The 72,089-nt window shown below is 35.9% G+C and overlaps 2 protein-coding genes across 2 annotated transcripts; both read right to left on the bottom strand.

The window, feature by feature from the left end:
* Positions 1 to 9,213: 9,213 nt before the first annotated feature.
* Positions 9,214 to 10,769, bottom strand: LOC114307736 (transcription factor PRE6). Its single transcript, XM_028253153.2, has 2 exons — positions 10,271 to 10,769; positions 9,214 to 9,563 (listed from the first exon to the last, which is right to left on the bottom strand). Exons 1-2 carry the CDS (start codon positions 10,391 to 10,393, stop codon positions 9,411 to 9,413), a joined length of 276 nt encoding a protein of 91 aa, XP_028108954.2. The 5' UTR covers positions 10,394 to 10,769; the 3' UTR covers positions 9,214 to 9,410.
* A 34,190-nt stretch (positions 10,770 to 44,959) lies between these two features.
* Positions 44,960 to 54,676, bottom strand: ABCB19 (ATP binding cassette subfamily B19). Its single transcript, XM_028253163.2, has 10 exons — positions 53,967 to 54,676; positions 53,797 to 53,851; positions 53,252 to 53,427; positions 52,916 to 53,116; positions 52,090 to 52,349; positions 51,687 to 52,003; positions 51,378 to 51,601; positions 50,466 to 51,285; positions 50,120 to 50,361; positions 44,960 to 46,449 (listed from the first exon to the last, which is right to left on the bottom strand). The coding sequence occupies exons 1-10, from the start codon at positions 54,213 to 54,215 to the stop codon at positions 45,241 to 45,243; spliced, it is 3,753 nt and encodes a 1,250-aa protein (XP_028108964.2). The 5' UTR covers positions 54,216 to 54,676; the 3' UTR covers positions 44,960 to 45,240.
* Between the last annotated feature and the right edge of the window lie 17,413 nt (positions 54,677 to 72,089).

Here is a 72,089-nt window from a genome sequence, read left to right as displayed (position 1 = left end):
ATCTAGGCTCAAGAAGGTTGGCAAGTTTGACCAACACTTTTTTTTTCTTCAGCCAAGATAAGGATCTAGGCTTAAAAAGGTTGGCAGGTTTGACCAACACACTTTGCTCTTTAACCGAGATAAGGATCTAGGCTCAATATGGTTGACAGGTTTGACCAACACACTTTGTTCTTCAGCCGAGATAAGGATCTAGGCTCAATATGGTTGGCAGGTTTGACCAACACACTTTGTTCTTTAGCCAAGATAAGGATCTAGGCTCAAGAAAGTTGGCAGGTTTAATCAAAACTGTTTCTTTTTGCCGAGATAAAGGATCAAGGCACACATCTCGGTTAAAATTTTTTTGCAGGTACCCAAATGTAAGGCCCTGGTGTCCCACATCGGGAATGGAGAGGGAGTTCCTGGACTATAAAAGTAAAAACCTAGACCCTTATATAGCATCGAGGCCTTTTCTCGGGTGGTGAAATCCCTATTAGAACTCCCCAGTTAAGCGTGCTTAGGCTGGAGTAGTTCTAGGATGGGTGACCCACTAGAAAGAACAAATCCGTACGAGCGTGGCCCAAAACGGACAATATCGATGGCATGTGAAGGGTTGGGGCATTACACCAAAGTTGTTTTTCAGCCAGGATAAGTATCTTGGCCGAACAAGATGGGCATGAGAAAGCATGACCAAGCTCACTAGACTAGATGGGCATGCAGCAAAACTAATACACTACAAAGCGAAAAAGTGATGTGAACCAAACAAAAAGATATAAAAAAGAAAATTTCTTTCATTTCATTTGTAAGTAAGTACAAAAGGAGGGGCTCGTAACCCGGTTACATTTTCTTAAAAAGAAAAAGAAAAAGAAATCAGGCAAACAAGTCATCTAGCTCGGTGTCCAAATTGACCCAGACTTCGCCCATAGAAAGGCTGATTACAACATCAACCCCCTGGTTGGGCTCGGTCACGGGCACTTCGTCAACTGCATTGCGCAAGACTTGGCTGGAGTCCACCGAGGTAGGAGATAAAGACTAGCGACTGAGCTGAATGTTGGAAGGAGGGGTGTTAAGCGGAGCAGGGACCTCATCCTCCCCCCCTCCTGAAAAAACTTCTATTAGACCTCATTAGCATAGTCCGTTATATATCCCGGTAGGAAGATCTTAGAGTCATATCCATGACCGAGTTTTTCAGCAATAGCCTTCCAACCACATTTAAAGAAAATATCTTTGGCAGCTTCACATTGTTGGACATAGGTGTCCTCTCCTCCCTTGAAGCCTCAGTCCTCTGCGTCCTCTATCTTTTTCCTTAGCTCCTCTAACTCGGCATTTTTTTTCCTCTCTAACTTAGCCAGCTCCCACAGGTAGCGATCTTTTTTCTCGACTAAAGCTTTTTGTTTGTCAGTCTCCGCCGTGTTGACCTGTTCGACTAACCTTGCGTTTTCGAATTCTGGCTCGGTTAGCTTGGCCTTAGCTTCTTTTAGTTCGACTGTCTTGGCGTCTGCATCAGCCACGACTGACCGTACCGTCTTCCATAGCTCAAGCACTCGTTTGTGAGCCACTTAGCTCTTTTGCAGGGCCTACACAACATTCAAAGTGGTTATAGGAAAACCCAGCATTGGGTCCATAATGGTATCATTTATTGAGTTATAGGGATTTCAGAGCTTACCAGTATCATGAATTTGGACGCTGAGCGGATGGCCTTCAGCTCGGTCAAACCCTCGTGCCGCTCCATGTCGGCAGGCAAACAGACGCTCTTCGCCAAGTTAAAGGCTAGAAGGCGATCCTTCTCAGCACTAGCAGAGTCAGAGGCTGTTATTGCGCAACCCCTAAAGGACACAGTTGGTGCCCACACTAGAGGGGATAAAGAATTTGAAAGGCTTAGCCGGTTGCGACCTTAGGGTAGAGAGGCCTCTAGCAGTTCGATCTCCAGCGGCTCGGTGTCGTCTTTGTCTGTTAAGCACTATGGCATAGAACCAGTGCGGGGTAGTTTGTTTGGTCGAGATGACGCAGCTCGAGTAGTTGGAAGGGCTACCACAGCGTCGCGTGATTAGCCAGCCTATGGTGTCTCGGTTTAGACCTCGATAATGGAAGTTGAGGTTTGCTCAATGATAAGGGCACGAACGACTCATCGCTTAGTCATTTCTTACTCTTCAGTCAGAGGAATGAGTTTGATTTGGGGTAAGTTTGGGTCTGGCTCAGGGGAAGGTTCTAGGAGGAAGTCGGTGACTCTGGTCTTCCTTTTTCCGCTGTACCAGTAGGTCGGCTCGAAGTTTAGTAGCTCGGCCCAATCGTGGTGACGGTATCGAAGTGCAGCACGAAGGGCATCTTGATTGGCATAAGTGTAATGTGATTTAAGCCGGTTTAAATCTGCGAAGAAGATAGACAAGGAACGCAATAGGTTAACACGGTGGGAATTGGAACAACAAAGAAAATTGAACCGAAGTGTTCTTACCAGCAGTCCCTTTATTCCAATTTATGTTATAGCCCGGTATCTGGGCTTCCTGATCTTCAAAATTGCCGAAAACCCAAAAGAAATCATCGTCATTTATGTCTTTGTCCGGTGTGTTTTTTATAATTTTTTCTCAGGCTCTTCTTACTCTAAGGTAGTACACCCCAACCGTTGTCATTTTGGGCGAGTGAATATTGATGAAATAGCTCGACTAATCCGAGGTTGAGGCCGAGCCGGTGGTTTAGCTCGGCGATGCCATTTACTATTCTATAAGTGTTTATGGAGAGTTGGGTTGGACATAATCTTGTTTGCCTGAGGAACTCGCATATAAGGGGTTGTACTGATAATCGAAGCCCGACTTCTACAATCGATATCACTGCAAATAGAACGATCCCGATTTTCCCCAGCGCGTGGTGTCTAGCTCGGCTAAAGAGAGGTGGACGTCGTTAGGGATATGGTAGTCTTTTCAGAATTCGGCCATGGCCCTAGGCGAGTTTACCAGGAATTGATATTTGCCCATTAAAATTAAAGGTGGTTGTGTAAATTTGAGTATGGCAATGTAGTTAGGCGCTAATGTGGCTTTGGGTGGCTTGATTAATCAAAATCGCCCTAGGGCAAGGTGCAAGGATGTGTTTGGCCAACCTAGTCAAGTCTGCAAAGTGAACATAAAAGGTGTTATGCCCAGGTAACTAGATCGGGCTAAGTATATAGGCAGAAGTTAAAAATAGTATAAGCCTAGCTCGGCTGCATCTAGGGTACAACAAGTTTTCAGTTCGGTCGTCAAACAGGTACAGCTCAAGTTTTATAGCACGGTTGGAGATCAATGCACAAGGTTATAGCTCGTTTCTAGTTCAGTCAAGTATAAGCTTAAGGGTCGCAAACAAGTTGCTAGTTCGGTCACAGCGTAATTTTGGATCAAAAATATTGTTTTACAAATCCAGTTAGTGTGTTTCTGGGCTTGAGCGTGAGGCTTTGGGTTTAGACTCAAAACGTTCTAGTGTGTATAACACGTTTGTGTGGGGATTAGTTGCTAGAATTATAGAAATTAAATGAAAAGGAACACTAGTAAAAGGAGGAAAGAGCATGATGAACTTACAGATTAAATGCGTGAAAGCTGAATCCAATAGAACGAGCTGTTATGATTGGGATGAGCAAGGCAAGCGATTTAGGTACTGAGATGGAGACTTGGCAGTAGAAAGTGAGGATTTGGAGTTAAAGTGCTCAAGGTTTTTCTCAAAAGAAGATAAATAGTAAAAAACTGCTCGTGAAAATGGACAGTATATTTGAATGAGGTAAAGAAAAAGGCGGAGCTTTTCAAAATCTTTCGGCAGCGTGTGACGGCTGTCGCAGTGTATAGGGGCAATCAAAACACGCCACATGTCCCAATAAGGACACGATGTTAGGAGCATAAAAAGACAGGGTGTACGGCCAGCACAATTCTTGGAACCAAGCTATGTTTGGGCTTGGACAGTATTTTTGCTCGGCTTGGCGGAATGTTTTGGAAGCTGGATGGCATGAACCTTGACAGGTCGGTCAAAAGTGAATAATCCTAAGCATGCTACGCAGATGGAATTAAGGGGCAATTGAGAGGGTAATTTATATGGGTAAATTGGGTATACTAAGGACTAGATTGTGGGCCATGGTAGAGGCTTCGGTAGCTCGGTCTGGTACCGGTTGACATTGATCCGGTCAGCTGGGTTGCCTTGTAGCCAACCGAGGTACTCATCCCTAATAAGAACCGAGCTATGTTTAGCTCGGCCGAGAGCTTTGTACGTCGTTATTTTTATTAAAAGCACTACAGAGGTAAGCTAGCTCGGTTAAAGCCACATCGACTTAATCGAGCTAGAAAACCATTTCACTTGGATAACAGTGAGTAGGGAGTTATCAGGATAGGCATTATCCTTGGAAGTGTGATTCCTAGGAGGACTCTGCTAAAGAGAGTTGAAGTCCTACTAGGATTGTGCCAGGCGGAATCTATAAAAGCTCATGACAAGACCTATGTACAGGTATCACAATTCTTACTCTCAAATACACAGAGCTTTTTGTCTATTGTCTAATTGCTGACTTAGGCATCAGAGGGGTTTCTAGCACACACCTGCAAGCTAGCTCACGTTTGTACTTTTAGGTAGCAAAGCAACAACGTTTGGGGGAGTGCAAACTTGGTCAACAGGATTATACGAGAAGATTATTTCGTACTCGTACAGCATCTATCTCCCAGGATACAATGATCTTTACACAGATTGTACTAGCACGCCAAACAATCTATACGGTGGACAAAACCTGTGCTCTATACTCTCAAAAAAATTTCTAAAATAATATGTAGAATATATATACAAGAGAGCACAAAGGAAAGCAAGAAAAATGATTTTTTGGAATGAGAAATATGCTAGAAGAGGGTCTACTTTTATAGAGCCAAACAGGTTTGAAATTCAACCCGAACATATATGAATTCAAACTAGAACAAGTGCAAAACTGTTTGAACTTAGCTTTGAATCTGTCTGGAAAAATTGAATTTGTTTGGAACAACTGTTAACCTGTTTGAACTTGGTAGACCGCTGGAAATTGGATCAGAGGAGGAACTGTTTTGGACTGAAAATTGAATTCAAATTTGACGCAAAATTTGAATTAATTTCATTCAGAAAAAATAATTTTCCCAAAATAATTTTTGAAAAAAAAAATTCAAATAAATTTTGTCCAAAAAATTAATATTAGAACCGACCCACAATCCACACTAGTGCCAGACACGGCTCGGCCGGCCGTGGCGACGCGTGTGATGGTTTGAGCCAAGACTCACTTAGTTCATAACTCATCCCTTCTTCAAACTTAGGGTGCTCCTTGGGGCCCAACCCAAGTATTTCTACCTAGAGCTTATAAACACAAACAAGCTATCTTTAAGTTTCAATGTGGAACAATCTATTTCAAGAAAACCCACATTTTACTTTTTTTAATTACCCATTTCACGAACTTGAAAACGACATCAACTTCTCATTCACTCATAAATGGTTTTGACGAACCGTATTCACCGTATGACTTAACATGCGGAAAGAAACACGTCACATCTTTGGACCCACCCCAAAAGATATGTGGGCCCCACTCAAATTTAGGTTCAAAGTTGGCTCAAAATAAGCCTGTAAAATCCATTATTTCCAACAAACTTAGGGGTGATAAATAAATCAAATGAGTCAAACAGTTAACTATTTAAGTTTGGTTTCATAACTTTAATGAATTTCAAAATTTGTTGGAACTTTATTCATTAAACTTTCGAATCGATCTCAAACGAGCTTTTATTGAGTCAAGTTTAAGTAGTTTGATATTTTATATAACTTTAAGCTTATTGAACTGAGTAGAATGAGCAATTGATTGTTCAAACTTTATTTGAAAGCCTTAACGAATTTTAAAATGTGTTCAAATTTAATTTATTTATTTAACAAATCAAACTCGAACCAATTTTTAACAAGTCAAACACGAATCAAACCCGAATTGTATAGTTTGTTTATCACCCCTACTTAAACTTTTGACTAAAAAGATATGAAATGATAAATTTATTTATTTTTTTAATGAGTCACATATAAAATAAATAATTTGAACTATCAAAATCCCAGATGGCCCACAGCCAATAAACTGCACTGTAGTGTACCGGATATATACATGGCAGAAAAGTCTCACTCAATTAACAAACGCATTTTTCAAATGGGAAAATTTTATACGGTGAACTTATTAGCTTTGCTAATATTATTTGGGATAAATTAAAAATATACTTATTGAGATTTGTTTAAATTTTTTGTAATTTTAGAAATTACATTTTATTTTTTAAAATTTATAGTTTCAAAATAAATGATTATTTTTATTAATAAATTATAAAATTAATTAATAATTTTTAATAATATTAAAAAAATTATTTCAAGTAATAGTTTAAATAATTTTATTATTATATAAAAGAATAATTACGAATTTTATTTTTTTAATTAATTTTATTAAATGAAAAAATTTAATAAAAGAATATTTATAATTTTTTAAACTATAAAAAATTATTCATATTTTAAATAAATTCTAAAAAATATATTTATAATGTATCATATTTTTTGCTTTCTTATGAAATTCTACATTTTAGTAACCTTTTAAAAAAACAAGTGTATCATAGTCAACTCCGTTGGAAATTGTCAGTGTCGGACAATACCGACACTTGGAAAAATGTCTGATTGTAAATTGGTCTCAGTTTCTTTCTCTCACACCGTCCACCAAGCATCACGCTAGTCAGTGTCAATTACCACTGCCTCCTTCACGTAATAAAAGGAAGGAATTGCTTTCAAAATCCATCATCAAAGTCTTTAACATTCATTACTCTCTCCTCTCTCTGGGAAAAAAATGTAGGTATAATTCCAAATTATTAAACATCCCTGTGCTTTTTGCATGCTCACTTACTCAAACCCCATGTAGTGTGAAAGCTTTCCCTCAACAATTATGTTTGGAAACTCGCGAGTACATACACATATATATTGAACCCACATGTAACATTAATAGAAAGTCAACAATTCACACGGCTACCATCAGAGTTTAGCACACATTATTTAATATTTTTTATATATTTACAGTTTTTTTTTTTTTTCTTGATAAGCAAGTCTTACGTTTTATATTAAAAAATAAATATTATAAGGGGACCATTATTACACGTCCAGAGGTAAAAAATCATTTGAGAAGGGAAATACAAGCCTACCTTCTATATTAAAATTTAACAATAATAAATTCTAAAATTAGACCAAGTAACAATCAATTAAGAATCTTTCGACTTAATTTCTTAGATTTCATAGAGAGGATAACCTCTTGAATAAGTTTAATATTAGCAATTCTTTCAATGAGCTTTTTCTTGGTTTTCACTTTTGAAGATAGGTTTGTCCATGGAACAATAAAAGTTCAATACGAAAGGGATTGCGAAGCTCCTTTGAAATGTGAAGATCGTTTAGGGGCTAACACATTTATATTACCCACATCCCTAACAATTTCTTTCTCTTCCTTTGAAGCCTCTTTCGGAATATCTTTTGAGGGGTTACTCACTTCCAAAAAGGAGCAATTCACATTAAGCACGCTATTAAGATCCGCACAAAAAGAAACCTCCTCATTGGCTACATAAGTATTGAGAATATCAAATGCATTTGATGCAGATGGAGGAGGTACAGGAACAAAGTTACCCATATGAGCATTAACGACGTCTTTGTCTTTTTTCTTTTTCACTTCAACCCATTCACTTGGCTTGCCTTCCTCCTTCGTCTCGATCACTTCTTTGGCCTTCCACTTTTGTTTGAGTTTACTAGGAGCTTGAGTTATCTGTTTACTTGGAATCTCTTTAGTAACTTCTATCTCAATACAAATTCTAGCAAATGTTAACTGGCTATGGTTTTGGATAAATTCATCAAGGTACAATGGATTACTGATAAAACTTGCTATTTAACTCAATCCTTCTTCAGTCCATAGTTCAAGCGGCACATTGAAAATTTTTACCCATATCGGCACACTTGAAAATACATTTTTAGTAAGGGTCATAACGGGGTGCCATTTTTTAATAACAATCAATTTGCTCCCAATATAATAAGGACTCTCATCAAGAATGGACTTTAAAGCTTCTTCATTTTTCATCTTGAATACAAAGTAGCCATTATCTAAAGTACAACATTTTCAAGATTTTCCTTTCACAATTTGTAAGTCCAAGTCTTCACTTGGAAGAAAGATAATTTTCTATCAATAAAATAACCCACAAGAGCATGTTCCCATTGCTTAAACCCAGTTCTAGAGATTTCCAATGAGATTTGAAGTTGATCGTTCTCATAACTCACCGAGTATCTTTTGAGACTTTTAATTACTTTCTTCTTAGCAATCGCAGATCTAAATAAACCACTCCGAGGCATAGAGATAACATTAACATTATGGGAAGAAGACTTACCCAACCCATTAGAACTATGGCTTTGGACATTTATACTTCAATCTGATCGGATGAGTCCATAGCACCTACCAACCCCTCTACACATGGCATCTGAACCTGATCATGCCCTTTTGTCTCATTGCAGTCTTGCACATTTGTGGCCTTTGTTGCTGTCTCAATACCCCTCATTGGTTCAAGTATGGTTGTTTTGCCCAAGCTTTGTTCATAGCCATGGTAAATACTAGAACCTACCATGGCATTGTAAGCTTCAGGAGAATCACAATAAGTTTCTTCAATGTCAAAATCATCATGTTCAAACTCAAGTTCTAATTGCCTTTGCATATAGTTTATATTATTTTGGTTTTTATTATCGGCTTGATTTGAACTATTAGGGCTCAATTTCTTTTTCACCAAGCTAGGTTGGAATTCTTTAAGTGAGATTTTGGATGAGCTACCTCTCTTGTTTCTTAATTTCTTGCCCATTTTCTTCAAAATAATAATTTTAATAGATTGAAATTTTTTTTATTTACATGTAAGTAAAGAACTTGCCATCAAATGTATATTCTAACAAATTAAAGCTAATTGTGCAAATTGAATTGGAGAACCAAATAGAATAGCTAAGTTTTTAAAGTTTATAGACTTTGTTTAGGAAGTAGGTTGGCTTTTTGACTTTTTAGCTATTTTAGCGTACTAAAAAGTTTCGTTTGCTTTAAGCTTTTTGCCTTTGTTGACTTTTGTAAAAGAAAAAGTAAAATAATTATAATTTGAATGTAATATTTTGTCTTATTGACTTTTTAACGTATTTTATTTTTTTGTGTTATTTTAACCAAAATCCCAAAAATCTTTATGCCAAACAACGTCTATGTATAGGAGGTTTGCCAAGTAAAAGCCCTTATTAATACAAACTTTACTACAACATGTGTTCACAAGGAACATACATACATATATGTAAATTCCGACTCATGATTGGCATAATAGGTTTTACCAAACCCTAAAAACGAGAAGTAGCTATTATATATATATATATATATATTATATAAGTACAACACTTTATATATAAATAAAAATTGATTACATGATCAAACTCCTAATTATGGATGCCTCAGCACTATCAGCATCAAGGGTTGCCAACAGCTGGGAGAGTCTGTCGCTGAGATCATCCACTTCTCTATGCAAATTCCTAATATAGTTGCATGTCTCCTGTAACACCTTCGAAGCAGATACCTACATATATAAACATCAAATAACCATAATAATTAATTAATATTAATTTTCATTATTAGACTACTAATCCAAATAAATTACGTACCAACATGTCACATTCTTGTAATAACACCTATTTTATAAGCATGTGGGTAGTGTCCTAATCGTTTATTGTACGTATGAAATTAAAATTTAAGGACAACACATGGGTTTGGTCCCTCCAAAGGACTGTAAGGACCCTTGTAAGGTCAATGAGAGGACCTGCATGCATATAAAAAAAATATGTACAACTTGCTGTCTAGGCTCAATCATATTAACTACAAAACACCCACAGCTATCTAACCACATTTGATAAAATGGTACATGCAATATGCTACCATGTTACATATATTTATTGTCCTACTGCCTGTTTGACCTTAAGAATTTTAAGGTATAGTACACTATTAAATAACACAGTTAAGGATTAATATTAAACAAATTTAATAATTAGTGTTATTTCTCAAATTCAGGTACGTATAATTTCACTTATATATACATAATATATATACTTATAAATATACAATTATGTTTATACATATAGACAAAGATAAGTACTAAAAATAATTGTGATATGACGTGATGTTATATTCAACATGCTTGGACTTTGGATTAGTGAGTGAGAAACGAGGGTTGAGTACTCAAGTAGAACAGTATTATCGTTACATTTAATATTTGTTCAAATAACTTACTTTGTCAGAACGCCTATTGCGAATCTCGGGAAGAAGTTGCTGTAACTTGGACACAAGATTAATGATCTGATCATCACTGATCCTTGAAGTTCCTGCTGACTGCCTCGACCTTCTGCTAGACATATCTTTATAATATGGGTGTATCTGTCTGTGTCGAAAAATGGTTATGGTTTACTAGAGAGAGAGAGAAGCTTCTCTGAGAACAAAAATAGGGCTGGGGAAGATAGAAGAAGAAAGAAAGAAAGAAATAGAGCTAGTGTTAGATATGGGGACTATAAGAAAAGTGAATATATAAGGAGGAGGACCGCAAGGGAGAAGAAAGACATAGTACATAACATAGACAGCGATGTTGGATGTGATGAAGACAATTGCATCGGAGAAAGCAGTGGTCTGGGCTTCTTATTTCTGTGAGTGCGTGAGAGAGAGGGGCATACTTCTTTTATTTTTATTTTAGTGTGGTTCCAAATGGGATTTGATTTCAAGTGAAAGTGTTTGTTCTAGTGTTAGCAAAGTGGGCCTTCATGTATGTGTCTCAATACACAAGACCATGTGATCATTGGGAGCTGATCCTCTCTTATTCACTCTCTGAATGATACTTGGAATTACGAATTACAGTCTGCCACGTGACACATGTATGTGTCTCAATACACAAGACCATGTGATCATTGGGAGCTGATCCTCTCTTATTCACTCTCTGAATGATACTTGGAATTACGAATTACAGTCTGCCACGTGACACAATGATTGTGTTTGGTTGGGAGGTCTCGGAGGAGATTTAGAAAGGAAAAATGAAAAAAAGTAAATGAAGATGTAAATAAAATATATTTATATTTTATTTAATTTCATATCTCTTTTCTCTTTTCTTTTTTAAACTACTCTCCAAATCTCTCAACCAAACACAACCTATAAGAAATTAAGATTTTAGAGACAAAATTTTATGGACAAAATTTTTTTTGTCTCTAAAAGTGTTATTATTTTATTTTTAGTGATAAAATTGGACATTTAGTGATGAATTACTAACTTTTAGGAATTAAAAGTTTTGTCTCAAAAAATTCTTTTATACTGTGTTTAGTTGGGGGATTTGAGAAACAACAATGCTAGGTATCATGAAAAGTCTTTCATGAAAATGATCATGAAAGATTTGTGACCTTTAGATTATACTTAGAATTAAACACCACACACTAATCAAGGTAATTTAAGGGTCACAAATCTTTCATGATCATTTTCATGAAAGACTTTTCATGATCCCTAACATTTCTCTTTGAGAAAGAATTTGGAAAGAAAAATGGAAAAGATAGATGAAATGTGAATAAAATATACCTACATTTTACCTAGTTTCACACACCTTTTCCTTTCCCTTTCCAAATTCTTCTCTAAATCCCCCAACCAAATACAGCATCAGAGACCAAGTTACTTAGTCCATGAAAGTGCATTTATTAGCGACATTTTTTAAATTACTGTTAAAAATTCATTTTTTGACTTTTCGAAATGAACTTTGAGCAAAGGTTGTTAAAATCAAGATCCTATGTTGGATCGTTGGAGGTGTTTACAGGATTGGATCGTAAAATCGGATTAAAGATCGTAAGATCCTACCGAAAAAAACAAATTACGTAATAATTTAATTTAAATAAATATTTCTTAAAAAATATACACAAAATGAGCCTATATTCTATTAAAAAGAAGTGAAGATATTGTGAAAAATATAATACTTCATGTAAAATGTACGTATAATATTATATAATAGAAAACTCGATCGTAAAAATTTTGTATTTCGTCAAAACAGAAGGTGAAGAAGAAGAATTCTATAACAAAATACTTTATAATCTACAACAATGTATAAAAAGTAAAGAAAAAATATTTAATAAAATTGGATATGAAAATAGATTAAGAACTCAAAAGAGCGATTTAACCGAAGGATAAGGTTTGTCGTTAGCATTTCTGGTGAAGTGGATTTGTGTCACAAAATAGCCTCTCCGAAAATTGGGATAAAATTGTAGTCATCTTGCCCTTCTCATAATCCGCTAAAACTAAGTTTATTTTTCCGACTAGTTAATTTTCTTAAATTACTGTAATATTTAAATTTTTGTTTCTTAATTTGTTTTTCTTAGTGTATTTCATTCAATACTACTTAATTTGTGTTATTTATTTAGACCGCATAAATTGGTATTTAAACAATAAATATAAAATTTACAATAAAATATGTCATACAATACAAAACAAGGTTTGTAAATTTGATCGGATTCAGATCGAGATTCCACGATCCTATAAGATTTCATTATTAGGATTGAAAGATCCTACCTGTGTGTGTCAATTTCCAACCACACTGCCAATCAAGCACTCAGTTAGAGAATGCTGGCAGAATAGATTAAACCCGAACGACCTGTCACAAAAAGAAGAGATTTCAGCGGTGGTTCGTCCACCCGGGTGCACTCCGACGATCAAGTCGGTTATCTCTCAAAGATAGCAAAAGTGCTTAACTCACTATTCAGAATAAAAAGTATACCTTAGACCCATGAAGGTGCCTCTCTTTTATAGCCAACACTTACCTAATCCGAATAGAAGCTCAGCTTCAATGGACTTAGAATTACTGCTAATCTTAGACTCCCAATAGGATTTGGATAAACTCTCTAAGAATCTTATCTTTATCCAAACTGAAGTCCTCTCCCATTATAAGACTCTTATCCTTTATCTGCTTATCCTGGATTTCAGTTTCTTTGTAGATAACCTTAGCCTAGCCGATATCATCTCGGTGTCATGACCAGGGCACGTGGCACCTCGGCTGGCACTGCGGTGACACATCAAACACGTGTTGTCATTCAAAAATTATGTCCCCACACTACCTATAAAAAAAAAAAAATACACGATACAGATCAATTATGTCTAAATGAATTGTAAAATCCAAATCAGGATTCTAATAACTATACTTTTAGTGACTGTGTTTGCGATAATTGAAATTAATTTCTAAATATATTTTTTTTGCAACAAAGTACTTGTTTAAAAAAAAATTAACCTCTAAAATTTTTATGTGTTGTAGTGCAAATATATTTCCCATTGTATATATACATATATGAATCATGATTTATATAAATTAGTTGCAGTGATTTTATTCACCAATCTTGACATGTGTGGTTGTTCTTTCTCTGACAAACTTAGAGAAATGGTAACTGGCACTTTACACAAACTATTATACATTACCTCTTTATATTATCAAAAATGATTTGGACCACTAAACAAAGACCTCTAATGCATCTTTAATTTGTCTTTTTCTTTCCTCTTTTTTGTCTTTTACTTCACTTTTCTTTTTCTTTTTTTTATGGTTGGACAGCTCATTAGAGCTGCACTGTTGCAGCTCTAATAATGAATACTTGCAAATATTATTTATTTTTATTAACTTCTTAAAAAACATTTTTAAATAATAAAATCAATTATGAATATTGTAGACAGCAATACAAAATAATGATATGAGGATATTAATTAGTGTGTTTGGTTTCAATTTTTTAAATCCAATTTTTTGAAAATTACGTTTTTTGTTTTTCATTTTTTTTGTTTTTAGTGAATATTTTTAAATTTTTAAGCCTTTGTTTTTTTTACTTTTTTAGATGCACATTATTTAGATGTATCTAAAAAGTAAAATATTTATGAAAAAATATTTAAAAAATTAATAAATACACAAAAATACGAAAAATGTAGTAAATTTTCTTATTTTTTTTATATTTTTGGTATTTAGTGAATTTTTAAAGATTTATTTTATAAAAATTATACTTTTTAAGTGTCTTTATGTTAAGTGTGTCTCAAAATTTTAAAAAAAAATTCTTAAAATATTAAAAAAAATCAGTAAAAATAAAAAAAATATGAAAAATAAAAATGTAAAATTATTTGAAAAGTGTTTTCAAAAAATTGAAAACAAACATGGTGAATAGTTCATGAAGAAAAAGTTATTGTACGCAAAGCACATACCATCTCAAATTTTATAAAATATATAAAAGACAATTCAAAAAAAAAATATACATTTTTTTGATTGGAGGATATTGATATTTCAGCCTATTTTGGTATCTGGATTAAAATTTAGTTTTTTATTTTTTAATTTTTTAGGTCATATTATTTTTTTATTTTTTTTATACGATTATTTAAAAAAAAAAATTAAAAAAAAAACTAAAAAAATTAACTTTTAACATACTTTTCAAAATAAGTTAGGCAAGTAGGTTTGCAGGCTTTTTTGGCTATTTTAGCCACAAAAAACAAAATAGGCTATTTTAGCCATAACAAACAAAACATCACATCCAACCCATAATCATTACATTATTCTCTCACAAAAAAACTCAAAAAAGCCAAAAAGCCAAAAAGTCCTTCCCAAACCAAACTTTTAAGCCCAGGCTAAAATAGTCAAAAAAGCCAAAAAGTCAAAAAGCCAACCCACTTCCCAAATGGAGGCTATATTAGTTAAAGAAGGGAAGGTGACAGGAAGTCATAGTTCAGACCGTACATATAATTTGATTATTTAATTCATAACAAGTTAAAAAGAATAATAATATATAAATAGAAATAAATTACAGAAATATTAGGCAAAGTAATGTGGCAAATTAAGATCTTTTTATTTTAATCTTGTAAAGTTCTAAACATGTTTAAAATTTTTATAAAAAAAATTGACAAGAATAATATGACAATAACATTATTTTAAATAAACCCATCTTCAAGTGTTTTGTTTTAAAATGAAAGGTTCACAACAAACCACATTATTATGCCTATGTTTGGGAAAATGGGTTTGAGGATTTTTTGATTAAGATAGTCACAAAAAATAAAATAGGCTTTTTAACCTAATAAGACAAAAATATCATATCCAATCTATAATCATTATATTTTTTCTCTCACAAAAAGGTCAAAAAGCTAAAAAAAACAAAAACACTTCCCAAATCAGGTTTTTTAACCCCAGGCTAAAATAGCCAAAAAACTAAAAAGCCAAATCACTTTCCAAACAAAGCCTATGTATAAAAATTAGGTACAAATTTTTTTATTTGTATAACATTATTTTTTAATCATAATTAATAAAAATATTACAGCCATATTCTTTTTATAATAAATTTTATATGATAAATTACCCTTACCCCTCTAAGATTTTTGATAATTGCAGGACCTCCCCTGTAATTTTAATAATTACACTAAGTGGTGTTTTGAGAAGATAGTAAGAACTTGATTTTTAGCTTTTTACCAAACTTTTCGACTTTTTTGGAAAGTGATTTGAAAAATTGGTAAAAAATTGTTTTTTTGTTTTTTTATATAATATTTATTTATGGTGTCGCATCATATTAAAATGACCAAAATATCCCTACCAAACTTAGAAAAATTACTTTTTGACCATGTGATTGTTTAAACAATTACATAATTTCATGGAGGGCAATTATATAATTTCACCACCTATATTTTTGTCCTTCTCCAAGCAGCCTGCTTGCTTTTTTATGTTGCTAGTGACTTTTTTGAAATGCTGCAAAACGCGGCTTCTTGCTCTCTTTCCAAATGGCCATTAAGAGCATCCCCACCAATTTATCTAAATTTTATCTTAAAATAATATTAAAAAATTCATTCCTTATTTTAAGAATCACTTTTTATTTGCTTCTCTCAATAGATTCCCTATTCTTGCTCTATTCTATTAACAAACTCCCTATTTTTTCTTTATTTTATTAAAATATAATTTTTAATTATAAATTTAGAAAAAAATAAAAATCATAAATGTGTATTGCAGTCCTTAAATATATATATATATATATATATATAAGGGAGCTACTGTGACTCCCTACAAATAGGGAGTCACCGTAGCAAAAACTAATTTAGGAGATTATTTAGGAGATCTGATGCAGGTGGATAGGGAGTCATTTACCCCTTAAAATAGGTAAGGAGGGGGTTTAGGTCTTTGGTATGAATGCTCTAAGTAGGTGTTTGGGGTAAATTAAAAAAGTACACTTTTTTTTACTTACACTTATTTGGGTCACATCAATCAATATCTCTTCCCTACTTTTCTAACCATTTTTTTTATTTTTTTACACATTTTTTTTTATAAAAAGTCAAAAAACATACTTATTAACCACCCCTAACTTTCCTTACTTTTGAAACTATTATCAAGATTCTCCCACTGTTACCCTCCATTAGCCTATTTAACAGAATTTGCTGATGTCATGCTGATATTATACCAATAATGACAAAATTACCCCTTAGATGCCTTATCCATTCATATGAGTAATTTACTCACCTCCCTTGAGATTTACATATATATTATTAAAGACCCATATATATTTTAACACTATTTAATTTAATTCTTAAAATTCATGTAATATTAAATAAAACTCTTAAATTGCTAAAATATTATTAAATCATTTAATGAAAAAAAAACTTAATTTTTATTGATAAAGTACTTAAAAATAAACAATTTCTCCAAAATTAATGTTTGATAACATCTTAATAATTTAATATAAAATTTATTCCACACTACATAAATAACATAAAATTTATCAATTTAAGTAATGTATTTATTATTATTTTTTTTTAAGTTGAAATAAATGGATTTATTTTTTTCGGACAATTTGCATTATTTATTTATTCATATGTACAAACATTATTATTTTATCTTTTCTCAATCATACATTATTCTCAAATTTTAATTTTTACCCTTGGGTCATTAAACTTTTACTCGATTCATATTTAACGAAAGTTTGGCAACCCCAATATAATCGAAAAATTCAAAAAGTTACACAAAAAGTAAAAAAGGCATTACTATTCACAAATAAAAAATATTTAAAAAATATTTTATATATATTTATAATTCAAATGCACTGAGCAACGTGACAGCCTGGTATACACTTTTTTTTAGGAAAAAAAAATTCCATAGGTAAAGTTTATTAGTTTGATGGTAATATTGGGCCCTCGGAGGCCCACTAAGGGTTCCGTTTTGATCATCTGAGCCGTTAATATGTAGAACTCGTTGAGTATTATTTGCCTACAAAAAATCACGTTGATCAGATATCGTTAACTATATGATCAAATCATTTTTGTATAAACAAAATGGATGGTGTGATAGTTAACTGTTGGAAAAAACTAATCCGATCATATATCTATCGATATCCGATCAACATGATTTTTTACAGGCATTTAATAATCGACGATTTGTACATATTAAACGATTCAGATTATTAAAATGGGACCCATGGTTGTCCCCACAGACCGACCATCACTGTTCAAAAGTTATTTGCCCCGAAGGAGTTGATTATTTTTCTATGTACACATGCTGGGCCAGCCGGAGGCGGCTGTACAATCAATCACCTTTCTTCCACTGCACACTTTATTTATACAATTTTTTATTATACATTTTTTCATAATAAAACAAAAAGTTAACCCAAATATCTATCTTTTTTTCCTCAACTTTTTAGTTCAAAAAGACAAAAAAGTGCACTTATTTAAAACACCCTGAACAACCCCGGAAAAAATGCAAGTTAATATTTTTACATGATTAAAAAAATAAAAAAAAATAAATACAGAAGGAAAAAAACATAATCACCTTACAATAAATCAAAATTAGTTGATACGGAAGGAAGGATCATGAAATCTTAGAATTAATTTTTTACCTTCATTAATGGTTATATTTTATTCTATTTTTTCTGTAAAAGTTCAAAAACTTGTGGAAAAAAATAGCACCAAGAAATTGCATTTATATTTTGAAAAAATCGTGAAAAATAAATAATAATTTCATATATATTTAATAGGGTAAATTAAATTGAGGGCATTTAAGGTTATGATTAGTTTTGACAACCTCAGTGGAGGTAAGATTTTTTTTTAACTTATATATTTATTTTTTTAATATTTTTTAGTCATGTAAGAAATATTAATTTAAGTTTGTTTAAATATGCATTAACTAAAAGTTTAATAGCGCAAAGATAAAAATTAAAATTTAAGAATAGTATTGAGAAAAGATAAAATAATAATTGTTTTACATATGAATAAATAAGTAATGCAAATTGTTGAGAAAAATAAATGCATTTATTTCAACTTCAAGAAAAATTAAATAATAAATGTATCACTTAAAATGATAAATTTTACGTTATTTATGTAGTATGGAATAACTCTTATATTAAATTATTAAAATGTTATCTAACATTAACTTTAGAGAGAAAAAAGATATGGAATTGATCAGTTTTAAAGCTTCGCTCTCAGGGGCTTCTGTTAATATACTGTCATTTTGGTGTAAAAATGAAATAAATTACGCTGCAAAAATACTGAAAATTTGGACATAAATAGCAATATGGTATTTATGTAAAGGTACAATAATATATCGCATAAACAACTATTAAGGAAAAATAACAATTCAGTGTGCATTTCAAAAAAAAGAAAAAATCAAATCAGCGATAAAATTTATTTTTAAATATTTTATCAATGAAAATTAAGTTTTTTTTATTAAATATTTTAGTAATGTCTTTACAGTTAAGAGATAAATAATTTTTTTACATATGACTAAATAAGTCGGACAAGTTGTTAGAAGAAAAAAAAATAATCCATTTGTTTCAACTTAAAAAAATAAAAGAAAAAAAGAAATTTAAATAATAAAGCATTAATTAAAATTGATAAATTTTTCGTTATTTATATAGTATGAAATAAGTGTTATATGTATTATATTATTAGGGTCTTATATTAAATTATTAATGTATTATGTTAAAATAGGTATGAGTTTGTAATAATATATATGCAAAACTTCAGGGGAGATAAGTGAAAATTTTCATTTAAATAACTTATTGGTTAATTTGATAGTTTTCATATTCCTCTCAATTCAAAGGGTTAATGGTCATTTTTGATAGTCAGTTAATGTTGTTTGTGCTAAATTAACGGAGTAAGAGAATCTTGATATTGTCAATAAAAGTTAAAAATGTTTCTATAATTATTAAAGTTACAGAGAAGGTTTCTGTATTTGTCAAAAATCTCAAGCAATATAAGTGTAATTTATCCAATTTTATATAAAAATTCTGATAATTAACTGTTTTTCAACTTAGAAACAACGACAACTCAACTTTGGCAACCAAAAAATAAATCAGTTGAATAGGACTACACTTTGTTTATTATACTATTATTAACAAGGCTTATCCTGAGCTTAGTACTAATCAGGATTTAATTACGTGACGAATGTGAAGTGAAAGCACGGTAACGGTAACTTGGGACAAAAAATTAACGTAACAGCAAAGTCGTGACTTAATAATTGTATTAACACCCTTGTTAGGAACATAACCACGAGTGTGTCTTAAGCTTGGATTGTCAAAGTCTCATGTCACATGCCTTTCCTCCGACATGGCACGTGACATGTCCAAACTTACTTCTTGTACATACATGTTGTAGGCCAAGAGATTATGGCGTTATTTGGTTTGTTTATTGAGAGGTAATTTTAGAGATAAAATGTTAAAAATTTGTTTGGTTAAAAAAATTTAAAATTACAGTATTTTTTTTTCTATTATATATCAATTAATCACTTTTTTCTCTCCTCTCTTATTTTCTCATATTCTACATATTAATTAATTATTTTTTCTTTCACACATATCTATTCAGTTATAAAACAAAAAAATAAATCATTACAAATTCCAAAATTATTTTTAAAATATACAAATAAACAAATTTTTTAATTTTGTACACTCTTTCCCCAATGCAATATCATTATGGATTATTTAAAAATGATAAATTAGGTAGATGTAACACTGTTATTATATCCCAATAGCCTAAATTTCTCTATCACAATGCACACTTTAAATTATATTTTAAAATTAATTAAAAATATATTAAAGCATATGATAGAAAATTTAAGGATAGATCATAATTACTATGTGGTCAATCTCCCTATCTAGAATGTTATGATTAATTTGAGTGCATGCTGAAATTTTTTCATAAATTCAAAGTTATTCTTATATGCTTACCTTCTTTTTTTTTTTAATTTTATATGCACCTTAAAGTGTTAGAAAGTCTCCCTTACCTATAATGCCCATATTAAGGTTATCACATCAATCTCAATAAATGTAAATTTTGATTAAATATAATTAACAAATTATGAAATTTTTCTTCCATCAACCTCAACAAATTATTTCTAAATTAGTTTTTGGTTAATTTTGTTACTGTACATCATTGCATATAGCGATACACTGTTTACAGGTTATACAATATTTCATCATTTATTCTTAAAGAGTGAACGGACATCCTGTCAGTTATTTGGCCAAATATCATGTCGGATAATTGGCTGCTACACATTTTTTTATTTTTTAGGAATATGAAATTTTGGAATATGTCATATACACACTTTGCATGTTTGGCAGGACAACCACAGCGGGGCACATATTTTTTTTTTTAATTTTTAAATATGAAACTGCATATATATAACAATACAAAATTAATTTTTCATATACTACTTTGGCTAGTTTCAAAAAAAAAAAAAAATACTACTTTGGCTGTTTTTTTGACAATACAAAATGAATATTTATAAAATTTAATTTTAAAATAAAAAATCTAAAACAAAAAATAATTTTTTAATTATAATTTAATTCAAAATTTATTGAAACGGATGCAAATACTCTATTGAGCTATATATCGAACCAAAATGAAAAGTCCCGCTCTTTAACACTAAGTCAATCCAAAATTTTTGGTACTCGATTCCCTTAACACAGGCGTTTTAAAAGTGGCATGTGCGTGAGCTTCCATCAACTTGTTAATCATTTTCTAAAAAAAATTCAACAAGCCTATATATTATAAAATAAAATAATAAAGAAAAAAACAAAACAAAACAAAACTACAAAAATGAGTGGACACCCATTAACACATCCAAAATTGTTGTATATTCTCACACAAAAATAAATAATAAAAATTTGAGAGATCCTAAATGAATTATTCAATATCCTGTCAAATACTCAGAAGATGTCATTTAATAGATGTAATTCATTTAAGGATTTCTAACATTGTGCTATAAATAATTTAATAAGGTACAATTATTTAATATTTTATTTATGTACAATTTGGCATCCCTATATTAGTACACTTTTTTTTTATCTTTTTTAAATCACATAATTTATATATTTTTTTATACATCTTTTAATAAAAAATTTAAAAATATATATTTATTTAGACCATCACTGCTATGTTGTCAATCTCTCTTTCTAGAATGTTATGATTAATATGAGTGCATGCTGAAATTTTTTCATAAATTCAAAGTTTTTCTTATATACTACCTTTTTCTTCTCTCTTTTTTTTAAAAAATTTTATATGCACCTTAAAATGTTAGAAAGTCTCACTTAGCTATAATGCCCATGTTAAGATTATCCATATCAATCTCAATAAATGTAAACTTTGATTAAATATAATTAACAAATCATAAAATTTTTGTTTCATCAATCTCAACAAATTATTTCTAAATTAGCTTTTGGTTAACTTTGTTACAGTACGTCACTGCATGTAATGATACACTGTTCACAGGTTATACAACATTTTATCATTTATTCTTAAGAGTGAACGGACATTCTGCCGGTCATTTGGCCAAACATCCTATCGAATGACTGGCTGCTGCACAATTTCTTTTTTATTTTTTATTTTTTAGGAATATGAAATTTTGGAATATATCATATACACACTTTGGATGTTTGGCAGGACAACTGCAATTAGGTTTTTTTTTTTTAATATGAAACTGCATATTTATAACAATACAAAATTAACTTTTCATATACTACTTTGGCTAGTTTAAAAAAAAAAAATACTACTTTGATTGCTTTTTAATAATACAAAATGAATATTTTATAAAATTTAATTTTAAAAAAGAGAATCTAAAATAAAAAGTAATTTTTTTATTATAATTTAACTCAAAATTTATTGAGACTAATGTAGATTTTTTAATTGCGCCATGTATCGAAGACCCGCTCTTTAACACAGCTTCAATCCAAAATTTTTGGTACTCTAATCCCTTAACACAAGCGTTTTAAAAGTGGCACTCAGTATGTGCGTGAGCTTCCATCAACTTGTTAATCATTTTCTAAAAAAATTTCAACAAATCTATATATTATAAAATAAAAAAATTAGAAAACAAAACAAAACAAAACTAGAAAAATGAGTGGACACCCACTAACACATTCAAAATGGTTGTATATTCTCACACAAAAATAAATAACTAAAGGATGTCATTGTAAATATTCTGTCTAATACTCGGAAGATGACATTTAATAATAAAAGTAATTCATTTAAGAATTTCTAACATTGTGCTGTATATAATTTAATAAGGTACAATTATTTAATATTTTATTTAGATACTATTTGGCGTCCCCTATATTAGTACTGTTTTTTATAATCTTTTTTAAATCATATCATCTCTTTATCTTTTTACATATTTTTTAATAAAAAAATTAAAAAATATATTTATTTAGATCATCTTAAATACCATCCTACTAATATTGTAGGGCACACCTTAATAAAAACTAAAGTGGAGAAGATAGAATAGAAGCGTCTGGTATCCTTGAGCAAGGAAAGGGGTGGGGGATAAAAGGACCTAGACAGACATATGTCCTGTGGAACCCCCCTCCTATCTAATGGTTAATAAATGTGTAACATGTTAATATGGGGGGAAGGTCCCGACCTCATGACTCTTACACATGCTATGTTTTCTTTTCTTTTGATTACAATTTTGTATTTTTTTTTTTTGGTTTATGAACGTATGCATTGAATTTCCATGTGATTACCACAAGGGTGGTGGCCTAACAGGTCCGGTCCTGAGATTTTCGGGACCCAAAGCTAATAATCAATTACTAAAATTTTTGGGGCCCTTCACATTTTTTTTTATTGAATGGAAAAAAAAAATTAAGGTAAAGGACAAAAGATTTGCATTAAAATCACAAAAAATACTTAGCATTACATTATAACAACTACTTTCCAAGTCCCTGGATCATCTATATTTGAATGCTCACATTCCGTATTCATCTCATCATCCTGATTGGCTTCGGCACTCCCAAATTCCCCATTTCCTTCTTCATCCACCAAATTTTCATTCTCATTATCCACCAAATTTTTATTCTCATTATTCACCAAAGTTTCAAATTCTTCACTATTCAAGTCTTCAACTGATTGTTCTATTTATTTGTCACTTGTAAAGAATTTATCAATAGCTCCTCTTTGACACTCGACTAATTTTTTGACTCTTTGCTTCTTTTTCCTTTTTGCGAATTCAGACGGATAATTTCTTTTAAGAGTCATGATGAGCTGAGATCAAAATATTTTTTTAGATCAAAATTCAAAACAAGAGCACCACCACTTAACAAAATATAAAACTTTTAAATTATGTGATGTGAACTATTAAACTTAAATGAATTCTTCTTGATGATGTAAATACCAATATTATAATAGCAATTAATTGGGCAAAAGACAAGACAAATATTTAATTAATTGAATAAAAAAAAATATTTACCTATGCTTACTGTGTTGAGATCAAAATAATTTTTTAAATCAAAATTCAAAATAAAAGCACCACCACTTAACAAAATACAAAACTTTTAAATTATGTGATATGAACTATTATACTTAAATAAATTTTTCTTGATGATGTAAACACCAATATTATAATAGTAATTAATTGTGCAAAAGATAAGATAAATATTTAATTAATTGAATAGAAAAAATAAAAAATAAAAAATAAAAAAAAATTACCTATGCTGCTGGAGCGCTGCTTCGTCTGGCTGCACAAATTCTTCTCCCTTGCTGGTGTGGTGTGGCTATCAAAGGGAAGGTTGATAGGGTTAGGACTTAGAAAAAAAATGGGCTTTTAAGTTGGTTTGGGCCTTAAACTTTTGGCTTTTTAATAGGTCAACAAAATTAAGTTGATTTGGGCCTTTTTTTATTTTTTTTTGGACTCAAAACACACCTAACATATTATACTAACTTATAATAGGAGGGGGCCCTCATTTTGGGCCTATTTTGAGGGGCCCTAAGCCATGGCCGGGCCTGTGGCCTAATAGAAAAGGCAAGTGTGGCCTAGGTTTGACTCTTAGGAGAAATAAAATGCTGGGTAATTCCTGTGGTTTTATGCAGAAATTTCGCACTGTACTCCGATTGAATTCTGAGCTTGTCTATAGCGTGTGATTAAGCTTCACTAGTTCCTTAGTGGTGGGTCCCTTTCTATAGGTTGAGTTAAATCTGGCTGTGAGCTTATTTGTGGCATGTGGTTATGCTTCGCTAATGCTTCGGTGGTGGATCCCTTCTTATGGGTTGGGTTAAATCAGTCCCTTCCTATGGGTTGAGTTAAATCAAGCTGTGAGCTCGTCTGTGGAGTGTGGTTGAGCTCCGCTAGTACCTTTGTAGTGGTCCCTTTCTATGGGTTTGATTAAATCAGGCTGGCAACCGATTATCCCGAGACTTAGGCCCACCGATGCCGTGATGACATCTCAAAATATCTTTTTTTTCTTGTTCAAAAAAAAAATCCATGTGATTTGTAAGGGAAATTTCTTAGGAGTGTTTTGGAAAGTTGGTAAAAAGTTGACTTTTGACTTTTTACCAAGCTTTTTAGCTTTTTTGAAAGTGATTTGGGAAGTTGGTAAAAAAAATGGCTTTTTTGATTTTTGATTTAATATTTTTTAAAAATGTCACATCACTTTAAAATGACCAAAATATTCTTACTTTTTGATTTTTAAATTAATTAATTAAATTATTTTAGAGGGTAATTTGGTAAATTTGGGTGTTGCTTATTTGGTCTTCCCAAATGGGATTGAAAACGCAGTGGGCATGGGTTGGCGTTTCTGAGCTGTTGCCAAAACGTGGCGTTTTTGACTTGTTGCCAAAACGGCACTTATTCTTCCTGGTAGCCGTAATGGGCTTCGTCAGTTGTAGTATGGCTTATAGACCCTGGTTTTTTTGGTAGGATTGGGTCATGAGCCCACTGGTTGCTCGTTGTCTCTAGGCCCATAATAACGAGTTTAAATCCTCTATAACTCTTCCCTTTACTGCATTCAAAACTGCGTCATTTTTTCTTATTTTTTATTTTTTAAAAAAATTTGGTGGATTGATGGTTCCATTCCATTGATAAACCTAGGTGCTCAATTTGCCCCCACAACTCTTCTTCTTATTCAACCCATGATGATCCTGAATTTGTCTCGAAACTAAACGGGCCTAATTTGTCTATCTTGAAAGTTAATTGAATGGAAACCTTCTCTTTCTTCCTGTACATGCAATAGTTGATGTTGATTATGAAATTGACAAGCGAATCAAGCCAAACTTTGCTAAGTTCGAGCTCGGTTCGTTTACTTGTTGCGTTTATTTATTGAGTTCAAACTTGGCTCGATAAAGAACTGGACTCGAACTCGGTTCGACTTGTTAATATTAATGAAATTCAAGCTTAACTCATTAAATTTTTTTTTAATATTATTTATATTATTTAAATAAAAAATATTATTTATATTATTTAATATATAAATAATAGTATAAATATATTATTTATATATTATTTAATATATAGATAATATGTTTATTATATAATCTAAATAAAGATAAACAAGCTGAGCTTGGCGAACCGAGCTTATTTGAATTCGAATTTGGCTAAACGAGCTTAATGTTCAAGCTCGAACTCAACTTATTTACTAAACGAACCAAGCCGAGCCGAGCTGAGTCGAGTCGAACCCTTAAAAAGTCAAATCGAGCTTGTTCATGAACAGGTCAATTCATTTGCAACCCTAGCCAAGACTAAAGCTTTGTTTTTTGATCTGGGTTTTTGTTTCTTGAGGGTTTGTCTTTTTTGGGTGATTTGTGAGGTGGGGTTTATGAAATTTTTGATGTTCGAAGTGTTAAAATCAAAATTATCAGCATGAAGAAAAAGCAGACTCTCCAAATCTCTGAACCATGTTTAGACCCACTTGGCCATTGAAGTTGTTGAGTAAGAGGTTCATGAATTTGAGACCAAACAGATGTGGAAATTCAGATGAAAAAAAAGAAAAGAAAAGAAAAGAAAAATCAGTCATTTTGTTGTTTGACAAATCCAACCCAAATGGGTTTTGAATTTCTTTCGATTTTGCAGCTTGAGGTGTCAAGATATTGATGATTGGTTAGATGACTGAACCCGAAAGGCAAGACTTGAGATCATTGTGAGAGAGGTCAAGAACAGAGAGGTTCCTTCCTTCAAACTTGTTTTTAAAAAATAAAAAATAAAAACAAAAGCAAAAGCAAAAATAAAAATAAAAATAAAAATAAAAACGATTTGCATTAACAACCTTCATTTTCTATCCATGTTGGATAATCATCAACGGCCCATTTCTTAAGGCCCACTGAGACCACAAAAATCATTGGGCTGAATTTGGGTTAGGTTACGAATTGGTAGGATTGAGTTGAAAGCAATGGGCTTGGACTACACTGAAATTGCAAACAAGTTACTAATTTACTAATTCACTAATTCTTCCAAGCTTGATTGTTTTGGTTATTTTTTTAAGCCCAATTTAGCCCACCAACAAAAATCTATTTCTTGGAAGAACTCTTAGGTTTAGAAACGTGAGCGGTTGTTACAATTTCCATAATAAAATTAATTTAAATAAGATAAAAAAATAATCATCATAATTAGAGCATCTCTGAGGCTCTGGGAGCAATAGCAGCCCAAGTTTATTAAAAACCAGTAAATATCAAACTGAGATATTTTTACAACAGTAATTTTATGGTCCCAGAAAGGGAACCAGAAAGAAAACATAAATATCAAATCTATGATTGATATTTAAAGTTGATGTTGCAGGCACATAGCTTAAGTAAATTTAAACCATTGATATAAAATTTTAGCTTTTTATGTTTAGGATTGTAATATTACTCTTTTTACAAAGTCTTTAAAAAAATTGGAGCATTCAACAATAGTAATTTTTTTTAAATTTTCTTGTGGGTCTTAAGAGAGAAGTATACTTTGGGACTTTGGTACAGTTTATGGAGCAGCTTATAACATATTTTTTTTTTTTATAATTTGTGTTACATTATTTAGTACGATTTCAACTCATAATTTATTCGGTATAAATAATTTAAATGAATTAAAAATTTGTATTATAGGGATATAGGGTGGAGAGATGTTTTAAATTTTCACTTTTTGATTATCAACTTCCGATTTATTAGAAATTGTGGTAAACAAGCCCCTTATATTTTTCTTTCTAATTAACAATTTTCAGTTTGTAATAAACAGTGCCAAACATACCCATTAAATTGAGATATCATATTTCGGCTGTCAAGACAGTGATTTTAAATAAGTGAAGAAGAATAAGACGTACATATGAGATGCAGCTGCATCCATGAGGAGTCATTTTCGGCATAGGGCTCAAGTCTACAATGTCCCATTCGTAGGGATGTTGGGTTCCATTACATCCTCAACTTGTTTGTTTGTTTGTTTACCATTTAATCAAACCTATGTATGATATATCTGTGTCTGAGGCCTGTTTTTTTGTGTTTGGATTTAAAATATAAGTGAAAACAATGACCCACCTCTAATTTGATTGGGATATTATGATTTTATGATTTTCATTACACATGTATGAGACTACCAATGGCCAATCCTATCATTAAAACCTCCAATGACTTTTCATGCATGCATGAGCTTGACCCCTTCTTGGCAAATGCATGAATTCATACGTCCCCATCTTCTTTTTAATTTTTTTTACTTTTTTATTTTTTTCATTTAACACCATATTCTATGAAGCACGGGTACAGGTACGAGTCTTAACACTAATACGATTGGATATGTTGATATAGTAAAATTCAAAAAAATAGAGTACGGGTATGGTTTGGTACGCTTGCAAAAAATATTTATTTTTAATTTAGAGTAATATAAAAATTAATTAATAGTTTAATTTGTTAAGGTCCAATTTATAATTAATATTTAATGCCAAAATAAAAGTATAAATCAAAATTAAATATCAATATATTAAATAACTTACAAACCATAGTTTAACTTTAAAATCATGCTAAGTATAAAACAAAAAATAAAAAAGAAGTTTAGTAAAAGGAATTTTATCTCTGTAATAAAAGAAAATATTATTTTAACTGAGGTACAGTATGGCTTAAGTATATATTAGGTACATCTGAGTACACCAAAAATTAAGAAGAAAATATTTAGGTATGCATTTCGTGTACCCGGTACATATGTAAAAGTACCATACACCGGTAAGTATCCGGTACGGGTACAGCATATTTTTCGAAGTATCCACACTTCATAGATCATGCTGATAGAAATAAGTAAAAGAGTGATCGGATTTGGTCTCACCCCAATACCTGGAGTGATTTTACTATTTAGTGGAAAAATAATGTGGGTGCTAATTTCCGATTACACTGTCAAACAGGAACTCAGCAAGAGAGCATAGGCAGAATAGATCATGCCCAAACAATCTGTCACAGAAAGATAAGACTCTGGCGATGGTTCGTCCACCCGGGGACACTCCGACGATCAAGTCAGTACTCAGTCAAAGATAGCAAATAGTGCTTAACTCACTAGCCAGAATATATTAAGCATACCTTAGACCCACGAGGGTGCCTTACTTTTATAGCCAACACTAACCTGATCCCTGTAGAAGCCTAGTTCTAATGGACTTTGGCTCAATACTCATCTTGGACTCCTAGCTAAATAGAGATAAACTCTCTAAGAGCTTTATCTTTATCCATACTAAGGTCTTCCCCAGTTCTAGGACTCTTGTCCCTTATTCGCTCATCTCGGATTCCGGTATCTCCGCGAATAACCTCGGCCTAGCCGAGATCACCTCGGCATCATGACCAAGATACATGGCACCTCGGCTGGCACTTCGACATCACCTTGGTCACATGTTGTCATTGAAAAAATATGTCCCCACAACTGCCCCCTAGGTTCTATTATCTCGGCATCCTAAGGTGATGGAACCTACATCACTTGTCCACATAATACACCGGCTAGCACTTTCTCCATCCTTCATGGCCGATATCATCACACGTCAGCTTCTCATGACCAAGACTCTGCAGTCTACTTTATCAATGACCAATAACTAAGAACCAAGTCCTTCAAGTTCCTTAACCGAGATCACTCCTATAGCCGAGGTTTTTTCGTTTCATTAAATCAAAAACTCCAAGAGTTTTATCTGCGCATGAGCTGTCACGCACTGTTTACTTAACCGTTTTCTCCACGCGTCGCTCTCTCTAAAGCTTCTTTTCCAAATCCTCTATTGTCGTTCCTTTCGAGCTCTGTCACTGCCGTATTTACCACCTCTGGCGCTCTTTTCATCATCTGTTTTCGATCATTCTCGTCGTCTAACTCCGGCGACCTTCATATCGACATTCATTTCACTCGGTAAGTTCACAATTTCTTTCCCCTTAAGTTCAATCTCTGATTTATTTCGAACTCTATTGCATGTTTATACGCTGTTTGCTGCCATTGTGAATCTGTTTGTGTCTTTACTTGTGCTTTGAATTCCATCATTTTAGGTGTCAAACGTGCTTGTTTGCAACTTAGTTATTCAATCTATCCCTGGGTCTACATACACGATTCATGGCCCTTGTGCACACATACACACTGTTCATGTATTTGATGCTTTAACAGTTTATCACTATTCTTGACTTTTGCACAACTGCACACAGTTACTCAGTGTTCTTGAATTTCTGTTTGTTTTCTTGAGCCCAAATCATTGCTATTTTCTGTTTTTCTTGCTTATTTCCAGATCTTTCCCTTGATTTCTTGTTTCTATATAGATCTAGGCCTTGGGTTTTGATAGAAATCACTATCTTTAGGAAAATTGAAACAAATTCCCCTAGATCTTAAAAAAGCTTTACCCCAGTTCCTGTTTAAGGTTTAGCTAAGGTCTTTCAAACCCACACCAACCACTCTCTTCTGAAATCTTGCACCTTCTTCCTTTAGCCAACATCATGGGTATGTTCAGGTGGAGGGTAGATACCCCAAAAAAATAGGGATTCCATGCCCTTCCCAATAGTTGCTTTCATAGAGTATGGACTTAGGTTCCCTTTAGACATTCTTTTTTGAGAAATCCTTCATTATTACAAGCTCAACCTAATGCAACTGGCCATTAACTCCTATAAGGTCATCAATGGTATAATTGCTCTAGCTAGCCGAGAAAATGCTAGGATAACACTAGCCGACATCCAATATTTTTATACCATGTGTGGCCTAAAATCTGAAAAAGGCTATATTTATTACCTCAAGCTAAGATCCATAGCCTACAAACTCATAGCCGACCTCTTAGACTCCAATAAAGGTACTGGAGATGATTACTTCATCATCTCAAGCAACTGGGAATTTGCACCTGACGACGACCTTCATCTCTATCCTCTGCGCCGATTGGTGTTTAAAAATGATGAGGGTAAGAAATAAGTGTCAACTTTTCTGCTTAAGACTTATCACTTTGTTCCCTTTATCTGTGCTAATGTCTGAATTTTGTACTTGCAGCTCCCCTTTTACCCTCAAAAGATTTTCGCCAATCCTTCTTTCCTAGCAAGGACTTGAAAAGACTATTGGGCTTACCGGTTGACCAGCGCAAAGCCCCTCTACTGCTCAGCTACATTTCAACTTACAAATCTACCATGCCCGACGTTCCTCACCGAAGTAAGACTCCCCCTTCTGCTATAACTCTACCAACAACTTCATCTCCAAGGCCAGATCAGGCCTCATCTTCTGATCTAACTGAGGTTGCATCAATATCAACCCCCCAACTTATCCCGACATCCCAGCACCAATGCCAACGTCGAGCTCCAATCTCTGCCCTGCAGACAGAACTCGCAGCCACAAACGCCGATATTTTGAGGCATCGGCTTACGACCCAGCCAATCCTCCAACTACCCTTCCAGCAATACACTCTGGTACCAAAGTAACAGTAGCTTCCACTACCGATGAAATGGGCCACAAATCGGCAGTTATTGAAGACCTTTTAGCCAACATGGTAGATGACAGACCCCTAACAGCCGGCAACAGCGCAATGAACCTTTAAGTCGGCGCAGCCCTGTCAACGACTGTTCTTTTACCAGAAGACATGAACCGTATGGCCAAGTTGCATAAATATGAAAACTTCGCCCTTATGATGCAGCACTCGGTCTTGATAAGTCTCTTTCTTTCTCTTTTGTAGTCTTCCTATACTTAGTCAAATTTCACTGATCTGTTTTTCTTCTTGCAGGTCATCCAGCATGCTCATTCATCCGCGGTCAAGACCGAGATGACAAGAAAGGAGTTGGCACAAAAGACCAAAGAAGCTATCAAACTCCTTTCCTCACTCAACCATATCGAAGCCAACAATCGAGCTCTACTGGATTAGGCTAAGGCTTCCAAAGCTGCTCAGGATTTGGCCGAGGAAAAAACAAAAATGGCCGATGCTAAAATCGAGGCTGCCGAAGTCGATCTTGAGGCTGCCAAGGCCAAGGCTGCTGATTTAGAGGCTAAGCTCCAAAAGGCCCTAGACTAGAAGGAGGCCGATGAAAAAGCTTTTAAAAAAGGACAGGTCACCGTTTGCGACCAATACAAGCAGCAAGTCAACTTGGCTTGCAACCGAGGTTATTACCTTGGTTGGACGGCGACGCTCAATAAGCTACTTGTTCCAATGGACTCCGACCTCCAAGACATCAATCAACTTCAAGTGTCTTTCCCTCCAGAGCCCAAAGACTCTAGCAATGAAGCCGACGAAGATGATGCCAAGGATGGTGAAGCTGATGAAGTGGAAGAAGAGGCTGCCACTGATGCCAAGTCTCCCACCTTCAACGAGCAAATAAAATTGACTCAAGATAAGGAGGATGACTTGGTTTCCAAGGGCGTCTCTGCCAAACCAACTACCTCTGAGGCCGAGGTCCAGTGCGCTGAAAAGAGGCTGGATCAGACTTTGCTAGAAATAGACACCGAGATAGCGGCCGAAAAGAATGCAACACCGCCTGCTGAGGTTGAGAAATCATAGTAGGAATGGCAACGGGTCGGGCCGGGGCCGGGGATCACCCTCCCCGTCCTCGATCCCCGATGGTAGAAATTTTCCCGTCTCCGGCCCCGGTTCTAATCCCCGACGGGGAGCCTATCACTGCCCCCGCCCCCGTCCCCTAACAGGGATCGGGTTTTCCCGACCCTAAAAATTCCCCGGTCAAAATAAAAAAAAAAAAACAACAATATAAACATTCAACAACAGATCTAAGCACATATATTATATTCATCAACAACATCATCATCAACAAATCTGAGCAAGCATATATATTCATCAAAAATAAAAAATAAAAATCTAATACATACACATTCAATACATTCAATAAAAATCTGAGCTGAGAAGCGTTGGTGAGGCGATCGGCTGTGATGGAGAGGAGAGAGAAAGGGACGAGAGCCAGTGATAGAGATCAGTGGGAGGGAGGGAGATCGAAGTGAGGTAGTGATGAAGTTCAGTGTGAGACAGTGAGATCGGAGGGAAGGAGATCGGCGTGAGGCAGCGCAGCGATGGAGATCGGAGGGAGAGGAGGGAGGCTGTGGCTGGAAGAGGACGATCGGCGTTGCAATGGGTGGCTATGGTTGTGACTGCGTCGCGACAATGGTAAGAGTGAGAGAGAGAGTAGAGGGCAGAGAGAGAGAGACGGAAGACAGAACTGATGAGGGTTTAGTTTGGTTACTATATGTGTGTGTATATATATATATAGGGTAAACTAGTAATTTCATTTCGGGGACAAACCGGGCCGGGGAACGGGGACGGGACCGGGCCGGGTACGGGGCTGGGACACTTTTCCCCCATCCCCGGCCCGAATCTGTTCGGGAATTGATTTTTAAATACCATCCCCGTCCCGTCGGGGGTATTTTTCGAGAAAAACCTGCACAATTCGAGGTCGGGGGGTCGGGTCCCCATCGGGCCGGTTTCAAATTGCCATCCCTAAATCATAGACCAATCCTAGTACTTAGGATATTTCATCTTTACTTTGTACTTCTATTTTGTTTGAACAACGCTTAGCTTGCAACTTGGCCGAGATGCCCTTTTTATAATTTTGAACAAGTAATCTTTTGCCAGGCCGAAGTGCCTTTTTTCTGAATGCAAGTCTTCTCTTGAATATTTGTCTCATGTATGTTTTACTGCTTTCTTTCATGCCTTTCGTGCTTTCATATTTAGAATATTTTTGTACTTTGTCAAAGTATACCTTAACTGTATAATAACTTCAGGATGTAATACCTCAGATATAACCTTGAATGTTTTTCTCAGCCAACCATTTGTATACCTCGAGTAACATTTCAACAATATCAAAATATTTTTACAGGTGTTATCTAGTATTGCTTTTTTACTTTCACATGTTATCTTCTTTCAAGACTTCACCATTTCCAAACTTGGCAACCTGGTTGGCCATCTTGGCCAATATGTATCTCGGATACTTCTTTTGATATTACCTCGGCTAATCTTTAGCCTGTAAATTTTCCTGAAATTTCAACAAATGCTAAGCCAAATAAATTTTTCTATAAAATTTCAACAAGTCCCAAGCACTTTAAACATTTACTTATCATTCTCCAGCTCTCTACCCCCTAATGTGAACCTAAGTTTCACTTATGTTTACATTAGGCATGTATAATCTTTCACCGAAGTCAGATTCAAACAAAGACTAGCCGAGGTTCTCAACCTTGGTTTCTCTGTTAATCTAACTGAAATGCACTTAGTTCCATTCTAAGTTTAATGGCAAGTCTAGTTTCAATTCAACTTAGTTCAACTCTATTATATGCAAGTATAACTCAACTCTGTCATATAATAAGTCTAAGTTATTCATCATGTTTCAATTAGAAACATTGCCAACTTAGTTCAACTCTGTTATATGCAAGTATAATTCAACTCTGTCATATAATAAGTCTAAGTTATTCGTCATGTTTCAATTAGAAACATCGCCAATTTAGTTCAACACTATTTTATGCAAGTATAATTCAACTCTGCCATATAATAAGTCTAAGTTATTCGTCATGTTTCAATTAGAAACATCGCCAACTTAGTTCAACTCTATTATATGCAAGTATAATTCAACTCTGCCATATAATAAGTCTAAGTTATTCGTCATGTTTCAATTAGAAACATCGCCAAAGGACTGGTCAGTCCTTTTACACAAATTTCAAAATTAAGCTAAAATTTTATTATTACTTTGGCTAACGACGTAAATTTTGAAAAAACAAAAACCTAATGATAGAAAACTTCAAGTTGCAAGTGTTCCAAGGTCTTAGTAACTCTTTGTTATCACTGTGTTTAAGCCGATATGCCCCATTGCTGGCGACCGAGATAATTCTATAAGGTCCCTCCCAATTTGGGCCAAGTTTTCCTTCTCTAGGATCCTTCTTGTTGCCGATGACCTTCCTTAGGACGAGTCCCCAACTTGAAACTCTCTTGGGTTACCATTCTTATTATAAGCCCTAGCAAGCTGCTGTTGTTGGTATGCCCCTAGCCGAATTGCTGCTCTCTCCCTTCTTTGTTCTAGTAGGTCCAGATCTCGGGCCAAGAATGCCTCATTAGTCCCATTCCCTACTCCCTGGGTTCTGATCCCTGTGATGCCGACTTCTAGTGGGATAACTGCTTCAGTTCCATAAGCTATGGAAAATGGAGACTCCCAAGTTGATCTCCTCGGCGTAGTTTGATATGCCCAGAGTACATTGGGCAACTCTTCCGCCTACTTTCCTTTTGCTACTTCCAGCCTCTTCTTGATCCCATCCAAGATCGTCTTATTGGATACTTCTGGTTGACCATTACTCTGAGGGAAGCTTGGAGTAGAGTAATAATTCTTGATTTTGTACTTTGCACAGAAGCTTTTGATTAGATTGTTGTCAAACTGCGTACCATTATCTGTTATTATTTCCCTTGGAATCCCAAATCTTGTGATGATGTTCTTCTATATAAAGTTCTTCACATCAACATCTCGAATCTTCGCAAGGGGTCCAACTTCTACCCACTTTGTGAAATAGTTAGTTGCTACCAACAGGAACTTCCTTTGTTCAGTTGCTTGGGGTAGTTGTCCAAAAAAATCCATGCCCCACTGGGCAAATAGCCAAGGGCTGGACACTAGGTTCAAGTCTGCTACTGGTTGATGTATCAAAGGTGCGAACCTTTGACACTTCTCGCACTTTCTGACATAAGCTTCAGCATCCTTCTGCATGTAAGGCCACCAGTACCTCTGAGTAATGGCCCTATGAGCAAGTGATATGCCCCCAACATGGCTTCCACATACTCCTTCATGTATTTCATACAAGAAGTCTTTAACTTGAGAGGGATGCACACATCTCAAAAGGAGACAGGTAAAAGACCTTCTGTAGAGATGTCCTCCTGCTGTCAGGCTAAACCTAGCCGACTTCAATCTGGTCTTGTGTGCTTCTTTGCGATCATCTGGCAGCTTCTCATCTCTAAGGAACATTATTATTGCATCCATCCAACTTGGGTCCATCTCCACACACATTGCTTCGTACTCTGTGATCAGTGGTTCCAAACTTGGGCCTGACAAAAAATCAATCATTATTGTCCTTGCCTCCCCTGATTTTATTGCACTAGCCAGGTTAGCCAAGGCATCAGCATGGTTGTTGTCATCTCGGCTAACCTGCTGTAGTCGGCAGTCCTGAAACAAAGCTAACAGTCTAACAACCTCTTTGACATAGGCTATCATTCTTTCATCTCGAGCTGCATATTTGCATGTTGCTTGGTTCACAATAAGCTTGGAGTCACAAAAGACTACCACCTCGTTGGCTTCCATTGCTACTGCCAACTTCAATCATGCGATCAGTGCTTCATATTCTACTTCATTGTTTGAGGCCTTAAACCCTAATCGAATAAATTGTTCTAACATCCGCCCATCTGGCGATACTAGCACTACTTCTGCCCCGCTCCTTGACGGTTTGAGCTCCCATCAATAAACAAGTGGAAGGAGTCGCCGATGTAAATGTCGCAGGGCTTGAGTTTTTTTTCTTTCTTTTGCTCTGCTGTGGGGTTTTTCATTCCCAGCTGGGTCTCTTCTTGTTCCCCTAGACACCCTAAGTCGCGGCTCATCGAAGCCCGACGTGGAATGGCTCCAAGTGTGAACTCGGCCACAAAGTCGGCCAAAACGTAGCCCTTAATTGCTGGTTTGGGCCTAAATTCATGGGCGTATTGGCCCAGTACTACTGCACATCTGGCTACCCTGCCTATCAGATCTCTTTGTAATAGCAAGGACTTCAAGGGGTGCTCAATTAATACCACAATCTTGTGGGCCTAGAAATAATGGTTCAACTTCTTGGAGGCCATCATTAAGGCCAATGTCAATTTCTCCAAGGATAAATACCTGGTCTCTGCGCCTGCTAGGATTTTACTCACATAGTATACTGTCCTTTGTTCTCCATTTTCTTCTCCGATTACCACTACACTTACTGCATGTTTTGAAACCGCCAGGTATAAGAACAGTTCCTTTCCAGGTACCGAATTTGAGAGAACTGGGGTTATGGTCAGGTATCTTTTCAAGTCGGCCAAGGCAACTTCACATTTCTCTATCCACAAAAAATCTATGGCCTTTTTCAACAGACTGAAAAATGGTTTACACTTATCTGAACTTCTGCTTATAAATTTGTTCAGGACTGCAGCCTTTCTAGTCAACATCTACTCTTGTTTTGCCAACATTGGGCTTTTCAAATCTAGGATGGCCTTAATTTGATCTGGGTTTGCCTCAATGCCCTTTCTAGTAACCAAGTATCCCAAAAACTTACCAGATCCAACTCCAAATGCACATTTTGAAGCATTTAGTCGGAGTCGATATATTCTAAAGATGTCGAAAACTATCTTCAGGTCGGCCAGATAATCCTCAAGTTCTTTGGTCTTCATGACCATGTCATCAATGTACACTTCCACCGTTTTGCCAATCAGATGTTTGAACATCTTGGTCACTAACCTCTGGTACGTTGCTCCTGTATTTTTTAACCCGAAAGGCATCACTCTATAGCAAAACAGCCTTTTTGGGGTGATAAATGCAGTCTTCTCTTCGTCAGGGGGTACATTGCTATCTGATGGTACCCCCTGCAAGCGTCTAGGAAGCTCATCATTCCGTGCCCTGAAGTGGCATCCACTAATTAATCGATCTTGGGGAGTGGAAAACTGTCTTTGGGATAAGTCTTATTCAGGCTAGTGAAGTCCACGCAGACCCTCCACTTCTCATTCTTTTTTTTCACAACCATAGTGTTGGATAGCCAAGTAGGGTAGTTTATCTCTCGGATGGCTCTGGTCTCTAACAATTTGTCCACTTCCTCCTCTACTGCCTCCATATGAACCAACGTCGGCTTTCTCGCTCGCTGAATGATGGGTTTAACCGACCTATCTACGTTCAGTCTGTGGCATGTAACCTTGAGGTCAATGCCAAGCAACTAGTATGGCGTCCAGGAAAACACCTCTACGTTTGCTCGCAAGAATGCTTCTAACTCCCTTTCCTCCTTCTCGGCCAAGCCTGAGCTGAGGAGTAAGAAACGCTCTTCATCCCCGTGTTGGACCAGAATTTTCTTCAAAGCTTCCTCACTTTGTCGGCCGGCTCTTTGCCAACGTCATCCAGGACCTCCATGCCATTGTTCTCAATCTCTGTTGTTTGTGCTTATCTTGTTCTCAATCTCTGTTGTTTGTGCTTCTCGTAGGTGGATTTCATTACTACCATTGAGCAATTCTTTGCCTGCACCTGATCCCCTCTGACTTCCTCAATTCCATGTTCTATTGGGAACCGCAATAGCTGATGCAGTGTTGAGGAAACAGCCCTCATTGCATGCAACCATGGCCTCCCCAAGATAACATTGTAAGGGGAAGGGGTGTCAATCACTGTGAACTCTGTACTTACCTTCTTAGTGTCTGCCTGCACCTCCAAACTTATTGCTCCCAGAGGCCATGTCAACGTTCCATTGAACCCGACCATTGGACTGTTGGACTACTCCAGATCATCTCGGCGAAGGCCGAGCTCCTTGTAACATCTGACATACATGATGTCACAAGAGCTGCCTTGATCAATAAAAATGCGCCTTACCTGGCATCCTCTAATCTTGAGGGACATCACCAGAGCATCGTTATGTGGATGTTGCACCATGTCTAGGTCGGCTTTAGTAAATAACACCATTGGTCCCTGGTACTCGTCTGCCCTAGGCCTCTTTTGCTGGACCTAATACACATGTTGTAAGTGATTTACCCTCTGAGTCTCCCTACGTCCCTCGTTCTCATTGACCTTCGAGTGAATCACATTAATCACTCGAGGTCCGTCTGCTTGCGGTTATGGTGCTGGTGAAGGTGGTGCTGCCGGTGCCTGGGCCAGCCATGCTTGCTCTTTCCTTGTCCTGGCCTCATCTACTAGGTCTCTTAAGTGACATTGTCGTACCAGATCTTCCAAATATGCTTTTAGGGCTGTACAACCTTGTGTCAGGTGTCCATCTTCATTATGGTAAGCACAGTGCTTTTCCAGGATTCTTCCCATGAATTCGCCAGGAATCTTTTCTGGCGCTCTATAATACGACTGGTTCCTGATTCTTTCCAAAACTTTATAAACCGAAATTCGGAATATGGTGGTGACTACTTATGCGGCCCTTAGTCCTGTTTCTTGCCTGTTATATCCAATATTATCTCGGCCTCGCTTCGGCGAGCCGTTTCTCTTCTCCTGTTTCAACGCATTTGTCCCTGGCGTGTCTTCTTCTGCTCTCGCATATTTCTCAATCCTGGCCATGAGTTCCTCCATACTTTTTGGCAGCATCTTTGCCAGTGACTTTCGAAGCAGGCAGTCATCGTTCAGGCCATTCTTAAAAGATACAACCGCCAACTCTTAGTTGCACCCTGGTATTCGGTTAAAAACCTCATAATACTTTTTGGCATAAGCCCTGAGACTTTTATTCTCGCCAATTCTCAGAGCCATCAGGGAGTCTACCCTCAACGACTGCAGTTTGTTTGTAACGAACCTGGCCACAAACATCTCGGCCAAGCCTTCCCAACTTTTCATATTTCCTTTCAGCAACTTGTGAAACCAATCTGATGCGATTTCCCCAAAGGATGAGGAAAACACCTTGCAAAGCAACGGTTCGTTCCCGGTATACAATGCCATTAAGTTCAAATATAAGCCGACGTGAAAGTTAGGATTGGACTTACCGTCGTATATCTAGAATCTCGGCATATGGAACCTTTTCGGGGCCTCGTACTTATCTAATTCTATTGAGAACAATGTTCTCGGCTTGACCGGAGACGTGACCTCAGCATCTTGTCGCTTCTTCTAGAGGTAGTCCCTCAAATCCTCCTTAGTCCGTCCAGGAGTTCAGTTGTCAACGGATTTCAGCCTTTTTGGTGCGCTGCTCCCGGTGTTGTTATAAGTCCTCTTAGACCTCCTTTCATTCATCGTGTCAAAACAAAGCTCATTCCCTTGAACATGCCGATGTTTCTTGACATAAGTTTCCTTGGCACAAGGTGTCTTCTGAGACTCTCCCCTTATCGATTCTCCTCGTCCAACCTCCCGTGAAGGTCGATACGAATGCTCCTTTGCCCTGTCATACTGAGGGACTTGAGGGATTGCTTTCTGTCCCCCTTTTTGGGCATCGTTCTTGGCCGCTGGAATCGGCATGTCCTTCAATGGAAACGGTGGCTACATGACGTTATTCTGCATCATAAAGTTGACAACCGATTGTAGGTCAGCCAACTTGTTTGCCATTCCTTTCATCTCGCTATCCCTCCTCAGGCATCTATCTTTCCATACCTGGAAGTCACTTTCGTTGTAATACCCGCCTTGACATGCTTTCTTCGATGCGTCTCCCTCTTGGCCGACTTTTTTTTCTCTGGGATTCTTATCCCGAGGTTCTTCATTACAGTTGTCCTCCTCAACGTTAGGATCGGCGTTTTTACCACTCTCACTAAGGATGTTGTCCCCAATCTTTTCTTTCTGCCTATCATTGGCCATCAATTCTCCTTACATTTTTCACAAACAGCGCCAAATTGTGGGTGTTGATTTCTGAACACACTGTCAAACAGGAACTCAGCAGGAGAGCAAAGGCAAAATAGATCACGCCCAAACAACCTGTCACAGAAAGATAAGACTCTGACGGTGGTTCGTCCATTCGGGGGCACTCTGACGATCAAGTCAGTACTCAGTTATCTCTCAAAGATAGTAAATAGTGCTTAACTCACTAGCCAGAATATTAAGCGTACCTTAGACCCACAAGGGTGCCCTACTTTTATAACTAGCACTAACCCGATCCCTGTAGAAGCCTAGCTCCAATGGACTTTGGCTCAATGCTCATCTTGGACTCCTAGCTAGATAAAGATAAACTCCCTAAGAGCTTTATCTTTATCCATACTAAGATCATCCCCAGTTCTAGGACTCTTGTCCCTTATCCGCTCATCCCGAATTTCGATATCTCTGCGGATAACCTCAGTTTAGCCAAGGTCTCACTTCGGCGTCATGACTAAGACACGTGGCACCTTGGCTGACACTTCAGCATCACCTTGGCCACGTGTTGTCATTCAAAAAATATGTCCCCACAAATAGTAATTATGGACTTAGTTTAACATTGGTAAATTTGTTCTAAAAGGTCAATATTCGATTTGTCATAGGACTTTTAATTTGTAAATAATAGAGAATTTCTTTAAGAGTTTTCTCCACCTCTATTCTTATTTTTCTCACATCCATACAAATCAAAAGAATTATAGAAGTGGTAGTGAGTGATCTTATTGCTGCAAATTATGCTTTTACATTTTTTTCACTATATTAAAGATTAATTTTGTTAAGAGAAGCTTAAAAGAATTATACATCTAGCATGAAATGAGTGTAATAAAAAAATATAAAATCTTTTCAAGCTTATAATAAATTTAAAAAATCATACATTTTATAACAAAGTCACATTAAGAAATTTTTATTTATTTATTTTTTTCAAGTTGCAAACACAACCTCAAATGAATAGAGGCACTATATTATCATTGGACTGTTGATAAAAGTTCATGAATTCTATACATGGGGCAAATTAAACTTGATTCCTTACCATCAAATACATTTCAAACATTATGTGGTCAGGTAGTTGGGCTTCATTGACATGACAAGACGTATTATTAAACATTGTCTTCCAAAGCTTCAAGAAGAGAAATGTCAATATATGGTCACTTCATGCGTAAAATATCTCAATTATTGATTCAAAATTAACTTTGTTTACAAGTCTTCTTTCCACTCAATACTTTAAAGGTTACATAATTAGATATATTGAAAATGTTTTCACTAAGATGCTGTGATCGCCTTGTAAAAGAACGTTGTTTTGATTGGAGTCTATATGTATCTTTGTCCATGTTATTATCCCTTTCGAATTGTTATGTTTGTCTAGTAATAAATAGATGGTATTCCCAACCTCTCACAAGACTAGTCTACCTCATTATTCTCAAGATGACATTAGTATAGTCAAAATTAGACTGGTCTCCCTTGATTTGAGTTGTTCTAGTCGGTAAGTTTGCATTTTTCTGTTTTTTGTGATTCCAAAAGAGTTTAATAGTAGCATGTTGGCTTTTGGATTGCACGCAGCAGTCTGGCCCATGGGCTCACCACGATTCTTATTTCAATAAATTGAATTAAACCATTTATTTTGTAAGATACAAATTATTTATGAAAAAATTAAATATATTATCATCTTTGTGCATAAGCACAGGCGGGCCACCATTGACAAGCAAAGAACAAGATTAAAAATTGTTTGTAGTGACACATAAATTTGAGTGTTGGGTGGAATCAAACTGTAATTTGACAAGAACAAAAAGATATGGACTCAGAAAATTGGGCTGGAGCTTTCAGATTCAAACCTTATATATTTTTATACTTGTATATACCACCAACAGTTAAAGCATTGGTTACCAGACTCACAATCTCTCACTCGCTCATTCAACCCATCTCATCTGGTTGAGTTGAGTTGTAGAATCTAACATAGATATGTATTCACAAGACTATAGAAACAAAACTGATCACAGAATGAAATATATAAAACAATCTTGATCATATAATTTAGATGGTGGGATTCATAATAAAATATATAGTTTTACTCAGATTGTCGGACTTATGTTTTATGTCATTGGTTTTGTATTCGTAAACTTATATAGATACTATTTATGTAATTATATGAAAAGTACAATTTACTAGTGTGAACAGTAAGTCACAACTTTTCTCCTTCGAAATTAGTCTCATATAATTGCCCTTATTTAATTGTTGAAATACTCTAGCTACTTTCACACACACGTAGCATGCACCAACAGCCATAGTGTACAATATATATATAGAGGGGGGTGAGGGGCCAGTTGTGTGCGTAGCTGAGCTGCACTAGAGGCCAATACCGCTAATGCCAACCATTATTTGCTGTGAGTAACCATGTGAGTTGTTCCCATGTGGGCTTTACTATCTTCCATTTCTAGTGTGAACATGTTAAGCCCAACTTCCATTTTGTACATCTTGCACACACATGATCAAAATGGCAATGCAATTTTACCTATATATTTATATATGTAATATTCTTCGAGTTGTTTCCAAAATATTACAATGATGATCAACTGATCAGTAGCTAGAAAATGTAGTTTTAGCTTGGCATCAGAGTTTCTTATATCAACTCGTAGTGGACTTGAAAGAGTGCACTAATGTAGAATGTCATCTATATCTATATATTAAAAAAATTGTGTCAAAATTATCGGACATTTTTCATGGACTATTCTTTAAACGCAGAAAAAGTACTCATAAACCATTTTTACAAAATACATTGGCAGTCCGCTTCAAATAGTGGAGGTTTCTTTTTTTGTGTCTTTTTTTTCCCCTTTAAATTTTCATCACGCATGTTTCATTGGTGTTAATATGTGAGTGGATTTTTTAGAATGATAACCGAAAAATTACTCTTTTTTTTCATGTGGAGTAGGCTGCGTTTGTAAGTAATATTGTAATAAAATCTATGATGATGACATATTTACCAAGAACATGTGGATTACATAAAGAAGAGTAAAGTATTGCAATAATTGCCAAATTGTCGAGAGCATATTGAGAAAGGACATATATTTATTTATAGCTATAATAACCTAAAAACCATTTGAACAAAATGCCTTAACGCTGGGTTTGGTTGGGGGATTTGAGAAGTGATTTGGAAAAGGAAAATGAAAATGTATGTGAAATTATGTGAAATGTAGGCATGCTTTTTTCACATTTCACCTACCTTTTCCATTTCTCTTTCCAAATCTCTCCTCAAATCCCAAATCCCTTCTCAAATCTCTCAACCAAACACAGCATAAAAGAACCAGTCCAAAAATTATTCAGAATGAATGATTAACATGCGATATTACATCAATGTCTGCCACCAATCAGAAGTTGACAAATGTGATCGCGTCAATGTAATGGGATGAATTAATCATGTTACTTAGGTGGAAGAGGAGGATTCATCTGATCTGATTATGTTATTAATTTTGTGCGGCATTGATCATCAGCCATAGCGAGCAGTACCTACCATACCGTATGCCAGTGATCAGTTTGCATTGCAGGCACATATAATTGCAGCGAAGACTACTCTGCTTCTGCCACAATACAATACAATGCTTCCCTTCCCAATTTCTTTTAATGGGACCCAAACTGTTATTTTTACCCATCTTCCTTCTCAGGACTCCCCATTTCACTGCTCCTGCTCTTCTTTGCCATCCCATTACTTCCCTTTCTCCTTCTCACTAGCATGATTTTTATTTTTAATATTATTATTGTTCTAGTTTTTGGAGACTGGACCGTTCAATTCAAACTCATGGGTCTATCCCAAGGCCACATCAATTCAAACTCATGGGTCTATCCCAAGGCCACATCAACAATTCAATCCATTCATCTATTACACTTGTGTGTGTATACCAACTGAGTCATCATTTCACTTCTTTTTTTTTTTTTTGTGAAAAATTGACTACATATATAGTCCCTATAGTTTGTCTTTTATATTTACTTGGTTCTTATATTTTTAAACACATACATCAATTTTATTCTTAAACTTTACATCATGTAATTTACTTCAATTGATATTGTCACTTCCGAAATTGGAGAAAAATTAAAGGACAAACTAGTTTATTCATTCTCAAAAAGGATTGGAGAGTTGACATTAAATAGTCCATTCTCTTTTGAGTGAACTATTTTACCCTTGAATTATATCCAAATTTTTAACATTTGTTATCAATTAAACAAAATTAGTACAATGTGAAAAATAATGACAAAATTGATAAATTACAAGTACTAAATGGATGAATATTGATGCAGTTTAAAATAGGTGATGGGCCAAACTTTCCCGGGGAGGCACTCTCTTTGTGCAGACCAAGTACATATAGAGTTGCCTCCTTTTGCTGAAAGTAATAATCAAATCACAATGGAAAACTGTGTTGACAGATTATCATCACGAGAGAAAGGCATAGGAACCCCCCACTATGTACAGTAGGGAGTCCTCTTTAAATTCATAATTTGTAGGGTTAGTGGGACACAATTTCATGCTTACCACTCTACAACACATGCTTATGCTTTTTACACATTATTATAATAATTCTTTTTTTTATCTCACACTTGCTTTAACACAATAATTCAAACTCATCAGACCCAAAATGAATGCGTCCCCAATTTATACTAGAAACATAAATGTTTTAGCCTCTGTGTTGGTTGTTGAAAGCCACATTAACAAACACATGAAGCGAAAGGCCTTCCCAAGAGCTGGAAAGTTAGCTTTATGGGTTTTGCTTAGCTAAAAAAGGGCACAAATAAAGCTGAGAACAATTGGCCTAACCAAACACAAGGCTTGTGTTGCACCATTGATATTAATAATTCAACATATTGCATCTCCATTGGGAATGGAGGAGAGAGACTTATCGGATATAATATAATATAATATATAGTCTTCTTCAATCACATCCCCATATCTACAACTATTCAAGAGTGAAAATGAAAGCAATAAGCAAAGGTTAATGGGACTCAACCCAAAACATAGTTACCAACCCACCACAAAGGCCATCTTGCTGCTACAATCAAAACTGTCTTTTTTTTTTCTTTCTTTTTTTTCATATGTGATGGTGCTGCAGCTGCAAAAGCCTAGAATAAGCCCCCTCTGGCCGGCTGATGAGCTCGACATGACTTCCTTGCTCCACAATCCGCCCGTCTTGTACCACCCCGATGCTATCCACTCCCCGAATTGTTGACAAACGGTGAGCCACGAGCACGGTGGTGCGACCCCTCATTAGCCTCTCGAGTGCTTCTTGCAATTCACACTCAGACTCTGCATCAAGCGCACTAGTAGCCTCATCCAAAAGTAGTATTGCCGGGTCCTTGAGAACGGCACGTGCAATTGCAATCCTCTGTTTTTGTCCTCCGGAAAGCTGAACCCCTCTCTCTCCAACCGGGGTTTTGTACCCATCGGGCAATCCACTAACGAACGAGTGCACGTGTGCTGCCCTAGCTGCTTCGATGACCTCTGCTTCTGTTGCTCCTTCTTTCCCGTATGCAATGTTGTCGAATATGCTAGCGGCAAATAGAGCAGGCTCTTGCTGCACCAATCCGATTTTAAGCCTGAGGGACTTTAGGTTCAACCGGCGAATGTCTTTCCCGTCAATCATGACTTTACCAGCTAAAGGGTCGTAGAATCTTTCGATCAATGCAATTACAGAACTCTTTCCAGAACCACTGGCTCCGACAAGCGCTTGGCTCTGTCCTGCTCGGATTCTAAGGTTGAAATCCTTGAAAACAATCACGTCAGGCCGTGCTGGGTACGCAAAGTCGACGTGGCGAAGTTCAATTTCCCCTCGGATTGATTCAACTGGCTCGGCATCTGGATCATCTGGGTCAATCTTGGTTGAACGGTCTAGGATTGAAAAAACAGAGCCGACAGCTTCACCGCCTCTGATTATCTCGGGGGCAAGGCTAACAGTTTCGGCTACTGAATTGGCTGTGATGACTAAGACCACGAAAACCTTGATAACCTTTGAGAAGGTGGACATTCCTTTGCGAACAAGGTTGGCACCGTACCAGAGAATGAGAGCTTCGGAGGTATAGAGAGCAAGTTGAGAAAGGCCAAAGAGGCCACCAGCAGTAAGGCTTCGGCGAAGGCTTCGGAGCTGTGGGACACGGAGCTCATAGCAGAATAGGGATAGGACTTTCTCTTGAGCATTGAAGGCTGCAACGGTTCGAATGTTGCTCACTCCCTCCCCTGCAATCATGCTTGTCTTGGCATGAGCCTTGGCTGTGTCACCAGCAAACCCTTTGAGAGAGAGTTGCTGTGCAATGTCAAAAAAAATAACGAAATTAACTGTCAGCACACTGTTTAGTCAACTGAAAAAGAACACATTTGAAAGGAAGTTGGGTATTTATGTCATTTACTTATATCATGCTACAGTACCCATTACCTAATTTTGAGAACAATTTGGACATCTGTCATTCACTCATGTCATATTCTAAAAGCTTCAAATTTGTGACCTAAAATTGAAAAACACTTTTATGCTTGCTAGTCCATGCTTTGGGATGTCGGAAGGATTTGAATCCAAGTTCGGGTTTGAGAGATAAAGAAATGAATATGATGATACAGACAAATAGTCAGGAAGGTTAATAATAAGAAGCAACAAGTAAAGCAAGAAGCTTTCTTTGCTAACGGGTCCTAAATTCAAGCCCTCTGGCATATGTGGATAATCAACTACTTTATTACATTAATTTACATTGTTAATCTTACGATTTTCCAAAGCTTTTTGAACGAGTTGTACACCAACATAATAAATTGTTTTTCAAATACATGGCAATTTTCAGATTCATTAGAGACGGTCAGAGGAGTAAATTGATGTAGTAATAAAGAGGTAGGTTGGGGGGGGGGGGGGGGGGGTCCCTCAAGTGTGGACAAGTTGATGACAGTGATATATGTATTTATATATATATTGAAAGCTCGTCCTTTGGGTAATCAATCTATCTCACTGTGCATGTAGCATGCGCAAAATTTAGTACACTTCTGAGCTCTCTCTCTCTCTCTCTCTCTTAGCAGCAAATCAAGGACAATTTGTCATCCCTACTGTGCTGCTGTACCCATAAGAAGCAAGAATCTTAAAGCCACTTGTTCTATTTTGAACCCAATCAGTAAAAGTTAAAACAATTGACACTGTATGAAAAAGCACTCTCATTTTCTATCTTCAAAATCTCGTTGCCTCTCACACTGTTGGAACGTACTAGCAATGTACGAACATATTTCAAAAAATTTGTATTATTCACTACATTGTGTAGCTAAAAATGCATATAGAACATAGAGATTTGGGTACAATAAAATTAAGTAAAAACAAACTCTACAAAGCTAGATTCTGAATCCCTGCCATGGTGCCATGCCACCATGACTGGCTGGCACATCTGACATACTCCCGTGAACAATACAAATGACCACTATAAAGAATAATACAAATGACCACTATAAAGAAGAGCAGAGGAAGAAGAAGAAAAAGAGAGATATATGCCAAAACATAATATATATATATATATATAAATAATACTATATGTACTAATTAATACATTAACTAGTGTACCAATTGATGATTTGACATAATTTAAGAGGTTTTTGATATTTGTAATGTAATTAATGAGTGGGGTCAATAATAATATCATAACTAGAGTTGGTACATTAGTTAGTACACTAATTAGTGCATGTAACACCACCGTATATATATATATATATATATGTTTGTGTGTGTCTAGAATAGTCAATGCATGTTCATATACTGCAGAAACAATATATGTCTGCAATATCTGGCATCATAATAAAATGATCACGGGCCAAAAAATCCCTCGAACGCCTCCCAATGAGAGTCTCTATGTACTCTCTCTCTCTTTCTCTCTCTCCAACCATTTATTTTGGTCTCCAAAATCATACAGAAGACAGGCTGATGTAACACGCATACACTATGATATGCAGTGTCGGTGAAAGGATTAAAAATTAGAAAAAATAAGAGTGGTGATTTATCTCATTAATTTTTGGGTCACTAATAACTCTAATGAGCTTAAAAAAAAAAAAAACAAACAAACTCAAGCCAAAACATCACATTATTTTGGTGGAGGCCACTGTGCCACATCATCAATGATACTCTAGAGCTCCCAATTTAATGTTCTAAAACATTATTCAAAAAAAAATTGTGAGAAAAGCAATGGTTGAAAAGTACCAGAAACCTAAGAATTGACTGGGATGACAAAAGATTCGAAGGAAGGGTTTTACAGCCTCGACCCTAGAGAAAGTATAGTAACTGGAATAAGAAAAAACAGGAACCCTCATTGAAGTCGATGGAATCTTTACTATTCTTTTCTTCACTTTTGCAAGGATCTAAAATCACTTTGATTTCACCATGATTTTTAAAATAAAATAAAAAATCACAATATAATGCACAGAAAAAATATTAACATTGTGTTTGGTTAGGAAACTTGTGAAGAAATTTGAAAAGGTAAATAAAGAATGTGTAAAAATAAATGAAACGTAAATATATTTTATTTATATTTCATCATTTTTTTTTTTCTTTCTAAATTTCTTTTCAAATTTTGTAACCAAACACAATGCTTCCGTTTGGGAAGTGGGTTGATTTTTTGACTTTTTAATTTTTTGAATTATTTTAGCCTGAGTTAAAAAGCTTGGTTTGGAAATGATTTTTTGACTTTTTGATTTTTTTAAATTTTTTTTGTAAAGAAGAGTGTAATGATTATGAGGTGGATGTGATGTTTTATTTTTTGTAACTAAAATAACATATTTTATCTTTTGTAATTATTTTAATCACAAACTAACTTACCAAATAACACCAATATAAATAACCACTCTTAATCCAAAATTCAAAATAATTATGATTCAATACTGATCGAATCCACACACACTACCCAATAATAAATACAAATTGTTTCTAATATATATGTTGCTTATTATATTATATTTGGGGGTGGTATGGTATGTGACTTTCGAAGAGGAAGCGAGGACTAGTGTGCACCGGAATTGGAGGAGGCACGTGTGGTGCACCAGAAAAGTGCCCTGGTGCCACGTTGTTTTTTAAACCTTTTTTTGTCGTTTTATATTAAAAAAAAGGAGCAGGGTTAACATTCCGGAGATCCAAACAAGACCGTGAATTCTGACACTGCGAGAACGAAAGATTAAAACGATAAAATTTTCTGATTTACCGAAAATGCCCTCCTATGACTTTTGGTCCACCCACGCCACACGACAACAACGATACTATACGCGTCGTACCCTCACAAAACGGTCCAATTTATTAGTGTTCCCAATCTAATATTTTGACATGTATTATATCTTTTATCTCCTTATTTTCATGTGTCTTTAATTATTAAATGATGTAAAAAAATTTAAAAGACGAGATGCTCTCGACATGATCAAATCCAATTGTAAAATAATGTATTGAGAAAGGGAAAAAAAAAATTAAAATAAGAGAGTCCGGAGTTTAATATTTATATATTATCTGATGGGATACTTCATTTAATTTTATTTGACAATGTGATCACATCATTGATCAGTTTAGTCTTTTGTCTATAAATAACACAAATATTGTGCGCATCCGTCGCATGATATGTTCATCCCATGTGAGGCACGCCACATCCAGGTCTCTATTACATGGTTAGAATGGAATATTTTCATTATATCATTTAATGTTGTGAAAAAATTACATTAACGAGTGTAATAATTTTTTTATAATTTGAATAATGATAAATTTATATCCTGTTTTATAGCCTGGATATGTATGATCAATGACATACTAAAAACTAATGCCTAAAAAATATGAGATTAGGATTCGGTAATGAATGCCTCTGCAAATGGTCTTATTGTGTTAATCCAACAGCTTATGTTTGAAATTAAAATAAATTAACACCTACTTTAATGTCATTTTAAAATTAAAAAGGTGTCAATGGGTTGGAGAGTTTTGTGGTTACCTGAGCAAAGTTGGCTAGGACAAGAAGAGGGAAGGTGGCCAAGATGAGAAGGGAGACCCTCCATTCCACCACAAAAGCAACTATAAACGAAGTGAGGAGGGATGTCATATTTTGCAATATCACAGAGATCCTCTCAGCAATGGCCGATTTCACATCCGCAGCGTCTGTAGCTAACCGAGCTGCTACCAGGCTAGAGTTGTGTTCCTCCTCATCGAACCATCCAACTTCATTCCTCAGAATTACTTTCAAAAAACAACAAAAGAACAAAAAAAGAAACATAAGAACACAATCCACAACAGTGCCTTAACTAATATGAACTAGTTGTAATGATTTGTAATAGTAGTACCTGCAAGCATCATCCTCCTCACTCTTGTAGTGAGATTCTCACCCATAATACTGAAGAAGTAATGCTGAATCAAATACGCTACCACCGCATAAAGACCTGCCCCGATATAAATGAAAACATACTCCTTTGTCTTCCTCTCCATGCTTGCAGGATTTGAGTAGTAGAACACCTCGATCATGTTGCTCATCACAATGGCGAATGTGGGACCGATAAAACCGGAGAGAATTGATCCTACAGCTCCCATTATGGAATAAGGCCATTCTGGAGCATTCAGCTTGAGAAGCCGACAGAAGTACCCATCTGGTGCCGGGTTTTTCCTCTCTGTTTCAGCGTTCGAAACCATCTCTATCCGACCATCTGCACCAGTGCTGTATGAATAGCTCAGATTCCTCAAACTGCCCGAGCGCAGGCTCAGAGATTTTGTTGAAAGTGAATGGCTTAGTCGCGATGAGCGTGAACGCCGGGTTGAAGGATTCGCCAAGTCTCTGTTTCCCACCATTTCTTGGAATCGGATTAACGAAGCATATGCCCCGGTTTTCGCGATCAGTTCTTCATGTGTTCCTGTCTCAACAACTTGTCCTTGCTGTATGACTGCAATTGAATCAACGTTTCTTATTGTAGAGAGGCGATGAGCGACCACTACGGTTGTCCTGCCAACCATGAGGCGGTCTAGAGCTTCTTGAACAATGCTCTCTGAACCTGCATCAAGGGCACTCGTTGCTTCGTCAAGGAGAAGGATTTTTGGGTTTTTCAACATCGCTCTTGCAATTGCAATTCTCTGTTTTTGACCACCAGAGAGCTGGACTCCTCTTTCTCCCACCTGGATTTGAGATTAAAACTCATAATCCATCAAACATGATCAAAAACGTTTATAAGTAAGCTTTGTAACTAGACCTAGGAATGTATACCAACCTGCGTGTTATACGCATTAGGAAGCAATGTAACGAAACTATGCGCATTAGCAGCAGAAGCAGCGGCTTCTACTTCGGCCATTGTTGCATCAGGCTTTCCGTAGAATATGTTCTCAAGGATGGTGGTAGCAAACAGAGCAGGCTCTTGATTCACCAGACCAATTTGATCACGCAACCACCTCAGCTGTAGTGTTTTTATGTCAACATTGTCAAGTAAAATTTGCCCTATATAAGTAGCCAATTCAAAAACATTAGTAACATCATTTTTTTTCAATTTTAACATGACAGATCAAAGAAGTCTTGTAATTACCCTGATTAGGATCATAGAACCTTTCCATCAAGGAGACAACAGTGCTTTTTCCTGATCCACTACCTCCAACAACAGCAACTGTCTTTCCCGCAGGGAAGAAAATTGAGAAATCCCTAAATATGATAACATCAGGACGCGATGGGTAGCTGAAGGTTACATCTTTGAACTCTATGTTCCCGTTAACCTCAGCTAAGCACGTTCCATCCAAAGGATCTTGAATTATGGTTGGTTTCTGCTTAATAATCTCCATTAACTTATATCCAGCTGCTTTGCCTTTGCTAAACGCTCCAAGATTCGAAAAAGATTGACCTAAGCTCCTGTAAGAATCAATTTTTTTCTTTTTAATATGTAATCATTATTGGATTTGTTCATCTAATTGAGAAGTTTCAGTCTGAGATCTTACATGCCCCCAACAATGGCAGAGAAGATAGCGGTGAATGCCTTCCCGCCATCTGTCTGTCCGTTTCTGATGAAAACACCGGCGTACCAAAAGACTAGGGCCCATGACATGCATGCTATTCCATAAGTACATCCCAGACCCAAGCCTTTGGCCATCCCAGCCTTGTATCCAAGCATCAATGTGTGTTGTATTGCATCCGAATAGGAATTTAGAGCCTTGCTTTCGCCAACGTACGAGTAAACTGTCCTAACTTGTGCAATGGCCTATCCAAGCAATGTTAAAATCAAACCCTTTATAATCCACAATAATAAACTGAAATGATGCAGAACTAATTACTTAATAAACGAAAACTAAATGGCTATTTTACAAAAATTGCAAAAGCATAATCTAGATCATCTGGTTGACCTACAAAGAAAAAGTACAAAAATAGAGAGTAATTATTCATTAATCCCGGAGTATGGACACGTAATATTCTATAGGATTATGATGGGTGGAAGAAGTGGGTAGGTAGGGTATTGCGTAGGGTGCTTGGGAAATATGCATATTAAATGATAATTGATTAAGGAGTACAAACACATGGTACTCCAGGATTATTGAATTATTGAATAATTTTCCTAAAGATAGAATAGAAGGAAAGGTGAAGGGCCTTTATGATTGTAGCACATGTAAGAGCATCATTCGATCCGCAAAGGGTCGGATAAAGCATAGAGGCTTTAGATAAAGTAGCAAAACAGCAAAACAAAGCAGACAATTGTAATTTGCACGTTGTTTCAATATAAACAAAATACAAATTCAAGAAAACTTCCATAAAACTTCAAAGTAGGCTAACCTGCTCAGCAATAACCCCAGCATTCGCATATGACTCCCGACTCTTGGATGTGAGACCTGTGAGCGTATACGCATACAAACCACCGGCAAAGGCAATTCCTGGAATCACTGCCACACTAAGCAAAGCTAATCTCCATGCTGACACAAAACCAACCACCAGTCCCGCCAAGAAAGTGGAGAGGTAATGGATGAAGTTTCCCACCTAAATTTCCCAGGAAAAAGAAAAGGAAAATCATGCTTTTATTAGAATTCATATGCATATGGAAAAATTACAGGGTTTGTTTACCCAGAAAAGTACTGGGAAAATGAAAATGAAAATGAGAGAGAGACAATGAACCTTCTCACTAATGGCATCTTGCACAAGCAGAGTGTCTGTGGAGACACTGAAAACAATATCACCTGTTCTAGCATCTGTATCAAAGAAGCCAACGTCCTGTTTCAACACTGCCTCCAAATACTTCTTCCTCAACGTACCCACTTGTCTCTCCCCAGAATACATCCAACAAGCAATCTCTGTTTTACCAACAAACAAACAAAAAAATACCCATATGATTTTTCAACTAACACAATTTAAGCCCATTTTACCACACAACTGGATTAGTATTAGTAACAGTGATTGTTAATCAATCTAAGTGGTTAAAATCAACAGTGACAGATAGTGATGTATAGATAATATTAAATACTGATATTAATTGTTGAAAATTGACAAGTGAAGAACAAAGGGCAGAGAAAGAAAAAGACGGTCCACGGACCACGTGCAAATCCCAAACACCAACCGATCCAATGGGGAACTGGCCAGGCACTTGAAAAACTAATCAAAACCCAATTTCATAATTTATTTTTGAAAAAAAAAAGAGTACTAAGATACAGATCAGAGCTCACCTGCGTATGAGGATACGCATACAATCAACCCAAGATAGACGAAATACAAAGCATACTGCATTTAACAACAACCCAAAAACGAATCAGATCTGAGATGTCCAATGAACACAGAAATTGCTTCTAAAAAAAAAACAAAAAAGAGGATTGAGATTGAGATTGAGATTGAGAACCTTTGATACTTCATGGGTCATAGTTTTCAAATCCAATTGGTTTTTGCCGAAACCATTGACCATTTCGCCGAAGAGAAGAAAGAAGACGGGCATGGAAGAGCCATGAACGATGGCTCCTAAGCTTCCGGAGATCATGAGAGCCCAATCGTACTTGTCAGCGAATGAGAAGAGCTGATAAAAGGGTAAGCTCTGCTCCTTCTTCTTCTCCGCCACCGGCATTGGTTTCGCTGCCTCTGTATTCTCCGCCATTTTCGCCGCCGACTGATCGAAGTAGATACAACCAACTCTGTATTGGGTCTAGTTTAATGGGTGATCTTCGTTTCTGGGTTCCTCACCATTAGAGGAGAGCGATGTAAGGTCGAGAAGATGTAAAGCAATAAAAACAGAGAAAGGAAGAGAAAAAACAGAGAGAGAGAGAGAGAGAAAGATGGAATGGGGTTGCTTTAACTACTGAGTTTTTGTTTATTGTCTCGAAGAGCTGACATTGTCGGTTGCGGTTTATGAGTTCAAGAAGAGTGAGTGAGTTAGTGAGTCTTTCAGAGGAATCAGAGATGCGTTTGTTTGCCGGAAAGAGAAAGAGAGGGAATATGAGAGAAAATGAAAGAGAAAAAGAGAACAAAAATTATACAAAAAAACAGAGAGAGTGAGAGAGTATGACTAGTGGTCAAAGTAGGAGGAGGAGGAGAGAATGAGCTGAACGAGAGAGTGGTGTGGTGTGCGTATGAGGGTGTACTTTAAAGCGGAGGGCTTAACCATAGTTAGTAAAATACGTCCTTTCCTGGTTAAAATCGGAATCTACTTTTAACTCTGGTCTTTGTGCCGCAAAAATTTTAGTATTTATTTATTTATCTATATTTTTCAATTTTATTTTAATATATACTAGTAATCTGCAAGATGATAATGATTACTTTACCACCTTCTTAGGAGTCAAAAAGGAATAATCACCCAAGCAATGACATGCGTTACTTATGAAATAATTTTTCAGTTATATACAGTCCTCGTTTGGTATGAGAATTTTTTAGATGAAATTGTTATTTTAAGTCCCGTTTGGAAATGGACTTTTTAGGTAATTTTTTATTTTTTTAATTAAAATATGATGTAAAAAAAATTGATGGCCTTGTTTAGTTTGTATTTCGAAAAAAATTTTGAGAAAAATTTTCTACAAATAAGTTTTTAAAAGTAATCAAACCAAACAAATTTTTTCAAAATTTTTTTCCAAAACTTGTTTGGTTTACAAGTTTTCCAAACAAATCTCTCTCTCATACACATCAAATAAATCACTTTCTTCAAAACTCTCTCTCAAAATAATTTTTTAAAACATCTTTTGAAAAAAAAATCAAACCAAACAAATTTTCGTACTTTTTATCTCAAAACATGTTTCTCAAATATAAACCAAACAAGCCCAATATGTTTGGACTGATTTTTTAATTTTTCAAGAAAATATGTGTAAAAGTAGAGAAAAATAAAATCTTTGACTTTTTTGTATAAATTATTGACTTTTTTATTTTTTTTTAGTGACTTTTTGGCTTTTAAATTAAAAAATATTGTTGCCAAACGAGGCCTTAGTCACAAAAAAAATCAAATAAGTTAAAAAATTAATAAGGTAAAATGTCACATATAAATTAGGGCAAATTACATATACCTCCCTCGAGGTTTAGCTAAATTACAAATACCCCCTGAGGTTTTAAAAATTACAAATACCCCCTTGAGGTTTATATTTTCATAACAAATTACCCCCTGAGGTTTATATTTTCATAACAATTTACCCCCTAATTTGTTATACAAATAGTACCTTCAGGGGGTATCTGTAATTTCTCAAACCTCAGGGGGTATCCGTAATTTTGTTAAACCTCGAGCGGGGTATATGTAATTTTCCCTATAAATTATAATCATTTTATTTTTTTCTGACGTCAAAAAAGTCAAAAAAATTCATCACAAACGAAATTTTTTAATCACAGACTAAAAAATAATCAAAAAGCTAAACCATGTGCCAAACAAAGCCATATAGTAATTTAAAATTCTTAATATCTTTAAAATATGAATAATATTATATATACTAATTAATATATTAATTAGTATATCAATTGATGATATGACATAATTTAAAAAAATTTTGATATTTGCAATTTGTATAATGAATAGGATCAATAATAATATCATAACTAGTGTTGGTATACTAATTAGTGCATGTAACACTATCGTTAAAATATTACCTTTAAATTTATCTCAACCACATGAATGATAGATTCATTTAAGAAATTAGTTAAGACATAAATCTAAGTGAAACTTTACTACAAAGTTTGAAATATTATAAATATTAATAATTAATATTATAATTTTTTTTCCATTGACCCAACTCTCACTAAGAGTATCTTCAACGGTATATCAATTTTATCATTAAATGTGAGTAAAAATTTGAGTAAAAATGATATCAGGTGTTTCAACGAAGGGTTTTGGCTTTTCATCAAACTACCAATTGACCAAGCGGACGGCCAACCGGGCAATCGACCGGCTAGTGTAATTTTTTCACAATTTTTTGCCTTGAGTTAATCATCCGAGGAGACGACCGAGTGGACATCCAAGGGACATCCAACAACGACAATGAACAATGATCTGATGAGAGAAATATTGGTTCTTAATTTGATGAAAGAAAAGTGAAATTCTCAATTTGATACCTATTTGATGCAACCGTTGAAGTAGCAAAATGAAGTAACCATTAAAGATGGTCTAAGTGATTGTTTTGTTAGAACTAAAAAGAGATTGGCTTCCCTCCAGTACAATCACGGACTGGAGGGTGTTGTTGGGCCTGTGGAGGCCTACTATGGGTCCCGTTTCGATAATTCAAGCCGTTCAATGTGTAAAACTCGTCGAATACTATATATTTGTTAGAAATTATGTCGATTGAATATCAATAGTTACTTAATCAAATCAGTTTTGTAAAAAAAAAAATAGACGGTGAAAATATAAATAGACAACTAAGAGACTTTTACACATTGAACAGTTTAAATTATCAAAACAGGACCCGTGGTTGACCCCCACGAGCCCAACAGCACCATCCAGTCCAATCACGAACTAGGGGGAAGCCAAACCCAACTAAAAAATACACTTATTTATTTTTTATTTTTTTTAAATCACATCATCTCTTTATTTTTTTATATATCATTTTATAAAAAGTCAAAAAATACTATTATTTAGATCATCCTTAACACTACTATTTGGCATAAACTACTTATTTAAATAAGTACACTGAGGGCTATTTTGAGAAGATGGTAAAAAGTCATCTTCCAGCTTTTAACTCATTTTGAGTTATATCATCTCTCACATTTTTTACACGTTTTAAAAATTAAAAAATAAAAATAAAAAATTAACTTTTAATCATCTACCCAAAATAACTTTTATTTGGGTCATATCACATCTTTATTTTTCTATATAATTTTTTTTGTAAAAAAATCAAAACTTTTTTATTGTTAAACACAAACACACATGGAATCCATACTATTGTAAATAATGACAAAAAAAAATTAATTGATAAATTTATTTATATATAACGTTTTTTGTTTGCACAATAAATGCGTCTCCACATTGATGTTAAAATAGCACTTTATTGATGTCATAATAAATTGTTTTTTACATTTCTTAGAAAAGGAAAATGTTATGAATTTTAAATAAATTATTAAATTTTTTATTAAATTTCTCACATGGGTGTAGGACTCACACAAATCACATGTGTGTGGATCTCACACACATGTGAGAGGTTTGGTAGAAAATTTTAGTAATATATTTAGGATCAAAAATGCTAGAGGTCCCAAAAATTCTACCAAAAGTTTTACCAAATGTCTCACATGGGTGTGGGACTCACATGGGACCCACACTGTGTGGGTCCCACACCCATGTGAGACATTTGATAAAATTTTTAATAGAATATTTGGGATCTCTAGCATTACTCATTTAGGATTCCTAATATAACTCTTCACAAAAAATACTAAATGAAAATGATAATTATGAAGAATAATAAATAAATATAAGAAAATAAAGAGATTTTTAACAAATTTTAATAATTGCCAGTTTGACATTGTGTTTGATACTGAAAACGGTGGTGCTACATGCACCAATTAATGTACTAACTAGTATACCAATTGATGATATGATATAATTTAAGAGGTTTTAGTATTTGTAATTTATATAATGAGTGAGGTCAATAATAATATCATAACTATTGTTAATACACTAATTAGTGCATATAGAATTATTCTACTAAAAATAATGAGTATTTTTAATCTACAATGTTTTTAGAAAATTGCTTTAGAGCTCTAAAACAGTGGCTCTAAATTAGCATTAAATTGTCTTTTTCCTTCCCTTATTTTGTCTTTTTCTGTTTTTTTTTTTTTTTTTTTTTTTTTTATAAAGTGGTTGCAAGCTCAGTAGAGCTGCTGTTAGAGCAGCTCTACTAGAGCTCTCAATCAGAGCCTATGTTTTTATTTATCTCCACAGACTATAAAATTTTATGAAAATGATGAATATTTTTTATTTTGTCTTTAATTTTTCATCAAATTAGATCTTTTATATTTTCTCAAAGAAATTAATATGAAAAAGTTATATGTATTTGGAGTTTAAAAAAAATAAAAATAGGTTGTTGCTTGCTAGAGTACCAGAATCATGGTTATAAATGGCGAGCCCGAATTCTCGGCTGCACTCCCCTGCGACGTCTCCCTGCCACCCTTCAAAACGACGTCGTTTTGTAGGTTTTTTTTTTTTTTTGGTTCTCTCTTTGCCCTATTTCTCTCGCTTTCCTTATCTTTCTCCTCATTTGAACTATGGAACCCCCACCTTTTCTAACAGCTCCCCTCATCTTTTTCCCGTAGCAACACCTCTTATCCAAAAGCCATGCCCTTCTCATCTGAACTATCAAAATCATGCCTTTCTCAACTGAAATTTCACATTCCAAAAACCACCACAAAAACAGAGCACCGAAAAATTTCGGTATTTAGTGAGGGTTGTGAGTGTTTGGGTTTGATATTACTGTAGAGGCCACCGAAATTCCTCAATCAAAATATATATATATATATATATATAGAATTTCAAGCATTGAAGATGAACTGTAATAACCCTCACCACTGATTACCGTTAAACATTGATTACTGATAATTGAACTGATTATAAGTACTGAACTGACTGACTGAAATTGAAAACCGAATTGACTGAGTACATGTTAGTTAATTGCATTTTATCTGTTGACAGTATGATTATCTGTTCGTGTTCATATGTTTAAACTGCTAATTGAAGGCCTTATCGGCGGCCGAATCCGAAACCGATTAGTGTTCTATGATCCTTAGAATTAATGTGATTTTATAGTATAATTATCTGAAAATTAATTAGGTATGATTAAATTAGATTAAATATCGATTAATCGCATAGTTTGATTTAATTACCGTTCCGCCACTTAGTGGACCACTATCTCTTGAACCTTGTATACACTCCACGTATTGATCAAACAAACATTTTCTTCTCCTCTTCTTGCCTCAACCGACCCAAGTTAGAGAGTGAGAGAGAGTTGAGTTGTTCTTGAGAGATTTGCTTGATCTTGCTTGGAATTGAAGTGTTGATTGCTACTTTGAGCTCCTAGACCTTGAACACAAGACTAAGGTAGGACATTCATCTTCTTGTTGTTGTCTTAGAATCCATTCTTGCACAATTCATGCTTTAATTGTAGAGTTAAGCCATGTTTTGGTGCATACATGTTGAATTGAAGCTCATTCCATGCTTGCATGTGTTCTTGGTTGAGTTTTGAGTTGTTTTCATGGCAAAAATGTTACATGCATGCTCATATTTTTACAAGAGACCATGAACTCATCATGTTTTGAAAGATTTGGCTCCTTAGAGCATCAAATTGAAGCTTTGAATTGATTTGAATTCATGCATGTTTGCATGTTCTTCATATTCTTGATGTTCTTCATATTCTTGAAAATGGGTTTGAATGTGGTTTTAATTGACTCACCTTTGGGGCTTGAATTCATAAATTAAGCTTTGAAACTTGTTATACATTGAATTTAGTTATGTTTTCCAGAATTTGGGCCCAAGAGGTCGAGTTTGGAGTGGTAGAATGCTTGGTTTGAGCTTGGGAGGCAGATCTGGAAATTCCAGATTTGGCTTCCTCGCTCGAGCGAAGTATTCCCCGCTCGAGCGAGCACCTTTGTCCAGGGCTCCGCTCGAGCGACCATCGAGCGACCATCGCGCGCAAAATCTCAGCATCCAGTATTTTTACTGTTTTGCAGACCGCTCGAGCGAAGGATTCCTCGCTCGAGCGAAGCCTTTGATTTTGGACTTACGCTCGAGCGGAGAAAGTCTCGCTCGAGCGAGGCTCCTAGTTTCAGCAAACTTTGCGAAATGTTTTCTAAGTGTATTTTTGCATCCTCATCCCATCCTAGGCATTCTTAGACCTAGTTTAAGACATTTAGATGAGGATATCGTTGTAGAACACACCAAGGCAAATTAGGGATTAAGTTATGATATTTCCCAACTGTGTAGCTTAGTGTGTGTTCAACCTATGAACTGTGTAGGGTTGGCAACTGGGGAGACACGCTCTAGCATACTGTAGCCCGAACTCTGTGAGTAACGATTGTGTAAAGATATGTTCACAAATGATTATTTTCTGAACAACTGAACTGTACTGTTTTCAGAGCCTATGTTTTTATTTATCTCCACAGACTATAAAATTTTATGAAAATGATGAATATTTTTTATTTTGTCTTTAATTTTTCATCAAATTAGATCTTTTATATTTTCTCAAAGAAATTAATATGAAAAAGTTATATGTATTTGGAGTTTAAAAAAAATAAAAATAGGTTGTTGCTTGCTAGAGTACCAGAATCATGGTTATAAATGGCGAGCCCGAATTCTCGGCTGCACTCCCCTGCGACGTCTCCCTGCCACCCTTCAAAACGACGTCGTTTTGTAGGTTTTTTTTTTTTTTTGGTTCTCTCTTTGCCCTATTTCTCTCGCTTACCTTATCTTTCTCCTCATCTGAACTATGGAACCCCCACCTTTTCTAACAGCTCCCCTCATCTTTTTCCCGTAGCAACACCTCTTATCCAAAAGCCATGCCCTTCTCATCTGAACTATCAAAATCATGCCTTTCTCAACTGAAATTTCACATTCCAAAAACCACCACAAAAACAGAGCACCGAAAAATTTCGGTATTTAGTGAGGGTTGTGAGTGTTTGGGTTTGATATTACTGTAGAGGCCACCGAAATTCCTCAATCAAAATATATATATATATATAGAATTTCAAGCATTGAAGATGAACTGTAATAACCCTCACCACTGATTACCGTTAAACATTGATTACTGATAATTGAACTGATTATAAGTACTGAACTGACTGACTGAAATTGAAAACCGAATTGACTGAGTACATGTTAGTTAATTGCATTTTATCTGTTGACAGTATGATTATCTGTTCGTGTTCATATGTTTAAACTGCTAATTGAAGGCCTTATCGGCGGCCGAATCCGAAACCGATTAGTGTTCTATGATCCTTAGAATTAATGTGATTTTATAGTATAATTATCTGAAAATTAATTAGGTATGATTAAATTAGATTAAATATCGATTAATCGCATAGTTTGATTTAATTACCGTTCCGCCACTTAGTGGACCACTATCTCTTGAACCTTGTATACACTCCACGTATTGATCAAACAAACATTTTCTTCTCCTCTTCTTGCCTCAACCGACCCAAGTTAGAGAGTGAGAGAGAGTTGAGTTGTTCTTGAGAGATTTGCTTGATCTTGCTTGGAATTGAAGTGTTGATTGCTACTTTGAGCTCCTAGACCTTGAACACAAGACTAAGGTAGGACATTCATCTTCTTGTTGTTGTCTTAGAATCCATTCTTGCACAATTCATGCTTTAATTGTAGAGTTAAGCCATGTTTTGGTGCATACATGTTGAATTGAAGCTCATTCCATGCTTGCATGTGTTCTTGGTTGAGTTTTGAGTTGTTTTCATGGCAAAAATGTTACATGCATGCTCATATTTTTACAAGAGACCATGAACTCATCATGTTTTGAAAGATTTGGCTCCTTAGAGCATCAAATTGAAGCTTTGAATTGATTTGAATTCATGCATGTTTGCATGTTCTTCATATTCTTGATGTTCTTCATATTCTTGAAAATGGGTTTGAATGTGGTTTTAATTGACTCACCTTTGGGGCTTGAATTCATAAATTAAGCTTTGAAACTTGTTATACATTGAATTTAGTTATGTTTTCCAGAATTTGGGCCCAAGAGGTCGAGTTTGGAGTGGTAGAATGCTTGGTTTGAGCTTGGGAGGCAGATCTGGAAATTCCAGATTTGGCTTCCTCGCTCGAGCGAAGTATTCCCCGCTCGAGCGAGCACCTTTGTCCAGGGCTCCGCTCGAGCGACCATCGAGCGACCATCGCGCGCAAAATCTCAGCATCCAGTATTTTTACTGTTTTGCAGACCGCTCGAGCGAAGGATTCCTCGCTCGAGCGAAGCCTTTGATTTTGGACTTACGCTCGAGCGGAGAAAGTCTCGCTCGAGCGAGGCTCCTAGTTTCAGCAAACTTTGCGAAATGTTTTCTAAGTGTATTTTTGCATCCTCATCCCATCCTAGGCATTCTTAGACCTAGTTTAAGACATTTAGATGAGGATATCGTTGTAGAACACACCAAGGCAAATTAGGGATTAAGTTATGATATTTCCCAACTGTGTAGCTTAGTGTGTGTTCAACCTATGAACTGTGTAGGGTTGGCAACTGGGGAGACACGCTCTAGCATACTGTAGCCCGAACTCTGTGAGTAACGATTGTGTAAAGATATGTTCACAAATGATTATTTTCTGAACAACTGAACTGTACTGTTTTCTGAACGGATTACTGTTAACTGAATGAATGTATGTCCTTTATTTCTGAACTGTACTGTGGCATCCTTAGTACCTACTGTTTACTGTTACTGTTACTGTTACAGAGATCTCTGTCGGTTCCCTCGTGGAACCACTACTGTTTACTGACTGATGGCCATCATTACTGTTCGGTCTTTTAAGACCTACTGTCACTGTTATGCTAATGGATGTACCACATATGACTGTTTACTGTACTGAACAACTGAAATACTGATTGAATTGAACTGTTTTCATTACTGTAAGGACATTCATTCTAAACCCCTTTACGCTTTATGTTATTCACTGGGCTATAGCTCACTGTTTATATATATATGTAGGTGTACAGGCACCAGATCGGAGCTAGGAGCGTCAGGGTTAGACTCCAATTTTGTCAAGCCAGCCTATGTGCCTCACTGCGAGGTTCCGAGCCTATCGTGTTAAGGCTTAGGGGTGTTTTACAATTCCCCCTTCTGTACTGTTTCACTGTTTTGTATAGACTGAACGTTACCGTACTGTTGTTAAGGGATTAGGTCCCTGTAATGTCTGACTGTAAATTTTGTATAGACTGTACTGTTTGTGTATGTATGAATGCATGAAAAATCTTTTTGGCATACAGACTGTCACAGCTCAATGGACACTATTTACTTACTGTATTGGCTTCCGCCAGGCCCTGTACTCTGTTTCACTGTATTACTGTTCTGCAGGCCTTCGGTAATCCCGGATTACTGGCCGGTTACGGTGCTAAACCCATAGGGCCGGGTTTGGGTCGTGACATGAACCCAGAAGAGGATTAGAATTTCAAGACAGTGAGGCAATAAGCCTCTTCTCTCTCTCTCTCTCTCTCTCTCCTCTTCTTTCTCTATTTTTGCTGGAACATGTTTTTTAATAGTAGTAAATTTCTTAAAAAGCAACAAATTCAGACCCAAACTGTAAAAGAGAGAAAAAACCATGAATATATGTTCATCCAAAAAGTGATGAATGTAAAAAAAAAAAGGGAAACTCAGATTTTGAAGAGGGAGGGAGGGAGGGAGGAAAAAAAATCAAATATATATATATATATATGTATGTATATGAAATTGTTTTCAAATATTGATATGAGTTTGAAATTTTATATGAATCTGATCTTTGAAATTTGAAATTGTTTTCCTTTCAAGCCCACTTCAAAAACTTCTTGAGTCTGATCTTGTAGTTTTCAAACCCACTTTGTTTTCAAATATATGTATATATCCTAACAAAAAAAAAAAAAAAACTTCATGAATGAACCCACTTTGTATTTCAAAAAAAAACACAGATGATGAAGTGAGCCGAAATTGTTTGCATCTTCCTGGAAGTTGTCACACCTCCCGTTCATAAATCGTTGGTTTCTACTATTGGAGACCATAACAACATACAATTATTGTCCAGATCTGCAATGTTGGGTTTGAGAGGTTGTTTTGATTAGTACAACTATTATTGGGTTTGAGAGGCTGTCAAGAGCTGCCTCTCTAGCGAGGGTTAAAAAATGAGAAGGAGAAAGCAAAATAAGAAAGAAGAAGAAGGAAAAACCAAAAAAAAAAAAAAAAAACCTCCAAAACGACGTCATTTTCGAGGGCCGCAGGGGAGTGCAGCCGAGGATCCGAACTCATAAATGGCTGCCCGACTGCTACTAGGATTTTTACACTGTAAATTATAATGAGTTGTTGGGAAAAAACTATTTTTTGTTGACTTTTTGAAGTCAAATTTTTTGTAGTTTGGGACGAAAAAAATTTGTTATGGGTTTTTTTTTTTCAAAAAAAAATTATGAAAGAAAAAGTGAAATAATTGTCATTTAAATATGACATTTTATCTTATGAATTTTTTAATTTATTTAATTTAGACCGAACCCAATCCAATCCAACTCACATAGCCAAACGAGGCTTAGGTTTGTCAGTACCACCTTAGAGTTTGCTTATTCCAGTCGCACATGGGAAGGAGAAAAAAAAATTACACATCAAGATATCTTTTCAAAAAAAAATAAATAAAACCAATGAAAAAATTTATACATATTAATAATTAAATTAATTAATTTGAAAATATTTTGTAAAAACTCCACTGGTGTGTAATTTTCTCTTTTTTTTAAAAAAAAATAGACACCTAAAATAAGTAAAAGCAAAAGTGTATCAAAATCCCAAAAATTCAAATTTTTATCCAATTTTTTTGCTCTAAAATTTCCATGGCACCTCTTCCTCCCGCCTATTTTGATTTGTTTTTGGCGTCTACAATTGGTGCCGTCACAAAAAAACCTAAAAGAATAAAATAAAATACTGAGAGTTCGTGTCACGACCCAAACCCGGCCCTATGGGTTTAGCACCGTAACCGGCCAGTAATCCGAGATTACCGAAGGCCTGCAGAACAGTAGTACAGTAAAACAGAGTACAGGGCCTGGCGGAAGCCAAAACAGTAAATAAACAATGTCCAATGAGCTGTGACAGTCTGTATGCAAAAAGACTTTCATACATTTATACATAAACAGTACAGAACAGTATACACAATATGTACAATCCTTCAGACTAGGGACTCGATCCCTGCATAACAGTACAGTAACATTCAGTCTATACCATCCATTCAGTTATTACAAAACAATAAGACAGTACAGAAGGGGGAATTGTAAAACACCCCTAAGCCTTAACAGGATAGGCTCGGAACCTCGCAGTGAGGCACATAGGCTGGCTTGACAAAAAGGGAGTAACTCGGACGCTCCTAGCCGCGGTCTGGTGCCTGAACACCTACATATATATATGAGCAGTGAGCTAAAGCCCAGTGAATAACATAATGCGTAAAGAGGTTAAGAATGAATGTCCTTACAGTAAAGAAAACAGTTCATTAAATCAGTATTTCAGTCGTTCAGTCAGTACAGTCATATGTGGTACATCCGTTAGCATAACAGTACAGTAAACAGTAGGTCTTAAAAGACCGAACAGTAGTGATGGCCATTAGTCAGTAAACAGTAGTGGTTCCAACAAGGGAACCGACAGAGAATTCTGTCACAGTAACAGTAAACAGTAGGTGCTAAGGATGCCACAATACAGTTCAGAATATAGGACATACATTCATTCAGTTAACAGTAAATCAGTTCAGAAAACAGTACAGTTCAGTTGTTCAGAAGATAATCATTTGTGAACATATCTTTACACAATCGTTACTCACAGAGTTTGAGCTACAATATGCTAGAGTGTGCCTCCCCAGTCGCCAACCCTACACAGTTCACAGGTTGAACACACACTAAGCTACACAGTTGGGAAATATAGTAACTTAACCCCTAATGTCTCGGTGTGTTCTACATCTATGTCCTCAGTAAGATGCCTTAAACTAGGCCTAAGAATGCCTAGAATGAGATGAGGATGCAAAGATGTTATCAAAAAACAGTTTCAGAATTTTCAGAAAACAGAGTCCCGCTCGAACGCAGGTTTCCCCGCTCGAGCGGTCATGTAACAAAGGTACACACTCGAGCGTCAACTCTCCCGCTCGAGCGTACTGTAAAAGTACTGGATGCGTGAAATCTCCGCTCGACGCCCGCTCGAGCTTGAGACACAGGACTCTGCTCGAGCGCCCAATCCTCCGCTCGAGCGGACTGTAAAACAGTGCAGAGAAAATACTGGATGCTCGGATTCCACGCTCGATCGCCAATTTCCCCGCTCGAGCGGAAGTGCAAAATCTGGGAATTCCAGATTCCACCTCCAAGCCAAAACCAGGTTCAAATGCATCAAAACCAATCCTCTTGGGCCTATTTTTCTGGAAAACCTTTATAAACACATAGAATAACCTGGTTCAAAACTCAATTTGAGAAATCAAAGCCCAAGGGTGTTTAATTCAAACTCAATTTCAAACCATTTTCAAGAACAAGATGAACATGCAAACATGCATGAATTCAAATCATTTCAAAGCTTCAATTTGATGCTCTAAGGAGCCAATTGATCCAAAAACAAGTTGAAAACATGGACCATTACAAAATTATGGACATGCATGTGACAATTTGCCATGAACTCAACTCAAAATCCAACAATTCAAACATGCATGCATGGATTATGCTCTATATCAACATGTATGAACTAAAACATGACTTAGCTCTACAATTTAACATGGACCATGCACGAATTAGCTCAAACACAAGAATGAGAAGATAAAATCCTTACCTAAGTCTTGGAATTAGAAGACTAGGAGCTCAAATATGTAATCTATACTTCAATTCTTCAAGCAATTCTACCAATGAACTCAAGATCCACTCAATTCTCTCTCACTCTCTATCTTGGTCGGTTGAGTCTAAGGAATGAGCTGATGAAATGTGTATGTATGAGTGTAATGAGGCTCAAAGATGATTCAAATAGTGGGCCACTAGGATGGCAATTTGGTAATTAAGCCTAACTATTTAATTAGCTTATTTAAATCTAATTTAATCATACCTAATCAGTTTTCAGATAAATACACCATAAATTCACATTAATTATGAGGATCATAAAACATCAATCAGTTCTCGGTTCGGCCACCGATAAGGCCTCCAATTAGCAGTTTAAATACTAAAATACGAACAGATCAAATAAACAATCAAACAGATAGAATACAAATTAACATACATACTCAGTCAATTCAGTTCCAGTTTTCAGTCAGTCAGTTCAATACTTTAATCAGTTCAATTATCAGTCATAATCAGTTCAGTTTGACGGTAATCAATGTTTATCGGTAAGCAGCGATGAGGGTTATTACAGTCTCCCCTCCTTATAAAGAGTTTAGTCCTCTAAACTCGAGTTACCTTCGTTCTGGAAGAAAACAGGATTCAATGGAAACAGTTCAGGATATCTTTTAGCCATGTCCTCTTCCCTTTCCCAAGTGGCATACACGCCACCATGGTTTTGCCAGTCAACTTTTACCAGCGGGATTTCTTTGTTTCTCAGTTTCTTGATCCATCTATTTACAATCTGTATAGGTCGTTCCTCGTAAGTGTAGTCATCACTCAACACTACACGAGTAGGCTCTATTACATGGAAAGGATCCCGGAGGTAATCTCTCAACATAGAAATATGGAAGACGTTATGCATATGCTCCATTTCAGAGGAAATGCAACTTGATACGCCACCGGATTGATTTTCTCAATAATCTCATATGGTCCGACGTATCTCGGTGCTAATTTGCCTTTGACTCCAAAACGAGTCTGGCCTTTCATCGGTGTCACTTTCACAAATACGTGATCACCCACTTCATACTCTCTGTCTCGTCTTCTAACATCAGCATAACTCTTCTGTCTGCTCTGTGCAGTTTTCAATCTCTGTTGTATCAGTTTCACTTTCTCAGTTGTTTCATAAACAATCTCAGGCCCAAGCAAAGGCCCGTCTCCAACTTCTGCCCAGCAAATCGGAGATCTACATTTTCTGCCATATAATGCCTCGAAAGGCGCCATGCCAATACTCGAGTGATAACTGTTATTGTAAGCAAATTCAGCCAATGGCAAAAGGCTTTCCCAGTTTCCCTGAAAATCAAGGACACACATTCTCAGTAAATCCTCTAGAGTCTGGATGGTTCTTTCTGATTGGCCATCTGTCTGAGGATGATAGGCACTACTCAGTCTCAGTTCAGTACCCAGTGCAGTCTGTAGGCTTTGCCAAAACCTCGATGTAAACTTCGAATCCCTGTCAGAAACGATGGACACGGGCACTCCATGCAGTCTAACAATTTCACCAATATAGAGTACAACCAATTTGTCCGCATTATAAATTGTCTTAACAGGTAAGAAATGAGCAGATTTAATCAGTCTATCAACAATAACCCAAATCGAGTCCATACCTTTACTGGAGCGAGGCAACCCAACTATAAAATCCATGGTGATATGCTCCTATTTCCACTCCGGTATCGGTAAGGGTTGCAATAAGCCTGCGGATCGTTGATGTTCGGCTTTAACTTGTTGGCAATGAAGACATTTCGATACAAAATCAGCAATTTCTTTCTTCATTCCCGGCCACCAGAAATTCAGTTTCAGATCTTGATACATTTTCGTATTCCCTGGATGGATAGAAAATTTTGAGTTGTGGCCCTCTTGCAGAACTCTTCTTCTCAGTTCAGTATCATTCGGTACACATAGTCTTTCTTGAAATTTCAGTACATCATGCTCAAATTTGAATCCCGGTCTCGGTTTAGATTCTCTTTCTTTGATGATCTTCTTCAAGAAGTCATCCAGTTGCTGTTTCTCTTTAATTTCTTCAATCAGTGCCGGTTGAGCAGAAATAGCAGCTAAGGTTCCATCTTGTTCTCGCAAAACAATTTCAATTTCAGATTTTTCAAGGTCACAAAGCAGCTCTTTCTGTCCAGCGAGTAAACAGGTTAAGTTTCCAATTGATTTCTGACTCAATGCATCGGCAACGGTATTGGCTTTTCCCGAGTGGTACAAAATCTGTAGGTCATAATCTTTAATCGGTTCTAGCCATCTCCGCTGTCTCATGTTCAGTTCCTTCTGTGTGAAGAAATATTTCATGCCCTTGTGGTCGGTATATACTTCACATGTCACCCCGTACAGATAGTGACGCCAGATTTTCAGTGCAAATACTACTGCAGCAAGTTCCAGATCATGGGTTGGGTAGTTCTTTTCATGCGGTCTCAGTTGTCGGGAAGCATAGGCAATTACTCTCCCATTCTGCATTAAAACACATCCCAAACCCTTATGAGAAGCATCACTAAACACAGTATAACCATCCGTACCTGAAGGTAAGGTCAGAACAGGTACAATCACTAGTCGAGTTTTCAACTCCTGGAAGGCAGATTCTCTTTGGTCAGTCCAGTCAAATGATATCCCCTTCTGAGTCAATTGAGTCAACGGTAAAGCAATTTTGGAGAAATCTTTGACAAATCTTCTGTAATATCCAGCCAAACCCAAAAAGCTTCGGACTTCAGTCACGTTGGTTGGTCTAGGCCAGTTCACTACAGCTTCGATTTTCTGCGGATCAACAGAAATTCCATCTTTGCTAACAACATGCCCCAAAAACATAACATGGTCAAGTCAGAATTCACATTTAGACAGTTTAGCATACAGTTTCTGTTCTCTTAAGGTTTGTAGGGCAAGTCTCAGATGATGTTCATGTTCTTCTATACTTTTGGAGTAAATCAATATGTCATCGATAAATACAACAATAAAATTGTCAAGGTATGGTTTAAAAATTCTGTTCATAAGGTCCATAAATGTAGCTGGTGCGTTCGTGACTCCGAAAGGCATAACTAAAAATTCGTAATGTCCATACCTTGTTCTAAAAGCAGTTTTATCAATGTCATCTGATTTAACTTTCAACTGATGGTATCCGGATCTGAGATCAATCTTCGAAAATACTTTAGCACCCTGTAACTGATCAAACAGGTCATCAATACGTGGTAATGGGTATTTATTTTTCACAGTTACCTTGTTCAGTTCACGATAATCAATACACAGTCTCAGTGAGCCGTTTTTCTTCTTTACAAAAAAAACAGGTGCGCCCCATGGTGAGGTACTAGGTCTGATGAACTTTTTGTCTAACAGTTCTTGCAGTTGCACTTTCAGTTCTTTCAGTTCAGCTGGAGCCATTCGATAAGGAGCTTTAGAAACTGGCTGTGTTCCAGGAACCACATCAATAGTAAACTCAATCTCCCTGTCAATCAAATCTCCTGGAAGATTATCTGGAAAAACGTTTGGGAATTTTTTGACTATAGGAATACAGTTCACATTAGCATTATCATCAGTAGATACAGTCAGTACAGAACACAGATACCCTTTACATCCCTTCCTAATCAATTTAACAGCTTTCACAGATGAAATTAGATACGGGGGAGGTACTACTCCAATCCCATTAAACACAAATTCAGGTAGACCAGGTGGATGGAAAACTACTTGTTTCGTTACACAGTCTATGGTGGCATGATATTTCGTTAACCAGTCCATTCCCAATATTACATCAAAATGATCAATGTTCAATGGCAGTAAATCGATAAACAGATGTGCATCTCCAACAATGATTTCACAAGCAGGATACATGTATGCACAGGTCATAGATGCCCCAATGGGTGATGATACAGCTAACAGATAGTTCATAGGTTCTAAGGGTCTATTCAATTTACGCGAAAAAGCATGCGACACATAAGAATGTGTAGACCCTGAATCAATCAGTACATAAGCATTCTGAGTACAAATAGAGAGAATGCCTGACACAACGGTCTCGGTATTCTGGACGTCTCCCGGTACTAGGGCGAACACTCGGCCCTGCCTCATAGGCTCTTTCCCGGTAGCTTTGGGGTTCGGTTTTAGTGTAACAGTTGATGCCGCTACGCTTGGTGTAGCTTTACTACTAGCTTGTGGAGCAGAGGGACAGCCTTTAACCATGTGGCCCACTTTGCCACACCTATAACAGGCTCCTGATATCTTGTAACAGACTCCCTTGTGATTTTTACCACATTCAGAATAGGGCGGTATTGTACGATTTCCTTGGCTAGACGTAGTCGTTGACCCTGTGTTCTGTTTCTTGTTCAATGGACTATGCTTGCCTTTCTTAAACTTAAAACTCTGCCTTTTACCCCGCCATTCAGACAATGGCGTTTCAGTTTTCAGTGCTTCAATGTTTGATTCAGCCATCAAGGCTCTGTCAAGAACATTTACGTAGTTCGGTAACTTCAGAACATTTATTCGGTCAAGAATTGCAACATTAAGGCCGCCTTCAAATTTTCTGGCCTTCTTATAATCAGTATCCACCATATGCGGTGCATATCTAGCAAGCTCGGTGAACTTCGTTTCATAATCAGCCACAGACATTGTCCCTTGTCTCAGCTGTTCAAATTCAGTTACTTTTCTGTCCCTTACACACTGAGGGAAGTACTTTTCAAAGAAGGCTCCTTTGAATTGAGCCCAAGTCAGAACGGTATTTTCATCACGGATAAGCATCCACCACCTTCTAGCTTCTTCTTGCAATGTAAAGGTGGCTAACAGTACTTTGTGTGCTTCAGAGCACGGGAAAACTTCAAACAATTTTTTTCAGTCTCCAGTACCCAAGCTTCAGCTTTTAACGGTTCAAGGCCTCCCTGAAAGGATGGCGGTTTCATTTTGCTGAACTTGTGGGTGAGAGCTATTATATCCCCATCATTAGCATTCATATCTTGTACATTCACATTTACATTTTGTTCCGGCTGTACCGGAGGAGGAGGAGGAGGAGGGGGCTGTTGGTTTAGTTGTTGGTCCAGTCTTGCAGTTATCAGTTCCATCATTTG

Source organism: Camellia sinensis, chromosome 1 (genome assembly GCF_055761805.1).
Source record: "Camellia sinensis isolate YWXY chromosome 1, ASM5576180v1, whole genome shotgun sequence".
NCBI classification, from domain to species: domain Eukaryota; kingdom Viridiplantae; phylum Streptophyta; class Magnoliopsida; order Ericales; family Theaceae; genus Camellia; species Camellia sinensis.
The sequence above is the reverse complement of the archived record's forward strand: the minus strand, read 5'-3'. Positions and strand labels throughout refer to the sequence as shown.

What these genes read in the sequence shown, in the direction of transcription:
- LOC114307736 (XM_028253153.2), bottom strand. Translation starts at nt 10,393, where the DNA reads ATGTCTAGCAGAAGGTCGAGGCAGTCAGCAGGAACTTCAAGGATCAGT. An exon ending in GCAATAGGCGTTCTGACAAA is followed by an intron (nt 9,564 to 10,270) that starts GTAAGTTATTTG and finishes TTATATATGTAG; the next exon opens with GTATCTGCTTCGAAGGTGTT.
- ABCB19 (XM_028253163.2), bottom strand. Translation starts at nt 54,215, where the DNA reads ATGGCGGAGAATACAGAGGCAGCGAAACCAATGCCGGTGGCGGAGAAG. An exon ending in AAGATGCCATTAGTGAGAAG is followed by an intron (nt 53,117 to 53,251) that starts GTTCATTGTCTC and finishes TGGGAAATTTAG; the next exon opens with GTGGGAAACTTCATCCATTA. An exon ending in TCTGCCATTGTTGGGGGCAT is followed by an intron (nt 52,004 to 52,089) that starts GTAAGATCTCAG and finishes TGATTCTTACAG; the next exon opens with GAGCTTAGGTCAATCTTTTT.